General features: G+C 45.7%; 1 gene segment (V, D, J or C); it reads right to left on the bottom strand.

Moving 5' to 3' along the window:
* Nucleotides 1-31,562: 31,562 nt before the first annotated feature.
* Nucleotides 31,563-52,011, bottom strand: LOC137361200 (T-cell receptor beta-1 chain C region-like). The segment is given in 5 exon segments: nucleotides 31,563-32,392; nucleotides 33,338-33,444; nucleotides 34,816-34,836; nucleotides 35,157-35,507; nucleotides 51,957-52,011. Coding segments are annotated over 5 exon segments (561 nt in total).
* Nucleotides 52,012-72,089: the final 20,078 nt, after the last annotated feature.

Genomic DNA, 72,089 nt, shown 5'->3' with positions numbered 1-72,089 from the left:
CAATTGCAACAAGACATTTTTACCCCTGTACTGAAATCCCATTGCAATGAAGGCCAGCATACCATTCACCTTCGGAATTGCTTGCTGCACCTGCATATTAGCTGTTAGTGTTGTGAGTTCATAATGTTGTGTGATGCAACATAAATGAGAAGCGTGGAGTCCAGTTGGTTGACGATCACAAACAAGTCTATTTACAGCTGAACTATCATACACAGTACTGAACTAACTATTTACAGGACCTGCCTGTAGGTGTTCCAGTTACAGAGTGACACTGGCTACGAGTCACGTGACTACGTGCTGGAATTTAGCTCATTAGCATCCTAAGATCTTAAAGGGACATGAGAGAGAGATGGAGAGACGGACAGAGAAAGACAGAGGGAGAGAGAAAGATTAACACCAACGAATACAATAACAACTTCAGGAAAAAAACACCAACAAATGCAGCAGCAACTTCAGCAGGCGACTAGCACCAAAAAATGCAACAACTTCAGCTGGAGACTACCAACAACAAATGCAGCAACAACTTCAGCAGGAGACTAAGAGCAACAAACGCAACAACAACTTATACTTGCAGCCAAACAGAGAGACAGGGACGTGGCTTCCAATCAGGGAGGTAGGAGTTGTGAAAACCAAATCATTTACTTCAGTCTTCATGTAGCTTCTCACAGGACTCAAAGCTCTTGTTTCCACTGATTTACAGATTACAAACACAGCTTCCAGTAGAAGATGTATCTGTTACTGAATCTGATAGTATTATTTCAATGGAAGGGATCTTTTTCCCACGGAACTGTTTGTGTTGACAATCAACATTTATCTTTTCGCAGCACCCGTTTCCCGCAATTTGGGGGAGCAGTTGCTGGAGGTGCAGCTCTCATTGCCCACCAACAGTGGGCAGTAGTAGATGGAGGTTCAGCTCGCATTGCCCACCAAAAGGGGGCAGCAGTCGCTGGAGGTGCAGCTCTCAGTGCCCACCAACAGGGGGCAGCAGTGGACGGAGGTGCAGCTCTCTGCCCACCAACAGGGAGCAGCAGTAGATGGAGGTGCAGCTGTCATTGCCCACCAACAGGCGGCAGCAGTAGATGGGATTTCAGCAACAAGAACACTAAATGTTAGAAATCCTCAGTGCCTCAGGCCGGATCTGCAGAGAGTAAAACAGAGCGACCGCTTCACATCAGAACCGGCAAACATGAGAAGCGTTTTGAGCAACTTAAATGGATGTTTGAGCGTGAAGAAATACAAAAGAGACAGTCTGTGATAGGGTGGGGAGGGGAGGGACAGATAGAGAGATAGAGGGAGACAGGGAGAGATAGAGAGACAGAGAGAGAGAAAGGCGGAGAAAGAGATACATAGACAGAGGAACATAGAGACAAAGACCCACAGAGACAGAGAGAGAGACAGATCGATGGAGATTGAGTAATATAGCGTTTGAAAAACAGAGACAGAGTGAGGCAGAGAGACGGAGATGGAGTGACTGCGAGAGACTGAGAGAGAGTTAGAGACAAAGAGAGAGAGACTGAGAGAGAGAAAGGCAGAGAAAGAGACATATATAGAGAGAAACACAGAGACAGAGACCCACAGCGACAGAGAGAGAGACAGATAGACGGAGTTCGAGTAATATAGCGTTTGAAAAAGAGAGACAGAGTGAGGCAGAGAGACAGAGATGGAGTGAATGCGAGAGACTGAGAGAGAGACAGAGAGAGAGACAGAGAGACAGAGACAGAGGGAGAGAGAGACAGAGGGAGATGCAGAGAGACAGAGGGAAAGACAGAGAGAGAGACAGGCAGAGAGAGAGACAGACAGAGAGGGAGCGATGGAGAGAGAAAGTAGACAGAGAGAGAAAGTAGACAGAGATAGAGTGAGATAGTATTAGGCACAGAAAGAAAGACAGAGTGAGGTAATGAGACAGATGGAGAGACAGAGAGAAAGAGAGAGACAGAGACAGTGAGAGGCTGATAGCCAGAGTGAGAAAAAAGAAGAACGTCAGAGACAGGCAAAGAAGTAGGAGGAAAAGGAGGGAAAGAGTAAAGGGCGGAAGGAAGACAGAGAACAAGACAAAGAGGCAGAGAGAGAGAGGGACAGAGCGAGAGTGAAAGGAAGAGAGAGAGAGAGACAAACAGAGAGACAGAGGGAGGGAGAGACAGAGAGAGACGGTAGACAGAGACCGAGTGAAATAGTGTTAGGCACAGAAAGAGAGACAGATGAGGTAGTGAGACAGATGGAGAGATAGAGACAAAGAGAGAAACAGAGAGAGAGGCAGACAGAGACAGTGAGAGAGTGAGAGGCAGAGAGAAGTTAGAATGTCAGAGACAGGCAAAGATAGAGAGAGAGAAAGGAGAGAAAGAGTAAAGGAATGAAGGGAAACCGAGAACAAGACAAAGAGACAGAGAGAGACAGGGACGAAGAGAGAGAAAATAAAGAGAGAGAGGGGGCAGACAGAGAGACAGAGAGAGACAGAGAGACAGAAAGAGAGGTAGAGAGAGAGCGATAGAGAGAGAGAGAGAGAGATACAGATAGACAGAGAGAGACAGTAGACAGATAGAGTGAGATTGTGTCAGGCACAGAAAGAGAAACAGTTGAGGTAGTGCGACAGATGGAGAGACAGAGAGAAAGAAAGAAACACAGAGAGAGGCAGACAGAGACAGTGAGAGAGTGAGAGGCAGAGAGCAGTTAGAATGTCAGAGACAGGCAAAGATAGAGAGAGAGAAAGGAGAGAAAGAGTAAAGGAAGGAAGGGAAACCGAGAACAAGACAAAGAGACAGAGAGAGACAGGGGCGAAGAGAGAGAAAAGAAAGAGAGAGAGGGGGCAGACAGAGATACAGAGGGAGAGAGAGACAGATAGAGAGGTCGAGAGAGAGAGAGAGAGAGAGAGAGAGAGAGAGAGAGAGAGAGAGAGAGATGCAGATAGACAGAGTGAGACCGTAGACAGAGATAGAGTGAGATTGTGTCAGGCACAGAAAGAGAAACAGTTGAGGTAGTGCGACAGATGGAGAGACAGAGAGAAAGAAAGAAGCAGAGAGCGAGGCAGACAGAGACAGTGAGAGAGTGAGAGGCAGAGAGGAGAAGGAAGAACGTCAGAGACAGGCAGAGATAGAGATAAAGAAAGGGAGAGAAAGAGTAAAGGGAGGAAGGATACAGAGAACAAGACAAAGAGGCAGAGAGAGTCAGAGAGAGACAGATAGATGGAGATTGAGTAATATAGCGTTTGAAAAACAGAGAAAGAGTGAGGCAGAGAGACGGAGATGGAGTGACTGCGAGAGACTGAGAGAGAGAGATAGAGACAAAGAGAGCGAGACTGAGAGAGAGAAAGAGACATATATAGAGAGAAACACAGAGACAGAGACCCACAGCGACAGAGAGAGAGACAGATAGACGGAGTTCGAGTAATATCGCGTTTGAAAAAGAGAGACAGAGTGAGGCAGAGAGACAGAGATGGAGTGAATGCGAGAGACTGAGAGAGAGACAGAGAGAGAGACAGAGAGACAGAGACAGAGGGAGAGAGAGACAGAGGGAGATGTAGAGAGACAGAGGGAAAGACAGAGAGAGAGACAGGCAGAGAGAGAGACAGACAGACAGAGAGGGAGCGATGGAGAGAGAAAGTAGACAGAGAGAGAAAGTAGACAGAGATAGAGTGAGATAGTATTAGGCACAGAAAGAGAGACAGAGTGAGGTAATGAGACATATGGAGAGACAGAGAGAAAGAGAGAGACAGAGACAGTGAGAGGCTGATAGCCAGAGTGAGAAAAAAGAAGAACGTCAGAGACAGGCAAAGAAGTAGGAGGAAAAGGAGGGAAAGAGTAAAGGGCGGAAGGAAGACAGAGAACAAGACAAAGAGGCAGAGAGAGAGAGGGACAGAGCGAGAGTGAAAGGAAGAGAGAGAGAGAGACAAACAGAGAGACAGAGGGAGGGAGAGACAGAGAGAGACGGTAGACAGAGACCGAGTGAAATAGTGTTAGGCACAGAAAGAGAGACAGATGAGGTAGTGAGACAGATGGAGAGATAGAGACAAAGAGAGAAACAGAGAGAGAGGCAGACAGAGACAGTGAGAGAGTGAGAGGCAGAGAGAAGTTAGAATGTCAGAGACAGGCAAAGATAGAGAGAGAGAAAGGAGAGAAAGAGTAAAGGAATGAAGGGAAACCGAGAACAAGACAAAGAGACAGAGAGAGACAGGGACGAAGAGAGAGAAAAGAAAGAGAGAGAGGGGGCAGACAGAGAGACAGAGAGAGACAGAGAGACAGAAAGAGAGGTAGAGAGAGAGAGAGAGAGAGAGAGAGAGAGATACAGATAGACAGAGAGAGACAGTAGACAGATAGAGTGAGATTGTGTCAGGCACAGAAAGAGAAACAGTTGAGGTAGTGCGACAGATGGAGAGACAGAGAGAAAGAAAGAAACACAGAGAGAGGCAGACAGAGACAGTGAGAGAGTGAGAGGCAGAGAGCAGTTAGAATGTCAGAGACAGGCAAAGATAGAGAGAGAGAAAGGAGAGAAAGAGTAAAGGAAGGAAGGGAAACCGAGAACAAGACAAAGAGACAGAGAGAGACAGGGGCGAAGAGAGAGAAAAGAAAGAGAGAGAGGGGGCAGACAGAGATACAGAGGGAGAGAGAGACAGATAGAGAGGTCGAGAGAGAGAGAGAGAGAGAGAGAGAGAGAGAGAGAGAGAGATGCAGATAGACAGAGTGAGACCGTAGACAGAGATAGAGTGAGATTGTGTCAGGCACAGAAAGAGAAACAGTTGAGGTAGTGCGACAGATGGAGAGACAGAGAGAAAGAAAGAAGCAGAGAGCGAGGCAGACAGAGACAGTGAGAGAGTGAGAGGCAGAGAGGAGAAGGAAGAACGTCAGAGACAGGCAGAGATAGAGATAGAGAAAGGGAGAGAAAGAGTAAAGGGAGGAAGGATACAGAGAACAAGACAAAGAGGCAGAGAGAGTCAGAGAGAGACAGATAGATGGAGATTGAGTAATATAGCGTTTGAAAAACAGAGAAAGAGTGAGGCAGAGAGACGGAGATGGAGTGACTGCGAGAGACTGAGAGAGAGAGATAGAGACAAAGAGAGCGAGACTGAGAGAGAGAAAGAGACATATATAGAGAGAAACACAGAGACAGAGACCCACAGCGACAGAGAGAGAGACAGATAGACGGAGTTCGAGTAATATCGCGTTTGAAAAAGAGAGACAGAGTGAGGCAGAGAGACAGAGATGGAGTGAATGCGAGAGACTGAGAGAGAGACAGAGAGAGAGACAGAGAGACAGAGACAGAGGGAGAGAGAGACAGAGGGAGATGTAGAGAGACAGAGGGAAAGACAGAGAGAGAGACAGGCAGAGAGAGAGACAGACAGACAGAGAGGGAGCGATGGAGAGAGAAAGTAGACAGAGAGAGAAAGTAGACAGAGATAGAGTGAGATAGTATTAGGCACAGAAAGAAAGACAGAGTGAGGTAATGAGACATATGGAGAGACAGAGAGAAAGAGAGAGACAGAGACAGTGAGAGGCTGATAGCCAGAGTGAGAAAAAAGAAGAACGTCAGAGACAGGCAAAGAAGTAGGAGGAAAAGGAGGGAAAGAGTAAAGGGCGGAAGGAAGACAGAGAACAAGACAAAGAGGCAGAGAGAGAGAGGGACAGAGCGAGAGTGAAAGGAAGAGAGAGAGAGACAAACAGAGAGACAGAGGGAGGGAGAGACAGAGAGAGGCAGTCGACAGAGACCGAGTGAAATAGTGTTAGGCACAGAAAGAGAGACAGATGAGGTAGTGAGACAGATGGAGAGATAGAGACAAAGAGAGAAACAGAGAGAGAGGCAGACAGAGACAGTGAGAGAGTGAGAGGCAGAGAGAAGTTAGAATGTCAGAGACAGGCAAAGATAGAGAGAGAGAAAGGAGAGAAAGAGTAAAGGAAGGAAGGGAAACCGAGAACAAGACAAAGAGACTGAGAGAGACAGGAGCGAAGAGAGAGAAAAGAAAGAGAGAGAGGGGGCAGACAGAGAAACAGAAAGAGAGGTAGAGAGAGAGAGATCGAGAGAGAGAGAGAGAGAGAGAGAGAGATACAGATAGACAGAGAGAGACAGTAGACAGAGATAGAGTGAGATTGTGTCAGGCACAGAAAGAGAAACAGTTGAGGTCGTGCGACAGTTGGAGAGACAGAGAGAAAGAATGAAACACAGAGCGAGGCAGACAGAGACAGTGAGAGAGTGAGAGGCAGAGAGAAGAAAGAAGAACGTCAGAGACAGGCAAAGATAGAGAGAGAGAGAAAGGGTGAGAAAGAGTAAAGGTAAACAGAGAACAAGACAAAGAAGCAGAGGGAGAGACAGGGACAGAGAGAGAGAGAGAGGCAGACAGAGAGATGGAGAGAGAGAGAGACAGGTAAATAGAGAGACAGAGGGAAAGACAGACAGACAGACAGTCAGGGACAGATAGACAGAGATGTAGTGTGATAGTTTTAGACACAGAAAGAGAGACAGAGTGAAATAGCGAGACAGAGATGGAGAGACTGGGAGAGACAGAAAGAGACAAAGAGAGGCAGAGAACGAGAGACAGTGAGAGATGTGATGCTGAGAGAGAAAAGGAAGAACATCAGAGACAGGCAAAGATAGAGAGAGAGAAAGGGAGAAAAAGAATAAATGGAAGAAGCAAAACAGAGATCAAGACAAAGAGATTGAGAGACACAGACAGAGAGGGAGACAGAAAGAGAGACAAAGAGAGAGGAAGATAGATAGATAGAGAGAAAGGGATAGAGATAGAGAGAGACAGAGAGACAGAGAGAGAGGGAGACAGAGATGCAAAGAGAGAGAGAGAGAGGGAGAGACAGAGAAAGAGGGAGACAGAAACAGAAAAGGGTTTCAGAGGGACGGGGAGAGATGGAGAGAGAGAGAAAAAGACAGACAGAGACAGGAATGGAGTCACAGAGAGAGAAAGACTTGTCGAGAGACTGATACAGGGAGAAGAAGATTAAAATATGGAGGAGAGCAGTGTTGATGGAAACAGGAGACTTCCAATGGGATAATAACTCGGAAAAGGGAAGGACACGTGATGAAAAGGGAAATTTGAAGTGAGAGATAAAGGGACAGAAAAATGAGAGAGAGAGGGGGGAGAGGTTTTATTGAACTGCTTTGAAACATCGTGGGAGGTCAGTATAGCACCGTGTTACATTCCTGTGCTCACCCCGTGCAAGAACTCCACCGTCCGCTTGCCCTTCTCACAGGCTACCCGACTGCCTGCCCCAGTGCCCAGGATATCCCCACCCCTGCAGCAAGGCGCCTCCACTGTCAGGACAGGCAGGAGCAGACTGAATCCTGAGTTGACCATCTCATGGGGCACATGCCCCCTGAAGAGATAGCAAACTGCCCAGGCAAGGCGAGAGGCATGCTGGGGGAGGGGGTTTCAATGGGGGGTTCACTCTCTGTGGTGAACGATCCAGCTACCTTCGGAGGTAGGACCCGACTCACCGTACTGGGTAAGTAATGCTCGAGTCCAGCTGCTGGAGGTTGAGTGGGGGTAAAAGGAGCCGGTACACACAATAATATCTGAGTTTACCGTGTCTGACCAGATGGGATCTTCTTATTGTGTTGGAAGAGGCACTTCGATCATTGTGTCTCTTTGGTGCAGAGAGGGGGAAATAAACAGAAAGAGAAAGCAACAGAGACAGGGAAATAAGCAGAGAAAAATGTGAGATAGAAAAAATGGCGAGAAAAAAATGGAACCAGAGAGAGAGAAAGATGCAGAAAGAGAGGGAAAGAAACAGAGAGAGAGGGAAAGAAACAGAGAGAAAGAGAGAGGAAAGAGAGAGAGAGAGAGAGAGAGAGAGAGAAAGAAACGGAGAGAAAAAAATAAACAGAAACAGAGAGAGAGAGAGAGACTGCAGGCAGTAGAGAGGCAGACAGAAAGCCAGTGAGATAAACACAGAGACAGAATCACACATTGAGAGAGAAACACTCCGAGAGAGAATGAGAGGCAGAGAGAGAGATAGTTTCAGAAAGAGAGAGAGAGTTATTTCGAGAGAGGGGGAGAGATTCAGAGAGAGAGAGAGGCAGAGAGACAGAGAGGGTGTGGGAGCGATTCAGAGGGAAGGGGTGTGTTTCAGAGAGAGAGATTTAGAGAGAGAGAGAGAGCAATTCAGAGAAAGAGATGCAGAGAGAAAGAAAGAGAGTGGGAGCGATTCAGAGGGTGGGGGGTGTTTCAGAGAGAGAGAGAGAGATTTGGAAAGAGAAAGAGAGAGCAATTCAGAAAGGGAGAGGCAGAAAGAGAGAGAGTGGGAGAGATTCAGAGGGGGGGGTTCAGAGAGAGAGAGAGATTTAGAGAGAGAGAGAGCAATTCAGAGAGAGCGGGAGAGATTCAGGGAGAGAGGGAGAGAACCCAAGAGACAGAGAGATTTACAGAGATTGAGAGACAAAAGGAGAGAGAGATTCAGGCAGAGAGAGCGAGAGATTCAGTCAGAGAGAGAGCAATTCAGAGAGAGAGGGAGAGATTCAGGGAGAGAGGGAGAGAACCCAAGAGAGTGAGGGGGAGAGATTCAGAGAGAGAGAGGGAGAGATTCAGGGAGAGAGGGAGAGAATCAGAGAGGGAGAGATTTATAGAGATTGAGAGAGAAAAGGAGAGAGAGATTCAGGTAGAGAGAGAGAGAGAGATTCAGTCAGAGAGAGCAATACAGTTCTGGACCATTGACCACGGTGCCCGGGTTGGCTCTTTTCTACAGCTGTCTGATTGATCCCAGTTCCCTCCCACCCTATCGCTATAGACCTGCAATTCCTCCCTTCAGCTGTTGACCCAATTCTCTTTGTAATACTATAAGTGAATCCCACCGCCCTTTCAGGCAGTGCATTCCACATCACAACAGCTCACTGCTTTGTGTCACGGGAAACAGTTTCGCCTCATTTACTCTGTCAAAACCATGATAAATTGCAAACGTCTCTACTAAATCTCCCTTGAACCGTCTCTTCAGGAGAACAATCTCAGCTCCTGCAGTCTCTCCACATTAACTGAAGTCTCTCATCCTTGGTGTCATCTTGTGTGAACTCACTTTATTTCTCTTTCGTTCACAGTTTCTGCCTCTAAGTTCCTCATCCTCATTATTTCTTATCCTTATCTCTCTCTCTACTTGCCCTCTTCCCTTTCCCTGTTGATTGTCTCTGCTTGCCCCCTCTCTCCTTGCCATCCTTCGTTTGTGTTCAATCAACTACCACTCCCTCGCTTTCCTACACACTCCTGTTCTAAGTCTCCTTTTCTCTCAGTCCTGGAGGTAGTGTTGCCCTGGATGATAGGCTTGCAGCTCTGGACTGGGACTCGGGCAATGAGGGTCAGAGAGGGTTCTGTCTCAGAGGCGGCTCATAACTGACAGAGGAATGGTTTAAAGGCTTTTTACACGAGCAATGTGATGGCGTGAATACGGGAAATTATAAACCTGTGTATTTTGGAAACGGAAGTGGATTTACAGTGTAAGATCAGTGCAAAATGCAACCCCACGCGAACCCTCCCTATCTCTGCAACCTCCTTCAACCCCTACAACCCTCTCTATCTCTGTAACCTCCTCCAGCCCCTACAACCCTCCCTAACTCTGTAACCTCCTCCAGCCCCTACACCCCACCCTATCTCTGTAACTTCCTCCAACGCCAACAACCCTCCCTGTCTCTGTAACATACTCCAGCCCCTACAACCCTCTCTATCTCTGTAACCTCCTCCAGCCCCTACAACCCTCCCTAGCTCTGTCACCTCCTCCAGCCCCTACAACCCTCCCTAACTCTGTCACCTCCTCCAGCCCCTACAAACCTCCCTATCTCTGTAACCCCCTCCAGCCCCTACAACCCTCCCTAACTCTGTAGCCTCCTCCATCCCCTACAACCCTCACTAACTCTGTAACCTCCTCCAGCCCCTACACCACACCCTATCTCTGTAACTTCCTCCAGCCCCTACAACCCTCCCTAACTCTGTCACCTCCTCCAGCCCCTACAAACCTCCCTAACTCTGTCACCTCCTCCAGCCCCTACAAACCTCCCTATCTCTGTAACCTCCTCCAGCCCCTACAACCCTCCCTAACTCTGTAAACTCCTCCATCCCCTACAACCCTCACTAACTCTGTAACCTCCTCCAGCCCCTACGCCACACCCTATCTCTGTAACTTCCTCCAACCCCAACAACCCTCCCTAACTCTGTCACCTCCTCCAGCCCCTACAAACCTCCCTATCTCTGTAACCCCCTCCAGCCCCTACAACCCTCCCTAACTCTGTAACCTCCTCCATCCACCAAAACCCTCACTAACTCTGTAACCTCCTCCAGCCCCTACACCACACCCTATCTCTGTAACTTCCTCCAGCCCCTACAACCCTCCCTAACTCTGTCACCTCCTCCAGCCCCTACAAACCTCCCTAACTCTGTCACCTCCTCCAGCCCCTACAAACCTCCCTAACTCTGTAAACTCCTCCATCCCCTACAACCCTCACTAACTCTGCAAACTCCTCCAGCCCCGACACCGCTCCCAATCTCTGTAACCTCCTTCAGACCCGACACTCCTCCCTATCTCTGTAAACTCCTCCAGCCCCGACAGCTCTCCCTATCTCTGTAACCTCCTTCAGCTCCGACACTCGTCTCTTTCGCCGTAAAATCCTCCAACCACGACAACCCTCCCTTTCTCTGTAACCTCCTCCAGCCACAACACCCCTCCATATATCTGTAACATGCTACAGCTCCTACAGTTCTCCCTATCTCTGTCAGATTCTCGAGTCCCTACAGCCCTCCCTATCTCTGTTACCTCCTCCAGCCCGTACACCCATCCCTATCTCTGTTACCTCCTCCAGCCCTTACAACCCTCCCTATCTCTGTAACCTCCTCCAGCCCCTACACCCATCCCTATCTCTGTGACCTCCTCCAGCCCCAACAACCCTCCCTACATCTGTTACCTCCTCCAGCCTCTACACCACTCCCTATCTCTGTAACCTCTTCCAGCCCCGACATCCCTCGCTATCTCTGTTACCTCCTCCAGTCCCTCCAGCCCTCCCTATCACTGTTATCTGCTCCAGCCTCTACACACCTCCCGATCTCAGTAAACTCTTCCATCCCCTGCAACCTTCCCTATCTCTGTTACCTCCTCCAGCACATACAGATCTCTCTATCGCAGTTACCACCTCCAGCCCCGACAGCTCTCCCTATCTCTGAGAACTCCTCCAGACCCTACAACCCTCTCTATCTCAGCAACCTGCGCCGACCTCTGCACCACTCCCGATCTCTGTAACCTCTTCCAGCCCCTACAACCCTCCCTATCTCTGTAACATCCTCCAGCCTCAACACCCTTCTCTATGTCTGTTACCTCCTCCAGCCTCTACACCACTCCCTATTTCTGTAACCTCTTCCAGCCCCTGCAACTCTTCCTATCTCTGTTACCTCCTCCAGCCCCTACAACCCACCCTATCCCTGTAACCTTCTCCAGCCCCGACAACCCTCCCAATCTCTGTAAACTCCTTCAGCCACTACAACCCTCCCTATTTCTGTAACGTCCTCCAGCCCCTACAGCTCTCCCTATCTCTGTAACCTCCTTCAGCCATTACAACCCACCCTATCGCTGTAACCTCCTCCAGCTCCTACACCCATCGCTAACTCTGTTATCTCCTCCAGCCCCTACAGCTCTCCCTATCTCTGTTACCTCCTTCAGGCGCTACACCCCTCCCTATCACTGTAAACTCCTTCAGCCACTACAACCCTCCCTATTTCTGTAACCTCCTCCAGCACGTACAACCCTCCCTATCTCTGTACCCTCCTCCAGCCCTTACACCCCTCCATAACTCTGTAACATCCTGTAACCCCGACAGCTCTCCCTATCTCATTTACCTCTTCCAGCCCCTACACCCATCCCTAACTCTGTTACCTCCTCCAGCCCCGACAACACTTCCTACCTCTGTAAACTCCACCAGCCCCTGCAACCCTCCCCATCTATGTAACCTCCTTCAGCCATTACAACCCACCCTATCGCTGCAACCTCCTCTAGCTCCTTCACCCATCCCTAACTCTGTTATCTCCTCCAGCCCCTACAGCTCTCCCTATCTCTGTTACCTCCTCTAGCCCCTACACCCGTCCCTATCTCTGTAACCTCCTTCATCCGCTAGACCCCTCCCCATCTCTGTAACCTGCTTTAGCTCCTGCAGACCTCCCTTTCTCTGTTACCTCCCCCAACCCCTACAGCTCTCTCTATCTCTGTTACCAGCTCCAGACCCTTCAACCCTCCCTATCTCTGTAACCTCCTCCAGCGCCTACAACCCTCCATATCTCTGTTACCTCCTCCAGCCCCGACAAACCTCCCTATCTCTGTAACCTCCTCCAGCCCCTACAACCCTCCCTAACTCTGTATCCTCCTCCAGCCGCTAGACCCCTCCCTATATCTGTAAACTCTACCAGCATCTACAACCCTCCCTATCTCTGTTACCTCCCCCAGCCCCTACAGCCCTCCCTATCTCTGTAACCTCCTCCAGCCTCTACACCCCTCCCTATCCCTGTAACCTCTTCCTAGTCCCTAAAACCCTCCCTATCTCAGTAACCTCCTCCAGCCTCTACACCCATCCCTATCTCTGTAATCTCTTCCAGCACCTGCAACCCTCCCTATCTCTGTAACCTCTTCCAGCTCCGACAACACTCCCTATCTCTGTTATCTCCTCCAGGCCCTGCACCCATCCCTATCTCTGTAACGTCTTCCAGCCCCTACAACCCTCCCTATCACTGTTACCTCCTCCAGCCCCAACAGCAGTCCCTAACTCTGTAACCTCATCCTGCCACTAAACCCCTCCCTATATCTGTAAACTCTACCAGCCCCTACAAGACTCCCTATCTCTGTTACCTCCTCCAGCCACTACAGCACTCCCTATCTCTATTACCTCCTCCAGTCACTGCAACCCTCCCTATCTCTGTTACCTCCTCCAGCCACTACAACCCTCCCTATCTCTGGAACCTCCTCCAACCCCTACACCCCACCCTATCTCTGTAACCTCCTCCAGCCCCTGCAACCCTCCCTATCTCTGTAACCTCTTCCAGCTCCGACAACACTCCCTATCACTGTTATCCCCTCCAGGCCCTGCACCCATCCCTATCTCTGTAACGTCTTCCAGCCCCTACAACCCACCCTATCACTGTTGCCTCCTCCAGCCCCTAAAGCACTCCCTAACTCTGTAACCTCGTCCTGCCCCTAAATCCCTCCCTATATCTGTAAACTCTACCAGCCCCTACAAGACTCCCTATCTCTGTTACCTCCTCCAGCCACTACAGCACTCCCTATCTCTATTACCTCCTCCAGTCACTGCAACCCTCCCTATCTCTGTAACCTCCTCCAGCCACTACAACCCTCCCTATCTCTGTAACCTCCTCCAACCACTACACCCCACCCTATCTCTGTAACCTCCTCCAGCCCCTCCAACCTTCCCTTTCTCTGTTACCTCCTCCTGCCCCTAAAGCCCTCCCTATATCTGTAAACTCTACCAGCCCCTACAGCCCTCCCTATCTCTGTTACCTCCTCCAGCCCCCACAGCACTCCATATCTCTATTACTTCCTCCAGCCACGACAGCCCTCCCTATCTCTGTCACCTCCTCCAGCCACTACAACCCTCCCTATCTCTGTAACCTCCTCCAGCCCCTACACCCCACCCTATCTCTGTAACTTCCTCCAGCCCCTACAACCCTCCCTAACTCTGTAACCTCCTCCAGCCCCGACAGCCCTCCCTATCTCTGTAACCTCCTCCAGCCCCTAAACCCCTCCCTATATCTGTAAACTCTACCAGCCCCTACAGCCCTCCCTATCTCTGTTACCTCCCCCAGCCCCTACAGCTCTCCCTATCTCTGATAACTCTACCAGCCCCAACAACCCTCCCTAACTCTATAGCCTCCTCCAGCCTCTACAACCCACCCTATCTCTGAAACCTCTTCCAACCCTGATAACCCTCCCTATCTCTGTAACCTCTTCCAACCTCGACTCCCCTTCCTATCTCTGTAACATCTTTCAGCCCCTACAACCCTCCCTATCTCTGTTACCACCTCCAGCCCCTACAGCCCTCCCTATCACTGTAACCTCCAGCCTCCACACTCCTCCCTATCCCTGTAACCTCTTCCTAGTCCCTAAAACCCGTCCTATCTCAGTAACATCCTCCAGCCTCTACACCCACCCCTATCTCTGTAACCTCCTCCATCCCCTAAAGCCCCCTATCTCTGTAACCTCTTCCAGCCCCGACACCACTCCCTATCTCTGTTATCTCCTCCAGCCCCTGCACCCCTCCCTATCTCTGTAACGTCTTCCAGCCCCTACAAACCTCCCTATCTCTGTTACCTCCTCCAGTCCCTAAAGCACTCCCTATCTCTATTACCTCCTCCAGCCACTACACCCCACCCCATCTCTGTAACTTCCTCCAGCCCCTACAACCCTCCCAAACTCTGTAACCTCCTCCAGCCCCTACAATCCTCCCTATCTCTGTTACCTCCTCCACCCCTAATCCCCTCCCTATATCTGTAAACTCTACTAGCCCCTACAACACTCCCTATCTCTGTTACCTCCTCCAGCCCCATCAGCACTCCCTATCTCTATTACTTCCTCCAGTCACTACAACGTTCCCTATCTCTGTAACCTCCTCCAGCCACCACAACCCTCCCTATCTCTGTAACCTCCTCCAGCCACCACAACCCTCCCTATCTTTGTAACCTCCTCCAGCCCCTACAACGCTCCCTATCTCTGTAACCTCCTCCAGCCCCTAAGCCCCTCCCTATATCTGTAAACTCTACCAGCCCCTGCAACCCTCCCTATCTCTGTTACCTCCCCCAGTCCCTACAGCTCTCCCTATCTCTGTAACTCAACCAGCCCCTACAACCCTCCCTATCTCTGTAACCTCTTTAGCCCCTGCAACCCTCAGTGGCTCAGTGGCGAGCACCGCAGCCTCACAGCTCCAGCGATCCGGGTTCAATGCTGGGTACTGCCTGTGTGGAGTTTGCAATTTCCCTCTGTGTCCATGTGGGTTTCCTCCGGGTGCTCCGGTTTCCTGCCACGTGCCAAAGACTTGCAGGTTGATAAGTAAATTGGCCATTATGTATTGCCCCGAGTATAGGTAGGTGCAGGTGGGGATGTGGTAGGAATATGGAATTAGTGTAGGGTTAGTATAAATGGGTGGTTGATGGTCGGCACAGATTCGGTGGGCCGAAGGGCCTGTTTCAGTGCTGTGTAACTAAATTGAATCCTCCCTATTTCTGTTACATCCTCCAGCCTCTACAACCCTCCCTATCTCTGTAACCCACTTCAGCACTGTTATCTCTATTACTTCCTCCAGTCACTACAACCCTCCCCATCTCTGTTACCTCATCCAGCCACCACAACCCTCCCTATCTCTGTAACCTCCTCCAGCCCCTACAACCCTCCCTATCTCTGTAACCTCCTCCAGCCCTTAAGCCCCTCCCTATATCTGTAAACTCTACCAGCCCCTGCAACCCTCCCTATCTCTGTTACCTCCCCCAGTCTCGACAGCTCTCCCTATCTCTGGAACTCAACCAGCCCCTACAACCCTCCCTATCTCTGTAACCTCTTTAGCCGCGACAACCCTCAGTGGCTCAGTGGCGCAGTGGTGAGCACTGCAGCCTCACAGCTCCAGCGACCCGGGTTCAATTCTGGGTACTGCCTGTGTGGAGTTTGCAATTTCTCTCTGTGTCCATGTGGGTTTCCTCCAGATGCTCCGGTTTCCTGCCACGTGCCAAAGACTTACAGGTTGATAAGTAAATTGGCCATTATGAATTGCCCCTAGTATCGGTGGGTGCAGGTGGGGATGTGGGAGGAATATGGAATTAATGTCGGGTTAGTATAAATGGGTGGTTGATGGTCGGCACAGATTCGGTGGGCCGAAGGGCCTGTTTCAGTGCTGTATAACTAAATTGAATCCTCCCTATTTCTGTTACATCCTCCAGCCTCTACAACCCTCCCTATCTCTGGAAACTCCTTCATCCCCTGCACCTCTCCCTATCTCTGTAACCCCCTCCAGCCCCTGCTACACTCCTCAACTCTGTAACCTCTTCCAGCCCCAATAACCCTCCCGATCTCTGTTCTGTTGTCACATCCTTTATAATAGTCTCCAGCATTTTCCCACTACTGATGTAAGGCTAACTGGTCTGTAATTCCCTGTTTTTTCCCCTCCCTCCTTTCTTTTACAGAGTCTACAACAAACTGTCGAAGTTGTGGTGAAGGAGAATGAACGCTGGGGTAAACACACGCCCCACCCCTCGCCACAACCCCTCCCCCGCCCCCCCCCCACCCGACCCCCCTTCCATCCCCACAGTTCCTAACACTCATGTTTCGCTCACCCACAGAGGCAGACCAAGAGGTTTAGCATCCCACCGTGACCGTTTTTGAGCTGTCGGATGAAGAAATCATGAAAGCCACTATTGTATGCCTGGCCAGTGGCTTCTTCTCGGACTGCGGGAAGTTCTCCTGGACGGGGGCCAACGAGGAGATCGAGACGAAGGATGTGCTGACTGACAGGCAGGTAAAGGATGATGCAGACCGCTACAGCTTGGACCAGTAGGGTGAGGGTTCTCATGGCCGAATGGGGCCCGCAAGCAGTATTCCTGCAAAGTGACCCATTACAGTAAAGCCGGCACAGAGATTTCTCAAGATGCCAAGATCAGCAGTAAGGCAGGTGAGTGTCTGCAATGCCTGGAATCACCTCCGCTCCACCCGAGCCCAAAGCAAGGAAGCTATACTGAACCTTTATCAATGCAGCCTTGAGGGAGGATGTGAAGGTGTTAGAGAGGGTGCACAACATATTCACGGCAATGGTTCCAGGGATGAGGGAATTCATAGCTTGGGGAAGTCTACATAATAGGTGAGACTGACGAACACAGGAAGAGGCCGAGGCCATTCAGCCGTTCAAGCTTGTTCCACCATTCTGTTATATTAAGATAAATCTCTACCATTACTCTATTTTACGCCTCGGTTCAGTAACCATCAATAACCTTATGTTCACCCAAATGGTTCGCACTCAGAGACAGACAGAGAGGGAGAAAGAGAGAGAGAGACAGAGAGAGAGACCGAGAAAGAGATAGATTGAGAGAGAGAAATAGGGAAAGAGACAGACAGAAAGAGAAAGAGAGAGACAGACAGACAGAGAGATAGAGACAGAGAAAGAGATGGAGAGAGAGTGTCAGAGAGACAGAGAGAGTCAGAGAGACAGAGACAGAGAGAAACAGAGACAGAGAAAGGGAGAGAGAGAAAAACAGAGAGAAACAGAGAGAGAGAAATAGAGATAGAGACAGAGAGAAAGAGAGAGAGACACACACAGATACAAAGAGAGGGAGAGAAACAGAGAGAGAGGCAGACAGAAAGAAAAAGAGAGAGACAGACAGAGAGATAGAGGCAGAGAGAGACACAGACACAGACATACAGAGAGAGAGAGAGAGAGACAGACAGACAGAAAAAAAGAAAAAGAGAGAGAGAGAGAGAGAGACAGAGAGAGAGAAACAAAAAGAGAGACAGAGAGACAAGGAGAGAGAGAGAGAGACAGAGGCAGGAAGAGAGGCAGAGACAGATGAGTGACAGATCGAGAGACGCAGAGACAACGGGAAAGACAGCGGGAAAGACAGCAACAGGGAATGAGAGAGAGAGAGGCAGAGAGAGACAGAAACAGAGACAGAGAGAAAAGGAGAGAAAGAGAGAGACAGAGAGAGACAGAGAGAGAGAGACATGCAGAGAGAAACACATGGTCAAAGAGAGAGAGACTGAGAGAGAGACAGAGAGAGAGCGAGACAGGAAATGAAAGAGAGAGACAGAGAGAGAGGCAGAGAGACAGTGGGAAAGACAGAGACAGTGAGAGGGAGAAGCAGAGACAGAGACCGAGAGACACACAGAGAGACAGGGAAATAGAGACAGAGAGAAAAGGAGAGAAATAGAGAGAGAGAAAGAGACAGAGAGAGACACACAGAGAAACAGAAAGACAGAGACAGAGACAGAGAGAAAAGGAGAGAAATAAAGAGAGATGGAGAGAGACAGAGACAGAGAGAGAGACACAAGCAGAGAGAAACAGAGACAGAGAGAGAGACTGAGAGAGAGACAGGAAGAGAAACAGAGACAGAGAGAGTGACAGAGACAAAGAGAGACACACAGATAGACATGGAAACAGAGACAGAGAGAAAAGGAGAAAGAGACAGACAGACAGACAGAGAGCGTAAGACAGACAGAGAAAGACAGGCAGAGACAGTGAGAGAGACACAGACCGAGAGAAAGAGAGACAGAGAGAGGCAGAAAGACAGCGGGAAAGACACAGAGAAAGAGAAAGACAATGAGTGAGACAGAGAGAGAGATGAGATAGAGAGACAGAGAGAGACAGTGACAGAGAGACGGAAACAGACAGAAAGAGAGGCAGAGACAGGGAAAGCCAGAGACAGAGAGACAGAGAGAAAGAGAGAAAGATAGATAGAGAGGGAGAGAAACAGACAGACAGAGAAAGAGATACAGAGAGAGACAGAGAGAGACAGAGAGAGAGAAACAAAGAGAGAGACAGAGAGATAAGGAGAGAGAGAGAGAGAGAGAGAGAGACAGGAAGAGAGATAGAGACAAATGTGTGACAGATCGAGAGAGGCAGAGACAACAGGAAAGACAGAGACAGTGAATGAGAGAGAGAGAGGCAGACAGAGACAGAAACAGAGAGACAGATACAGAGACAGAGACAGAGAGAAAAGGAGAGAAAGGGAGAGACAGAGACAGAGACAGACACATGGTCAAAGAGAGACAGACTGTGAGAGAGACAGAGAGAGAGAGACAGGAAAGGAAAGAGAGAGGCAGAGAGACAGTGGGAAAGACAGAGACAGTGAGAGAGAGAAGCAGAGACAGAGACCGAGAGACACACAGAGAGACAGGGAAACAGAGACAGAGAGAAAATGAGAGAAATAGAGAGAGAGAGAGAGAGAGAGAGAGACAGACAGAGAGAGACACACAGAGAAACAGAAAGACAGAGACAGAGACAGACAGAAAAGGAGAGAAATAAAGAGAGATAGAGAGAGACAGAGACGGAGACAGAGAGAAAGAGAGACACCGACAGAGAGATAGAGAGAAAGACAGAGACAGAGAGACAGACACATACACAGAGAAATAGGGATAGAGAGAGAGACTGAAAGAGAGACAGGAAGAGAAATAGAGACAGAGAGATTGACAGAGGCGGATAGAGACGCACAGATAGACATGGAAACAGAGACAGAGAGAAAAGGAGAAAGAGAGACAGACAGACAGACAGACAGAGTAAGACAGACAGAGAAAGACAGGCAGAGACATTGAGAGAGAGACAGACCGAGAGAAAGAGAGAAAGACAGAGACAGAGAGAGGCAGAGAGACAGCGGGAAAGACAGAGAGAGAGAGAGAAAGAGATTGAGAGAGACAGAGAGAGACGAGATAGAGAGACAGAGATATACAGTGACAGAGAGACAGAAACAGAGAGAAAGAGAGGCAGAGACAGGGAAAGCCAGAGACAGAAAGACAGAGAGACAGAGAGAAAGAGAGAAAGATAGATAGATAGAGAGAGAGACAGAAAGACAGACAAAGAAAAAGAGACAGAGAGAGAGAGAGAGAGACTAAGAGAGAGAGAAACAAAGAGAGAGACAGAGAGACAAGGGGAGAGAGAGAGACAGAGACAGGAAGAGAGATAGAGACAAATGAGTGACAGATCGAGAGATGCAGAGACAACGTGAAAGACAGAGACAGTGAATGAGAGAGAGAGAGGCAGAGAGAGACAGAAACAGAGAGACAGAAACAGAGACAGAGAGAAAAGGAGAAAGAGAGACACATGCAGAGAGAGACACATGGTCAAAGAGAAAGAGACTGAGAGAGAGACACTGTTTGAGAGAGAGAGACAGGAAAGGAAAGAGAGAGAAAGAGAGAGAGGCAGAAAGACAGTGGGAAAGACAGAGACAGTGTGAGAGAGAAGCAGCGACAGAGACAGACAGACACACAGAGAGACAGCGAAACAGACACAGAGAGAAAATGAGAGAAATAGAGAGACAGAGAGAGAAACACAGAGAAACAGAAAGACAGAGACAGAGAGAAAAGGAGAGAAATAAAGAGAGAGAGATAGAGAACGAGAGAAAGAGACACAGACAGAGTTAGACACAAACAGAGAGAAAGACAGAGACACAGAGAGGCAGAGAGACAGAGGGAAAGACAGCGACAGAGAGAGAGAGACAGAGATTGAGAGAGACAGACAGAAAGAGAGACAGGGAGACAGAAACAGTGAGAAAAAGAGAGATAGACAGATAGAGACAGACAGACAGAGACAGAGATAGAGAGATAGACACAGAGGGAGAGAGGGAGAGATTGGGAGAGACAGAGAGAGACGAGATAGAGAGACATAGATATACAGTGACAGAGAGAGAGAAACAGAGAGAAAGAAAGGCAGAGACAGGGAAAGCCAGAGACAGAAAGACAGAGAGACAGAGAGAAAGAGAGAAAGATAGATAGATAGAGAGAGAGACAGAAAGACAGACAAAGAAAAAGAGACAGAGAGAGAGAGAGAGAGACTAAGAGAGAGAGAAACAAAGAGAGAGACAGAGAGACAAGGGGAGAGAGAGAGACAGAGACAGGAAGAGAGATAGAGACAAATGAGTGACAGATCGAGAGATGCAGAGACAACGTGAAAGACAGAGACAGTGAATGAGAGAGAGAGAGGCAGAGAGAGACAGAAACAGAGAGACAGAAACAGAGACAGAGAGAAAAGGAGAGAGAGAGACACATGCAGAGAGAGACACATGGTCAAAGAGAAAGAGACTGAGAGAGAGACACTGTTTGAGAGAGAGAGACAGGAAAGGAAAGAGAGAGAAAGAGAGAGAGGCAGAAAGACAGTGGGAAAGACAGAGACAGTGTGAGAGAGAAGCAGCGACAGAGACAGACAGACACACAGAGAGACAGCGAAACAGACACAGAGAGAAAATGAGAGAAATAGAGAGACAGAGAGAGACAGAGAGAGAAACACAGAGAAACAGAAAGACAGAGACAGAGAGAAAAGGAGAGAAATAAAGAGAGAGAGACAGAGAACGAGAGAAAGAGACACAGAGAGAGTTAGACACAAACAGAGAGAAAGACAGAGACACAGAGAGGCAGAGAGACAGAGGGAAAGACAGCGACAGAGAGAGAGAGACAGAGATTGAGAGAGACAGACAGAAAGAGAGACAGGGAGACAGAAACAGAGAGAAAAAGAGAGATAGACAGATAGAGACAGACAGACAGAGACAGAGATAGAGAGATAGACACAGAGGGAGAGAGGGAGAGATTGGGAGAGACAGAGAGAGACGAGATAGAGAGACATAGATATACAGTGACAGAGAGAGAGAAACAGAGAGAAAGAAAGGCAGAGACAGGGAAAGCCAGAGACAGAAAGACAGAGAGACAGAGAGAAAGAGAGAAAGATAGATAGATAGAGAGAGAGACAGAAAGACAGACAAAGAAAAAGAGACAGAGAGAGAGAGAGAGACTAAGAGAGAGAGAAACAAAGAGAGAGACAGAGAGACAAGGGGAGAGAGAGAGACAGAGACAGGAAGAGAGATAGAGACAAATGAGTGACAGATCGAGAGACGCAGAGACAACGTGAAAGACAGAGACAGTGAATGAGAGAGAGAGAGGCAGAGAGAGACAGAAACAGAGAGACAGAAACAGAGACAGAGAGAAAAGGAGAGAAAGAGAGAGACACATGCAGAGAGAGACACATGGTCAAAGAGAAAGAGACTGAGAGAGAGACACTGTTTGAGAGAGAGACAGGAAAGGAAAGAGAGAGAAAGAGAGAGAGGCAGAAAGACAGTGGGAAAGACAGAGACAGTGAGAGAGAGAAGCAGCGACAGAGACAGACAGACACACAGAGAGACAGCGAAACAGATACAGAGAGAAAATGAGAGAAATAGAGGGACAGAGAGAGACAGAGAGAGACACACAGAGAAACAGAGAGACAGAGACAGAGAGAAAAGGAGAGAAAGGAAGAGAGAGAGATAGAGAACGAGAGACAGAGACACAGAGAGAGTTAGACACAAACAGAGAGAAAGACAGAGACACAGAGAGGCAGAGAGACAGAGGGAAAGACAGCGACAGAGAGAGAGAGACAGAGATTGAGAGAGACAGACAGAAAGAGAGACAGGGAGACAGAAACAGAGAGAAAAAGAGAGATAGACAGATAGAGACAGACAGACAGAGACAGAGATAGAGAGATAGACACAGAGGGAGAGAGGGAGAGAGAAGAGAAGCAAAAGAGATGCAGAGAGAGAGAGAGCGACAGAGAGAGAGAGAGACACTGAGACAGCGGGAAAGACAGAGACAGTGAGAAAGAGTGACAGCAAGAAACAGAGACAGAGACAGGCAGAGACAGAGGGACAGAGACAGATAGCCAGAGATAAATGGGGTAAGACAGAGACGGAGATAAGAAGAGAATGAGAGACAGAGGGAGACACACAGAGACAGCGACAGAGAGAGAGAGGTAGAAAGAAAGAAATCGAGAAAGGGACAGCCAGAAATAGAGACAGACAGAGACAGAGACAAGGCGAGAAAGAGAGACAGAGCTCGAGTGGGCCAGAGTGAGAGAGTCAGAGAGAGAGACAGAGAGAGAGAGACAGAGAGAAAGAGAAAAACCGAGACACAGCGAGAGACAGGAAGAGAAAGAGGGACAGAAAGAGAGAGAGAGAGACAGTCAGAGAGAAAGAGTCAGATAGATAGAGATCGAGAGAGACCAGAAGAGAGAGAGAGAGAAAGAGAGACAGAGACAGACAGAGAGAAACAGAGGGACAGAGAGAGACGGGGGTGGGGGTGAGAGAGGAGAGAGAGACAGGGAGAGAAAGAGAGACAGAAGCCTGGATGCAATGCACAAATCTCAGAGTGAAGAAGTTTCTCCCACTTTATGTTCTTGCTGTGATATGAAAACTGTGTTTTATGCACAAATAATTGAAGTTTTTTTTCTCTTTTAAATTTCTTGCCGGCCTATGTGAAGGGAAAGGTGAGAACTTCCAATATTTTATCTGTTTGCTATGATCTCTCTCTCTCTCTCTCTCTCTCTCCCTCTCTCATGCAAACATACACACACGCACTCACACACACTCACGGAATGTACATAATGATTAAGTTGGATTTTAGGGCCAGTGACTATGGTCTTTCTTGTCTGTCTTTCAGTGGAGCGGATACAGAGGCAACAGATTGTGGCAAGAGCTGCTTACACTTTACTCATCTCCAAAAGCTTCCTGTCTATGGCAAAGATCACCATCGTGCTGCTCAAGGGGAAGGTATGAGAATTACGAGGACACTTTGCTGAAGTGCAGAACCGACCCCCTTCTCTATTCTGTAAACTTCAATCCTCTCCAGGTTTTAGGCCTCAGTGAGGCACATTCCCCAGACATAGGGTGAATCACTGAACCCAGTCCATGTCACTGTGCATGTGAATCGACAGTGAAACCACACAGTCTATCAGCACCACTGTGTCGACTGCAATCCATCTAGATCCTGCACCAAGGGGTCCTGAATCTCCCCCACCCTCTCACATGAGGGCAGAGTGAGCGATAGAGAAGGAGAATGAGAGAGACGTACCTATAGAGTAAAGAGAGAGTGTGAGGGGGAGGGACAGAGAGCGAGAAAGAAAAAACATAGAGAGAGAGAGAGACAGAAAGAGAGACAAAGAGCTAGAGTGACAAAACCAGTGAGGGAAATGCTGAGACAGTTGGAGACAGTGAGAGAAAGGGATAGCTAAGGATAAGTTGTGTGTGTGAGAGAGAGTGAGAGATGAAGAGAGAGAGAGAGAGAGATAAACATAGAGTGACAGATACAGAGAGAGAGAGAGAGAGAGTCTGGGGAGATAAAATGAGAGAGAAAGGCAATTCGACAGAAATAAAGTGAAATTGAGATACGAGGGATAAACAGAGAGAGAGAGTGTGTCTGTATTATATACATTAAGAAGAAAGAGTTTTGGGCAATGAAAGAGAGACAGGGTGAGAAAGGAAGATTGAGGCAGACAGAGAGCGGAAGAGAAAGAGAGAGAGAGAGAAGCATTTAAGGGAGAGACAGACAGATACAGAGACACAGAGAGAGGGAGACAGGAACAGACAGAGGGAGAACCTAAGAGAGAGAAATAGACAGAGAGAACATGCGGGAGAGACGGTGATAGTGGGAGAGACAGGAAGAGAGAGGGAGAGAGAGGAGAGTACAACGGAGAGACAGAGTGACACAGAGACACAGACAGAGAAAGGAACACATCGACAAAAAGAGAGAAAGCGAGAGAGAGAGAGAGAGAGAGAGAGAGAGAGAGGGGAGCGTTTAAGGGAGACAGAGAGAGAGCCCGACTCCCTCACCCTTTCCTCATCACCTTGCAAAATTTACCCTTTCAAGTCTGAATCCAATTGTCCACTTTTTCAGGCATTGCTTTCCAGATGACAACAACGCTCTGAGTTTAAGAAAAACACACCCTTCCCTCTGGATCTTTTTAAATGCCATGAAATGTGTTTCCACTGACTCGAAATCCTTCCCAGGGCATTGTGTAAGAAATATTCCATGACTGACTCAATCTTTTTCCTTCCTTTTTTCCGCTTCCAGATTTCAGGAAAGTTGATGAAAAGTTTTGAGTAACTAAGCCAGGGCCAAAATCTCTGCAACAGGGCACTCGTCACAACATATCCTGAAAAAATATGGGAAAGGAGGAGGAGGCTATTGGGTCATATCCCGACCATTGATATGTTGTCATTTTCTATTGGTTGGTAACAGTTTGGAAACTGGCAAAACCCATCAGGTCTTTTAGAGAGTTTGTATGATAACATAATTAAAATTTATGTCTCAATTTCTATTCAATTCATTTAACCACTTGTCAGCTGGTTAGCTGAGCTGGTTAAGCTACTTTAACTAGTTGAGATGTCTCCTGTCCATCTTTGACCCGTTTACACACTGAGCTTTATTTCTTTAAGTTGAGCTTCTTCATGATGCACCCTTCTCTCTCTTGTGACTTCAAGCAGGCTAATAAAAAGATCTGTGGAAATGATACGCTGTGGTTTTAACTCTGCTTTTCGCAACTTTGCACAACATTTCACCAGGCATTGCAGTTCGCCAGCTCGCAGGAGAAAATACAAAACAGATACTGAGCTGAAAACAACATGAGAAACTCACAGCAGGAACAGAGTCGAAAGGGGCTCCTGAGGATGGGAGGAAATAACACGGCGGGCACATCAGCATTTTGGAGGAGTTTAGGATGGAGGGTCAATAGGGAATGTTAACAAGGGATGCTGGGTGGGTGCCCAGCACAGCTTTTTGTTTGACCGAATGGCTTGCCCAGTCATTTCAGAGTCAGCCACATTGTTGCAGGAATGGAGTCACCTTTTAGGCCAGGCCGGTTAAAGATGACAGATTTCCTTCTCTCAGTGAGAGATGGGTTTTTCAGGCAATCCAGTAGTTTCATGCTTACCATGACTGAGACCAGCTTTTTATAATTTTTTAAATTCGTTCATAGGATGTGGGCGTCGCTGGCCAGGCCAGCATTTATTGCCCATCCCTAATTGCCCTTGAGAAGGTGGTGGTGAGCTGCCTTCGTGAACCACTGCAGTCCATGTGGGGTAGTTACATCCACAGTGCTGTTAGGAAGGGAGTTCCAGGATTTTGACCCAGCGACAGTGAAGGAACGGGAATATAGTTCCAAGTCAGGATGGTGTGTGACTTGGAGGGGAGCTTGCAGGTGGTGATGTTCCGATGCATCTGCTGCCCTTGTCATTCTAGTTGGTAGAGGTCGCGAGTTTGGAAGGTGCTGTCGAAGGAGACTTTGTGCATTGCTGCAGTGCATCTTGTAGATGGTACACACTGCTGCCACTGTGTGTCGGTGGTGGAGGGAGTGAATGTTTATCTAACTAAGTGAACTTACATTATCCACCTTGCTGGGATTCGAATTCACGTCACCAAGTTATTAGACCAGGCCTTTAGATTACTAGCCCAGTAATGTAACACTTTGCTAACTTACACTTGAACCTTCTTTTGAGCCTCAGCCCCAGTGGAAAATACAAATGTAGGCGTGTTTCTACGTGTGATTCACTCACTGTTAAACCCACACACCAGCCTGTTTTTCTTTCTTAAGCTGTTTAAACGTTTGCAGCTGCACTCTGATAACCGCACATCCTGACTGCGTGTTTCCTGTCTCTGTGTCTCTCTGTATAATTCGATTCTGCTGCTGTGTTGTTCTGACAAAGTCTTTCCACAAAAACACATGGAAAGAAAGCAGTACAGAGGAATTTGCAGGTAGTTAGGGCGACGAATTGAATTAACAGGGGAGATCGGAGGAGTTGCATTAGCTGGGTTGATCTTGCAGAGAGCTGGAATTGACTCGATGGGCCAAATGGCCTCCTTCTGTACTGTAACCAGTCTCTGATTCTATGATAGATTCCCTGTGGTCGGAGAATCTGAAAATATATTTGATCAGTCAATCAAGTGTGAAGGAAATGCAACACCCAACATGTTTACATTGCTGACTCTTTATTCCCTCAGGTATAGAAGATTAAACGGTGATCTGACTGAGGTGTTTAAAATGACTGAATGTGTTGATAGAATAGATAGAGATAAACTATATCCTGTTGTTGGGGGCGGGGCACGGGGGCAGAACAAGTTGGTTTAAACCCAAACATCGAGCCAGGCTATTCAGGAGTGATGTCAGGAAGCATTTCTTCACACAAAGGGGCGTGGAAATCTGTTTCCTGTGTGCAGATTAGTGTTTGTAAGGTCAATAAAATTTTGCACGAATGGTGTGGTAGTGATTCCTTTAGAAGAACAACACTTCATCTTTAAGACAAGCAGTTAAACTATAAATGCATGTGCCAGAGCAGCATTTACCCCCACATCACGGTATTGTTTTTCATTACACCTCTGTTCATTATCAGAATGTCTATTGCACCATCTCTCTTTCTCTCTCTCTCTCTCTCTCTGTTTCTCTGAATCTATCTATCTATCTATCTATCTATCTATCTATCTATCTATCTATCTATCTATCTGTCTGCCTGTCTATCTGTCTGTCTATCTATCTTTCTGTCTGTCTGTCTATCTATCTATCTGTCTCCCTACCTATCTGTCTGTCTATGGCTATCTAATTATCTGTCTGTCTACCTATTTCACTCTCTATATAGAATCTTTATCCATCAATATTTATCTACAAATCTATCTGTTGATCCCTCTGTCTATCTATTCTCTAAACCACCTGTAGAACTCCCAATTCATTTCTTTCACTCTCTCTATCCAGTTATTTATCTATCTGTCTAGCCATCTCTCTATCAATCTGTCTATCTATTTCTCTATCTATTGATCCCTTTATCCAACTGTATCTCTATCTATCTTATATGCCTATATATATATCTATACCTGCATTGCTCGATCTTTCTATTTAGTTCTCTATCATTATCTACCCACATATCACTCTATCTATCTATTGCTCTCTCCATCCATCACTTTCTTTCTTTATATCCAACTATCTACCTATCCATTTATTCCAACAGTTCATCTATCCATTTATTCATAACTTTCTTTAACTAACTATTTACCCATCACTCTGTCTATCTATTGATACCTCCATCCATCTATTTCGTTATATCCATCTATCTCTTCATCTCGATTTCTCTCCCTGTATCTCCCTCTCTATCTATTGATATCTCTATCTATTGACTTTTCTGTCCATCTATATCTCCTATATGTCTATATAGGTCTATATGATCTGATATGATATGCCTATATATGTCTCTAGAGATCGATATTTCTATCTAACGCCCTATCTCTCTATTTGTATCTATCTATCTACCACTTTATCAATTGATGTCTCCATACAACTCTCTTTATATCTATCAATAGCTTTCTATATTTATATCTATCTATCAATCCCTTTCTACCTATCAGTCAATCCTTGTCTATCTATCCATCTAACTCTCTATCCGTCTATCCATCTATCTATCTATTTTTCTGTGCACCAGATTGACATTGGACTCTCATTGACAGGACCTGCATATAAGATCACAGACAGCAGGTGGCAGCAGAGATCAACATTTCATCCAATTCCATCATCCTGAGCTCCAGTGAGAAAGACAGGATGGAGGAAGGACAGGGGGCAGGAAAAAAGAAAGTTTGTTTGGGTGAAAAAGGGGGAAAAAAGAGATTGAAAGAACGTGACGAGAAAAGAGAGAAGAACTGCAAGATAAATCCAAGGAAGGAGAAGAGTTTAGGAAAAAGGGGGCGGGAAGGAATGAGAAAGTAGAGAAAGAAAAAGAGAAGGGAAAGAAAATGGAGAGAAGAAATCAGAACAAGAAAGAAAGACAGAGAGGAAGAGAGATAGAGAGAAAGAAAGATAAACAATGAAGGAGAGGAGTAGATTGAAAGGAATGACAAAAGATAGAAAATTGGTCGATACAATAACAGAAAGTTTGATTGGATGAAATAAAAAAATTGATGGAAGAGAAGAATTAAAGAAAGGATAAAAGAATGATGGGGAGGAAGAAAGATAATTAAAATAAGGAACTGAAGACTGAAAGCATAACTAAATGAATGATATAAAAATGCTGAAGAAGGAAATTCAGCTGCAATAGGCATCACAGACTTTGCTGCACTGACCCAGCAGCCACATTTCCTCTGCATGGAGGGGGCAGGTGCACGGGGCCCAGAGACAGCGTCTCACCCAGTAGGAAATGAGACAAACATGGGCTCAATCTGCCAGCCTCTGAGCGGAGAGCACAGCAACAATAACAGGTGGCACTTTCCGTTAAACCACAGGGTGAAATTCGGGCGCAATGACCTACTTTACAAACCGTGCAGCGCGCCTGCATGCAGAAAGCTGAGCTGCACCATTTGAAAGTTCACATCCCACGGCCTCCGTTTGATATCTTTCCGTGCAGCTGCACAATGTTATATTCCAGCTCCAGTCTTGTTTTGAGTTAATATTTTCCGGAGGAAATGACACTGTAACCGAATTTTAAAGTCACAGCTCATTATCGCTCCGGTTCACTCAAGCAGACAATCACTTTAACAAGCCAAATCTTTACCCACATACAGTATGTAAGATTTCAGTGAACGTTTGGCCGACTCTGCTCTGTCTCATTGATATTTTCCAGTGTTACTGCTGAAATTTTGCATTTAGGGTTGTTTTTTTTATATATGGAGAATTGGAACGGGGAGTGAGCAAGTACTGGGAAAAAAGGGGAAGGGATGTGATTCGAGACCAGATTGTGTGTGTGAGAGAAAGAGCTAGGGAGAGCTGGGGAGAGAGACAAAGAGAGAGAGAGGGTGAGGGGAAGAGGGGGCAAGGGAGCGAGAGAGAGAGATAAACAAACAGAGGGGGCAAGATATGGAGAGAGAGAAAGACAGAGGGAAAGAGAGGGGAAGGGATGGAGAGAGAGAAAGACAGAGGGAAAGAGAAGGGAAGCGATGGAGAGAGAGAAAGACAGAGGGAAAGAGAGGGGAAGGGATGGAGAGAGACAAATAGACAGACAGGATAGAATATGGAGAGAAAGACAGGCAGCGAGAGAGAGAGAGAGAGGGTTACAGAGAGACAGAAAGGCAGACAATGAAAAATACTGAGGAGTCAGCAACTTGGAAAACGGTAAGCGAGGTGATAGAGAGAGAGGGGGAGGGGAGAGAGAGAGACAAACATGGTGAGTGATGGGGAATTAAGCAGGCAGCGCACAGGAAGAGGAAGAAATGAGATAGAAAGGAAAAGAGGTAGGGGAATGGCTGTATAAGAGATACAGAGAGAAAGAAGGGATAAATGAATGATACAGGGAGAGAAAAATAGAAAGAGAGAGGGAGAATGATAGTGGGGAATAGAAAAGGAGGGAAAGATGCAGGGCATAGAGAAAGGCAGGGGACGTATAGAGACAGAGAACTGGTGAGCTAGAGAGACCAGGAGCTAGAATAGTGGGTAGATAGAGCTGACAAAAAAGAGTTTCCGATTACCAAAAATGCAACGCTTGTAGCCTTCTAAAGCTGGTTTAAAGATTGACTCGATATCTACGTACATCAATCAGCCTGATAATGAAGGTATCTTTCAATGTCTGTAGCCAGTGAGAATGGGTTCATATTCCTGAGATGCAGGTCAGTGTGCACTGTTAGGCATCAGGAAAGAATGAACAGGCTAGGACACTTTTCTGTTGAATGAAGAAAGCTGAGGGGTGAACTGATAGACGTCTTTAGGCTTACGAAGGGGTTTGATAGGGGAGATGGGGCCATAAATATAAGACACATCACTATTGAATCCAATCAGGAGAGACTTCTTTACCCAGAGAGTGGTGGGAATGTGGAACTCGCTACCACTTTAAGAAGAATAGCATCGATGCCTTTAAGGGGAAGTTGGGAAAGCACTTGAAAGGGAAAGGAATGGAAGGAGATGTTGCTGGGGTGAGAGGAAGAGTGGGTGGGAGGAGGCTCATGTGGAGCTGAAACACTGGCATGGACCAGACGGGCTGAATGGCCTGTTTCTGTGCTGAAATCTCTATGGAGCTGGGGTGCAGTTCAGACAAGGTCTCACTGAATGGCAGAACCGATGCGAGGATCAAAATGGCCCCCCTCCTGTTCCTAGGTTTCGATGTATACAGCCTGGATCTGGTGCAGTTAAACACAGAGGTGACTTGCTCGATACCTCCCCAACAGTATCGCTCAGTAACCCCAAAGGGCAGAAGGGAGACAGCAGCCACCTGTCATTACCCATCTCCCACGTGGACAATCCCTTGGCGACTGTGAGCGCCATTGCCCGCTCAGAGCAAACCATTTACAAAGGAGGGGTGCAGCGTCCTGGGTGCCAAAGCCGGGGATGAAATTGCCCAAATCTCGAACAGTCTGGTAAAGCACTCATCGGTGAAATTGCGTGGAAGGACAGCATTGTGGTAGGAATGGTCTGGGCTCATAATCCCAAGATAAGAGTTCAAATCCCATCATGGTAGCTGGGGAATTTCAATTCTGCTAATTAGCTCAAAATGTGCAATAAATAGCTAACATCAGCAATGGCGACCTTGAAACTGCGAGAGATTTGTATCAAACTCCATCTGGTTAACTCATGTTCTTTAAGGACGGAAATCTGCAGCCGTTACCCGGCCTGGCCTACATGCAACTCCAGACCCACAGCAATGTGGTTGACTCATAACCGCTCTCTGAAATGGCCTAGAAAGACATTCATTTGTATTCAGGAAACAAGTTCATCGCCACCTTCTCAGTGGCTGTCAGGGATGGGTTACACATAGCAACAGGGAAACAGGAGACTATTTAGCCCACTCGAAGCTGCCACGTAGAGCGAGGAAGCGATTCTGCCCTCTCATGCTGTTGCATAGAATTGGGTGGAGGAGGTCATTCAAACCAGGAGAGCCTGTTGCATTGCAACAGGAGGAGTCCAATTCAGCCCCTCGAGCCTATTACATAGGCATAGTGTGAGGAGTCCATTAAACCCCGGCACATGTTCCGCCATTCAATTAGATCATGGAAGATCTGCACACCAACCCCATTTCCCCATCTTTGCTCAATATCCCTTGATCCCGTTACCCAATAAAATTAATCTAATGTCTACCTGCATATTTTAATGTTGTTAGGAAATGTTGTGCCAAGCGCGTGGGGTAAAAATGAAATAATAGTGGAGAGAAACGGTTTTCTTTGTCGAAATATTCTATTTATTTCTTAACCAGTGAACAAGAAAAGAAAAAAAAATGTAGAAGATCACAAGCGAGCTGTCGATACTGGATCCACTGAGAACCCCACGACAAATAATGGACAATTATGAGCGCATTTTCCATCTGCAATCGATGAGGTGTCTGATACAAATAGTAATAACATTTCTGCATTAACAGAAAAGGGAAAAAAGACATTAATAGTTGCACTAAACAGAACTTGAAGTTACAATTTGTTTACTACTGCTTAATATTATACACAGCTTTACGAGAATTGCACGGAATGAGGGACTTAAGTTTCATGGAGAGATCAGCAAAGCTGGAATTGATCGCCTTGGCATTAACAACTGGCTTTTTCAAAGAGCTAGCACTTGCACGATGGGCCAAGTGGCCTCCTTTCGTCCTGTAAGGTTGTATGTTTCTTTATAACGTTTCAAACAACACAGACTAACAATTAATAAACAGACAAAATAAACTGGAAAAAAAGTTTGCACGTTTCTCAAAGCTTCACCTACTGAGACAACAGGAATTTAATACATTGACGAGAATATGAAAGGACTTATTCTAGTGGAAAAGACAGACTGGGGCTTAAAATTTCCTCTGTTCGTTTCCCGCAGTGGTGATGGGTATTTAGGGTTGTCCGCCAAAGTTACGCGAGTACAGCGGGAGTGGTTTAGACGAAATTCACCCCCGAGATATTCACAATAATCGTATTTTCTCTCCCCTTGCTCCCTCGTGTGTTCTGCTGCTTATCCATCTTTTGAGTTCATTAATTTGCGACGATCAGTCAAACCTTTTGCTGTAAGACGTCTGGTATATGATAAAAAAAAGAGGGCGTTATTATCGTCATGGAATTATGGACTGTTACAGAACAGAAGGAGGCCATTCGTCCCGCGTGCCTATACTGGCATTTTGAAAGAGCTGTCCAATTAGTCCCATTTCACAGTTCTTTCCCCTATAGCCCTGAGACTATCCCCTCCCCCACTACCTCCACCCCCTCAAACAAGTATTCATCCAATTCCCTCTTGAAAGTTACTACTGAATCAGCTTCCACCGCCCTTTCAGCCAGTGCATTCTCAACCACAACAACTCGCTGGCTCAAAATATATTTCTCACCTGCCCCTCTGCTCCCTTGGCTAATCACCTTACAGCTGTGTCCTTGGTTGGGCAATCCTGCTGCCTCTTTGAAGCTGTTACCCCATTCGTTGTCCTATCCAAACCCTTCATCATTGTGCACACCTCTAATAAATCTCTCCTTAACCTTCCCTGATCCAAGGAGAACAATCCCAACTTCCGTATTCTCCTCACATCACTGAGGTCCCTCAACACTGTTACCGTTCAAGTAAATCGCCCCTTCACCCTCTCCAATGACTCGACATCACTGTCCTGACCAGATCATCATGTGCACGAATAATCGAGACGAACCATGCACATGCTCTTTCCTGCTCATGCATTCCTAACCTTGCATATAAAGTCTTGTAAAATCACAATAAGTTCAATTATTTTCCAAGGGAAATTCCAGAACATTGACAATTGTGTTCAACTGGATTAAATTGGTTGGTTAGTGTTGTGGGCGCAGGAATGAATGGAAAGTGAATTGGTGTATTCCATCTGCGTGCAATAGGAATGCAAAACTAGGGCTCGTGAATATCGGATAGTCACTCGTAATTTCAGTCTGGAATTCAGGAGAAACTTCTTTACCCAGTTTCACCATTACAATACCTATGTTAAGAACTTCAGTAAGTTTAATCTTACCTTAGTTTTCCAAGCAATTGTTGAGATGAAAATTGCATAAAAGATGCTTTTGCAGATGAGGATCAGGTATGTCAGTTTTGCTGTTGCCATGCTTTGGATTTTCGCCTCTGTAAAATAAATGTAACAGAAAATGTTGCAATCTCTGTTCTCTCAAGGCAAGAAATGCTACTGCGTGAAAATGTAATGTGTGTCAGTGAAGGAGCCCAATGTAAGGGTCGAGCTGCGAAAGCAGAACTGATCTCCCTTTGACGCAAGGAGCCCTGGGGTATTCCTTACGACAAATGGAGTTCAGCAATATGGCCGATCTGAATTGGGGCCGCTGTAACTTATGTGTCAGCTATGGCTCACGTATGTATCAGCTCTAGCTGAGTGGGTAACGCTCTCCTGTCTGAGTCGTACGATTGTGGGTTCATGCCCCAGTCCAAAGACATGAACCCCATAATCCAGACTGACTCTCCCAGTGCCAGTAGACAGCGTGTGTGCTGCACTGCAACTTTGGAGGAACCTTCTTTGAGATGATGTGTTGAACTAATTTAACCTCTGGGAAGTGGAACTGTTCCTCTTATCTCCACGCCAGATTCACACTATGAACTCCCAAGGAATTGTAAGTTTTAAGACAGGTGTACACAGCTCCCTCCCCTCCCATCCCCAGGCGTCCCCTCTCCCTCATCACAGGGCAACATATTTCCCTGAGGTCGTGAACCCAAGAGGACCGTGAGGTTATATCATTCGACTAGGCTGGTCTCGAAATTCCAACGGCCTTTCTCTCCCAGAGGAGTTTTCTCATAAACTCGTTGTGCATGATAGTATGTATAACTGTAAAACTACAGCTTGGAAATGTTGAAATGAGTATATACATGAAATGTCTGACACAGTAATAATTCCAGAATTATTGGTGAATATTTTTTGAGTCATGGAGTCATTACAGCACAGAAAGAGGTCATTCGGCCCATCGAGTCCATGCAGGATCTCTATAGAGCAATCCAGTCAGTCCAGCTCTCCCCTTCCATCCCCATTGCCCTGCAATTTAATTACCCTCAACAGTCCGTCCAGTTTCCTTATGAAATCATTCATTATCTCCATTTCCACCACCCTCGTAGACAGTGACTTCCAGGTCATTACCATTCGCTGCATAAAACACTTCTTCCTCACATCCCCCACCCCCCCCACTGCATATTTTTCCCAAAGCCTGAACACAGAGACCCCCCCCCCCAGTCCTTGTGCCAGCAACTCATGGGGACAACTTTTCTTTGTCTACCTATTGTAAACCTGTCATAATCTTGTACAACACTGTCAAATAGCCCCTCAATCTCCTTTTCTCCAAGGAGAACAACCCAGGTTCTCCAATGTAACTTTTTAGCTAAAATTCCTCATCTCTGGAACCATTGTGGTAAATCTCCTCTGCACCCTCTCAAGGACCTTCACCTCCTTTACAAAGTGTGGAGACCAGATACAGATAGAAGCAGATAGATATTCACCTTTACTTATACCGCACATTTCTGGGAAAAGAAAGAAAAATCAATAAACATTCAGCATCAGAATATTTTATGAAATCACTGTGTAAATGTAGATTATCACTATTGAGTCCCGCACTGTAGTCTAATATATTGAGAGTCATTTTAATTGAGTGTTTAACCATATCTTCCCCTTTACACTACAATATTGTTCTATTTCATGAATTATTTAATTATTTATTGACTAACTGATACATCTACTTGCTTATTTGTACTTTCATAAGAGCACAGGTGCTATATAAATGCAACTTTCTGATTTCTGTGACGCTGAAATAAAATGGTATTGGTCTCACTAGTGTGCCTACCTGCTTTGACAGCTAATGTTGAACTGCTTGTTGTAGGCACTGATTCGTTAGTGTAGAGATCGACTCTGCACTCAACGTTCTTGGACCGAGCCCAATCTAGGGCGTCGAATCTCAGCCGGCTGCTGATGCTGTAAGATGTATTTTCTTTTGATAGGATGGCATTGAGATCAGTGTGAATGTTCGTGTCATTGGCATCTTTCTCCTTGCCATCGACAAGCCAGTGGATCTTGATGTTGTCGGGGTAGAAGTCGCTTACGAGGCAGACCACAGTGGCTTTTTTCTTTTCTCTAATCTCTTCGGGAGAGGGCTCAAAGACAGTAACTTTGGCAGGCCTAATCGTATCGTTTTCGCCTGCAGGAAAAGTAAATGGAGAGAATATGGATGAGTATGAAACCCGTCTTGAGAATTTTAAACCACCAAACAATATCAACCTTTCAATTCTAGCCAGAGCAGTTAATTTTGTGCCAACTCCAGAATAAACCTCTCTGTTTCCCGAACACCGATCAGTCATAAAACGTAGAATCAGTTTGCAACCTCGACCTGCTTTTGTACATTTTAACCCAAAGTGGCAGAAAATGATCATCTCAACCTCTTAGTCATTGAGGGAAGTACAAGTCTGTCTCATTATGAAAGAGGTTCTCCTGTCTATCTGAAAAGTGTCGTCCTGAACTCTGGGCCAGCCTGTTCTCAATAAAAAGGCTATCACTCACCTTGTCCCATTATCTAGAGCCCTTTCCTATCAGGGAGGTTATGGGGAACATTTCTAAAGCTCTGGTTAGGCCACAACTAGAGTTTTGCAGCCAGTTCTGACCACCACATTTGAGGAAGGTAGTGAGTGTCCTTGAGAGGGTGCAGAGGATATTTAACAGAATGGTTCCAGGGATGAAGGATTTTAGCTACAAGGTTAGGTTGGAGAAGCTGGGATTGTTCTGCTTGGAGCAAAGGAGATTGAGGGGAGATTTGATGGCAGCGTACAAGATTATGACGGATTTAGATAAGGTAGACAAAGAAAAGCTTCACCCATTAGTTGTTGGTACAAGGACCAGGAGAGACAGATTTCTGGTGCCGTGCAAAAGATGCAGGGGGGTGTGAGGAGGGACATTTTAATGCCACGTGTGGTAATGACCTGGAACTCGCTGCCTACAAGGGTGGTGGAAGCGGAGACAATGAATGATTTCAGAAGGAAATTGGATGGACACTTGAGGCAAATTAACTTGCAGGGCCACAGGGATAGAGCGAGGGAGTGGGACTGATTGGATTGCCAGACAGAGAGCTGGCATGGACTCGATGGGCTGAATGGCCCCCCTCCGTGCTGTATTATGATTCGAATCCTACTCTTGTCTCTTCCCCCAAATGTAATATTTAATAATTAGTGCTACCGTAAGCTCACACATGAAAGGAGGGGACCATTCGGCCTGTTGTGTGAATTCCAGCTCTTTGGTAGAACTAGCCAATGAATCCTACTCCCCACCCCGTTCTTCTCACATAACCCAGTAAACTATGTACCTTCAAACTCTCTCTATTTCCCTTTTGAAAGCTACTTTTGAAGTGAAGCTACTATTGAATCTGCTTTCAGCACCATGTCAGGCATTACATTCCAAATCACAACAACTCGCTGTTTAAACAAAATATTTCCTCATCCCCCCCTTTTTTTTGCCAACGACCTTAAATCTGTGTCCTTCTGGTTACCGAACCTCCTACCACTGGAAAAAAAGGTTTCTCCCTTTTAACTCTATCGAAAGCCTTCCTGAGTTTCAGCACCTCGATTAAAATTTTCCCTGTACCTTCTCTGCTCCAAGGAGAACAATCCCAGCTTCTTCAATCTCTTCACGATATCTGAAGTGCCTCAACTCTGGAACCATTCCAGTCAATCTACTCTGCATTCTCTCTGGGGACTTAACCTGTTTTCCAAAGGGTGGCACCAAAATGGAACACAATGCTGCTACTGAGGCCTAAACAGTGTTTTATAAATGTTCATGATAACAGCTTTGCTTTTGCCCTCTGTGCCTCTGTTTACAGAGCCAAAAGGATTCAGTGTGCATTTTGATAGCCTTTTGAACCTGCCCTGCCACCTTCATAGATTTATGAACATACATCCCTGGTTTCTCTGTTCCTGCACCCAATTTAAAATTGTACCGTTTGAGAAACAATGTATTGGCTCAACGAAAATAAGGGGAGTGTGTCCGAGCCAATATTTATCCGTCATTCAACACTTCACATCCACCATTTCCGGTTATCTGGTCATTTCGTGCAATGATGCTTGTGGGATCTTGCTGTGCGCATTTTGGCTGAAACCTTTCCCTACATTACAACAGTGACTACACTCCACAGTCAGTTCTTTAACTCGAAAGCTCTATGAGCGGAATATTGCGAAAGAAATACCTGAACAGGTTTGGGTTTACAGTCAAGACTCTGTGAGAATACCATGAATATTAAAATGATACAATCATTAACATAATGACTGATGCCTAATTTTGTTACATTTTTGTTCTGAATATTGAACCAATGGAGATTTCAGGAGACTCCTCTTCACCCAGAGAATAGTGAGAATGTGGAATTTGCTTTTTTTTTTGACTCGGAGGTAAGAGTGTCACCACTGTGTAACTTCACTGAAATACTTAAACCCAAGCTGTATTTTGAGAACTGGTCTCTTTCTCAACCAGTTGAGCTGCAATTGACAGATGCAGTTTGACAATGGTGCGTCTTTACCAAGCACTCGTTCGTTTGGTACCTTTGCTGCAATACACGAAAGTGCCTTGCGCACGTTGCTGTCCAAAATCTGCCTGTTTCCAAAGGGGCTGAACACAAGTTTAATTTTCGTCTTAACAATTGTATTTTTATTGGGACTTCCTCCCTCCGGGATTCACCACGCTGTTGTTTGTCTTCAATTAATTTTCCCTTCATATTTTGTCTGCTTTTCCTGGTTACTTGCAAATGTGTCTTTATTGTAAGAATAAGTTTAATAAAACAACACTGATCTCCCCTTCGCCTTCTCTGCTCTAAGGAGAACAATCCCAGCTTCTCCCATTTCTACACACAAGTGAAACATTCCCATGTCTGGTACCATTCTAGTAAACATCTTCTGCACCCTCTCTATGGCCTTGACATCCTTCCCAAAGTGTGTTAGCCACGAATTGGTCACAATACTCCAGGCGAGGCCTACCTGGTGATTAATAACAACAAGAAATTGCATTTACCCAGCACCGTTGATGCAGTGAAAAATCTCAATATAAGAGCAACTCAGACAGCAACTTGATACCGAGTTATCGAAGTAGATATTAGGGACAGGTGACCTGTCAAAGAAGTAGGTTCTAAGATACTTCTCAAAGAAGGAGAGAGGGAGAGAAGCAGAGGTGTATAAGGAGGGAATTCCAGGGTTTAGGGCTCAGGCAGCTGAAGGCACATCCGCCAATGGTGGGTTCAAGGGAGCGGAGGATGCACAAGAGGCCAGAATTGATGGAGCAGAGAGAAATCATCAGGGTTTCTTAAAGCTCTAGAGGAAGTTACAGAAATAAGGAGCCACCGCCTCACTGACAGAACAATGCACTAATCCCGCGTAAATGTCCCCGACACGTGAAATGAATCCTTGTGTTCATCTGCTAAAATCCCTCCCCACAATTAGAGAACTGCATCCGTATAACAACAGCAGACTTTGGTCCATCCATCATTAACTGAGACCTCTTGTACTGTCAGCTACTCACCCGAAACGCTTAGCTTCGTGCCCCCTCCAAAATACTGTTCATATTCTGAAGCACCATGCTACAACCCTACACGAGCCGTATGTTCTATACGGCTTTTAGATAGGTATATGGATAAAGGAGAATGATGGGGTATAGATTAAATTGTCCTTGACAGAGGACAAAGGATCGGCACAACATCGTGGGCCGAAGGGCCTGTTCTGTGCTGTATTTTTCTATGTTCTAAAACTAACAAGAGTGTCTCTCCCCTCTAGATGGATGGAGTTGGTGCTGGGGATTTTACATCGAAATTCATTGTAATTGCAACAATCTAACCAAAGTTCTATATAAGTTTCATGTAACTTCTCTGCTTTGGAATGCTAGCCAATCCCCTGCAAAGGAAGCCCTGTGCTTTGTTTGCTGTTATTATTGGATATTAGTCGATATTAAAGATGCAGACAAGTACTATGTCGTACTGCATCAGAGGATACCAATTAGAATTAAGCCTGCAGGTTGCTCAATCTTCTGCTAACACCCAGAGCTTCTTGCTGTTTCCACATAACCCTGCATTTGTTAGCCTTCAAGTGTGCATCAAATGCATTGTTTAAGCTATTTTCAGGCAGTGCATTCCACATGACAACAACTGGCTGTGTAAAAGCAAATACTCATCTCCCTCTTTGTTTCTTTTACCAATCACCAATCTGTTCTCTCTGCTTACCGACCCTTCTTCCAGCTGAAATGAGTTATTATTTACTCTATTACAAACCATATGATTTTGGACATTTTGAATATGATATTAATTCTCACCTTAACCTTCTCTTCTCTAAGGAGAACAACCCCAGTTTCTCCAGTATCTCCATACAATTGAAGTCATTCATCCCTGGTACCACACTGGCAAATCTTCTTGAACCTTCTCTGCTCCAAGGAGAACAATATTCAGCTTTTCCAGTCTCTCTATAAAGCTGAAATCCTTTCTCCCTGGTATCAATCACCCCACCACCACTTAATCCTCTCTGCATTACCCTACCAGTTTTCAGAATATATCTTGCTGAAATATTGCGAATTAAATATAATCATTATTACAATCATTTGGTAATAAGTGGGGCAACGAGGGAAATCTGGGTAGCAGGGTCAGACATACAGCACTGTGCAGTTATGTACTGGAGTGCAATGCCATGGATAAATATACAACTAACTTAATTGACGCGCTCAAAACGTTACATTTTTTAAAACTTACCCAACACTGTTAATTTGGAACCGGGGCCAAAATGAAAGTTAGTAGTTACATCCACAATGCTACATTCCGATCAGAAAACTAGGATGGCCTAACAGTTCCCATAGACTGTCAATACTGTAGCTTGTTCACTGTATTTATTTCGTGTATCAAGTAAGTATATAGTGAAATTGTTAAGCTGTCTGGACATTGCCACGTACCTCTCACTTTGAATTCTGATTTTAGATAGTGTTTCAGCGTAAATGTAAGTCAATTCCTTATGAACTCAATTTAGTTATTTTCTTGAAGGAAGACTAGGTGAGTTTGCCATTTAGTATCTAATCTTCTACAACCTTGACTAGATCTAGTCTTTGTTTATTACATTCAAGAATTTTTGTTTGACGGTCGCTGGCGCTAAGATAAAACTCAGCCATAATTTAAGTGAATGGTGGAAGATGCTCAAGGGATGAATGGTCCTTTGTGGCTTCTTATGTTTGATTGGAGTCCATTACAAAATCGTTGTCTAGGGTTTGCATCTGTTATAAACTCGACAGTGGCCCTTCCTGAGTTCAGCTTTTAAAATAATCACTACTAGTTGAGCCTTGCCTCTCTGCTTTTACATTAGTGAAGCTTAATGCTTTTACATTGACCACTGGGGGGACAAATCGCTCGGTTTTACATACCCAGAACTGTTAATCTTGTCCCATCGCCAAAGCGGAGAGGTGTGCTGTTTCCAGAACACAGTGTTACAAAGCAGTATTAAAACTGCTGGGGACCAATGATTACACGATACTTCATCGAATGCTCTGACACCTTTGAACAGTTATCATTCAACCAATTGCAATGTGTAGATTTGTTTGACCTTTTCTCCACCATTCCATTTGAAAGCAGAGAAATTATGGTAAAATTTGCTTAGACGATCTTGGAGTTCTGTGCACAGTTCTGGTCTCCATATCCCTCGGTTAGACCGCACTTGGATCACTGTGCACAGTTCTCGCTTTCATATATATTTACCTATCAGGAAAGACTGAATGGCCTTTACGATAGATAAGAGAAGGCTTAGAGGTGACCTGAAAGAGGCGCCAAAGATTATGAAAGGGGGTGGCCAGAGGGGAGATACAGAGAAGTCTGGTAACGTTGTCTTTGCAAAATTGTGCATCTTGGGATTCACGTTTTCCAGTATGTGTCTAGGTTTGTGAGTTTTGGCAGATTTACGAAGCAATGAATGAACACTTAGAGCGAATTAAATTTGCATATTGAGATCTATTTTTGTTTACCTACCTGGAACTGTCAGCTTAATCCCAGAGCCAAAGTAAGAGATCGAGGTCCCAGCTGAATACAATTTCACAGGCCAGTTGTGAAACTACCAGGGCCCTCAGTTCGGCCTGATCTGGAGTCTCGTTTCCAAACCAGGGCACCACACTTTCGGAAGGATATCAAGGTCTTGGAGAGTGTGCAGAAAGAGATTTACTGGAATGGTCCTGGAAATGAGGTACTCAGTTATGTGGACAGACTGGAGAAGCTGGGATTGTTCTCCCAGAGAAGGTGAAGGAGAGATTTAATAGCTGCTTTCAAACCCACGAACGGCTTTGTGAGAGTCAGTAGGGGGAAGCTGTTTCCACTGGCCGGAGATTTCACAACCAGAGAACATAAATTTAAAGCAATTGGCAAAAGATCCAGATGTTTATTGAGGGGGCCACTTCTTTACACAACGACTTTGTCTGATATGGAATGCATTACCTGAAAGTGTGATAGATACTGATTCCATACTGAACTTCAAAATCACAGTTCAAAAAGGCGAAAATTGCAGGGCTGTATAGAAAGAAAAGGGGTGAGGGAGGCGAATTGGAGAACATTTCCCAACAGCCGACTCTCGTAAGATGGGCCGAGTGGTATTATTGTGTCCAACATGCATATTTGTCTAATTATTTCTATCAACTGTTTTTAGAAGGCTGTACCATTATCAACAGTGAGCATTCATTCCAGAAGATCACAGTTTTACGACCTTCATCATTACAAGCTGAACAAACTCTGTTTAAGAATGGGATTGAATTTTATACGGATAAAGGCAATGTACAGTCTACTAAAACAAAATCGAAGAGGTCATTTTTATTAATTAATGCGAGGTTAACAGTCTTATGCGGCAACATAAGACAGCTCAGAATTGTTGACTTATTTTTGGCTGCAAGCCCGTAAAGTCTGGATTGACAAAAGTATTAGGGTCAGTCTTTACAGCCATATCTATCCTGGATTCTACTCCACCCAATAACCCTGCTCAGAAAAGAACCGAAGGAATGTCTCCCAATTCCAAAACAATTCATCCAATCACAAGAAGGTATTCCACCATAACATTCTACGTTAGACAACCCAATGCACTTCTCTGTCAGTTTAATGTCACACACCATTTTCTATATTTTTGAAAGGATAATAAGATTGTCGATGTGCTGGGATAGGGAGGTTTGTAGGGGCTGGAGGACGTTACAGGGACAGGGAGACAGCGAGGCCTTGGGTTGAGTTGAAAACAAATGTGAAAGCACTTAAACCAAGATTTTGCAGGTCCGGCTGCCAATATAAATCGGCGAGGTGATCCTGTGACCGAGAACATGATGTATTTTAGAGCATCTAATTTCGTCTGAGAATCTCAAGGATCCTCATTAACGAAAACAACAAAAGCTTCAGTTCTGTGCTCACCTAAAACAATCAATTTTGTCCCGTCACTGAAGTAATACGGAGTATTTCCTGTACACAATGTTACATGACAATAGTATAACTACAGGTCGAAGAGCAATGAAGCTGGTGCACTGATGCAAAACCTCACACAGAATGCACTGGAGATTTGACTCTTTATGTTAAGGGCATTATAATGTTAATTAGAAAATCATTGTGAGGAATAGAAAGGGAAGTTCGTTACTCAGATAGTGGTAATAATGTGGAATGCACTACCACAGGGAATGGGTTGAGGTGAATTGTGGTGATGCTTTCAAGGAGTGAGTTGGAAAAAGACATGGGAGAGAAAGGAATAGAAGATTGGATGAAGTAAGGGTGAGAGGAGGCTCGTGTGCAGTTTCACCACTGGCTTGCTTACACACTGTAAATTCTATATAATTAAATGTAATTATGATGTTTTATTTCACTCATTCTGGGGGAAGAATTATGACAGCATTTTTTGGAAACAAATAATCTGCCCTCTGAGAAAACGGTTCACAAATCTACAACTCCCTCCCTGACAGGACTGTGGAAAGACCTACACCCCATTGAGTGCAGGGGCGATGGTTGCAAAGTGATAATGTTACTGTGCTAGTAATGTTCTAGTTCAAATCCCGAGGGTAGCTCGAGGAATTTATCTTCAACTGATAAATGAAAGTCTGGTTTAACTGCATGAAACTATCGTCAATTGTCAGAAAACCCCGCCTGTTGTCACATAAGTGACTTCAGACTTCAGTTGACTCTCAACTGCCTTCTGATTCAGCAAACCATCCAGTCCAAGAGCAATTAGGGTTGGGCAACAAATCTTGGCCTTGCCAGCGACGCCCATATCTGATGAAAAAAAATGAGCTAGCAAACCACTCAGAGGGCAATTAGGGATGGGCAATACATTCTGGTCCACATGCCACGAACGAATTAAAAAAATGTATTTCCCTGTGCATCTTAGTATTTTCCATGTATTCTGGCTTTTATGCACATTGGAAATGCTGCCTGAAATTTTTTTGTTATTTGTCAATGCAGCATTTCAGTTGCAAACTGAAACTCAGAAACAGCGTGAGCTACAATCATTTTTTTTCAAAGAACGTCCAACTCACCCAACACAGTCAGTTTAGTCCCGTCGCCAAAGAAATACTCGGAGCTTCCAGAACACAGTGTTTCAGCCCTGTTACTAAACTATACTGGTCTCTGAAATGTTGCCGAATATTTGAGTGAATAATACAGCTCTTGTTTGTTTGTCCATAGTAAGCTAAATGGGAGAAATTTTCCCTTCTTTAAACACGAAGACAGTTCAAGAATCAATCTTTCTCCCCCTCTCTCTCTCTGTCCCTGTTTGGGCGCAACCATATCTTAAATGCATTGGAAAAATGTCTTTCACCAATGAACCCGGAGCCTTAAACCTCTTTCCAACCATTTCAGACAACGTGCATTCTCAGAGTTGGTCTAACATTCCTGGACTCACCTGTCACAAGTAACTTGGTGCCGCCACCGAAGTAATATTGATAGCCAGAACACAGTGAGAGACCCTTGTAACAAAACCTCATAAGGCAAGGTGCAGGTCTTGCCGATATCATACTTGGACCCTGTCCTCGAAAGCGTTTGTAGATCACATCTCCTTAATTTATATATCTCCTAATTTACATTTGTGGCTCAATGAACAAGCTCATAGAATCATAGAAATATGCAGCGCAGAAGGGGAGACCATTCGGCCCGAAGGTCCTGTGCTGACTTTATGAAAGAGTTTTCCCATAGTCCAGTATATTTCCCTTCGAGTATCTATCCAATTCCCATTTTGAAAGTCACAACTGAACCAACTTCCACCACCATTTCAGATGTGCCTTCCCGATCACAGTAACTACCTCTGTGGGAGAATGTCTCTTCATCCCGCCTCTGGTCCTTTTTGTTAATTGCCTCAAAACCTGTGTCCTCTGGTTACCGACCCTTCTACCAATGGAGACTGTTTCTGATTATTAACTCGATCCAAAACCTTCATTAATTTGAACACCTCTTTTCAATCTCCCTTTAACCTTCTCTGTTTGAAGGAGAACAAGCCCAGGTTCTCCAGTCTCTGCAACTATCTGAGGTCCCTCATCTCTGGTACAATTCTGGTGAATCATTTCTGCTCCCAATCTAAGGCCTCGACATCCTTCATAAAGTGTGGTACCGAGAACCGAACACAATACTCCAGCTGGGACCGAACCAGTGATTTGTAAATGTTAATCCTCACTTCCTTACTCAACTCCTCGTGAATCTTTAATCAATGATGGTGCATTCCAGAATCATCAACTGGTCATTCCAAACATCTAGTCTCTTTTTTTAACCTAGCTCTCTCTCTTTCTCACTCCTCGCATTAAACCGATAGAGTAACATTAGGGGCAGTGGTAGGCCATTCAGAGTCTGCTTTTTCAGATAGCTATCACTTGTTGATTTCCACACACACAATCGGTCATTGTTAAGAAACGGGTGGCACCTGAATAGGGAATATGATTAGTGTTATCTTCATATATTAATCTTGTAAATTTCAATCAGACTATACCATATCAGACCGTGCGGAATGATTCTCACTGACGCCACGTTAATCAGTTACCTAAAACCACGAGGTTTGTGCCATCGCCAAATGTGTAGTCATTGTTCCCTGACACAATGTTACACAGTTGCAACAAAGCTAAGGAATCTTTAACTCTCTACACGCCGGTTAATTATGCATAGTTGCATCATTTTGTATTGGGTGGCATTTATTACCCCGCCCTTTCCCTCTTTACCTCTTTTTGTCATTTCTTTTGTCTTTGTCTCTACCTCTCCCAACTTTTTCTCTCTAATTCTCCGTCCCCTTTTGCCTGCATTTTGCTCCCAATCTGTCTCTCTGCAGATATGGTTTGCCTCCCTAACCTTCCTCCATTTCCACCTCGCCATTCCCCTATGTTTAGTTGTTTTAACTGTTGCTTCGTTACTCTTTGTTTTTTTCTAAAGTTTACGTTCTCTCCCCTTTCTTCAAACTGACAGGAGCAAACCGGCCGACAGTTTTAATACTTACTGAGACCACTGATATGTTTCAACAAATATCTCACTCACCCAGGACTGTTAACTTAGTGCCGTCTCCAAAATATGATAGCTGGGTATTTCCTGCACCCACATCATCATGTGACAACACGAAAACATTCCTCAATAGCGCCCTGCCAGTTTTCAGTGTCCATTTCATTAATATTTGATATTGCCCTTTGACTAACATGAGCTGACCATACAACAAAGTACACGCATAAAATAACCGGGTGGGGAGGTGGGGGAGGGGGGGCTTGACCATTAAAGCTAGCAACATTCACAGTACCGTCTATCCATCCATCTGTGAATATGTTAGATGTCCACAGATACAGTGCTTATAATACAGGAAGATTTTACATGGAGTTCTTCATAATTATTAATTAACTTCTACACACAAGTTGGGGACCAGATAGCTCAGTTGGCGAACGTGCCAGTTAGAACAATGCTTACAGAACGGGTTCATTTCTCACCGTGTCTGGGGAAGGCAAGGGGAAGCCTCCTCATAGACACTGCTCCACATTCATGCTCCTCTCTCCTGCTGGAGAAAAGGAGCAGAGAGCCAGTACATCAGATGACCACCAGCCTGCACAGACAAGATGAACCCAGCATCCCTGGCTTCATTGAATGAAGGTCTAACTCACCCAATACTGTTAGAGCCGAACCTTCTCCAAAATGTAAAGGCTGGTCGCTCCCGCCTGCACTATGCTGAACAACATTACCAAAACACACCTTTGGATAGACCGATACACCGACAGAAAAGTAGCTACGTAGATCGATAAACATAAAGATGGATACACAGACCGATACATTGTGGATGATGGAATAATAGATGTTTATATCGACGGTAACGTACCTAAAACAGTTAACTTGGTACCAGCTCCGAAGTAGTAAATATCAGAAGAGCACAAAGCTAAATCCCTGCGTCAAAACCTCTCACCTCTCTCTGATTCTTGTCCTGAAGGAGCCTTTCACAACTAGAAAGAACCTACAGGAGTATTGGCACAAAGGAACATAGAAATACTGTAGCTGGAGTAGGCCATTCAGCCCGTCGAGCTTGTTCTGGCATTCAGTGAGGTCATGACTCATCTGTATTGTAACCCCATCAGCCTGTTTGTGTTCCAAACCCTTTTCCTAACAAGGCTCTATCATTCTCAGATTGGGAAGTGACAATTGACCCTGTGGCCTCAGCAGTTTCATAGGGGAGAGAGGCCCAGATTTCCACCACCGTTTGTTCAGTTATGTCCTTTCTGGCATCACCCCTGAACGGCCAAGCTTTGATGTTAAGCTAATGCTCCCCTCCACCCTCACCCTTGTTCTGGGCTCTGACACCCGTGTAAATTGCAGCTCTATCTACCCTATCGAATCCTCTCATTATCTTAAACACATCAGTTGGATCAATCCTCAATCTCCAATGCTCAACATCTCCAAGCAACCTGCCCCCATAATTTAATCCCGGCATCATTCTGGTAAATGAGGAAAGATCATTTGCAATCTGCCCTGGACTTTCCGCTCACGTTCCCCAGGCCGTTCAATGTGCATTCAACACCCAGTGTCCATTCACAATCAAAAAAATCCCCTTTGATACTTCTCATCCATTCAAACGCTTTAGGATAATGGGGAATACATCAAATCATATCGAGGATTCAGCAGCGAACCAGACCATTCAGCCCACTACGTCCTAGCCGATTAAATGCTCCACATGATCCTTCTCACACCCTCTTCATCTCACCCCATCCTTTTAAAAGGTCCTTTTATTCCTTTCTCCCCCATATGTTTATCCAGCTTCCCTCTTAAATACATCTCTGCTATTCGCCTCAGCCCACTCCCTGTGGTAGTGAGTTCCACATTCTCGCCACTCTCTGGTTGAAAAGGCTTCTCCTGAATTCCATATTTGATTTATTAGTGACTGTCTTATATTGATGGTCCCCTGGTTCTGGTCTCCTCAACAAGTGGAATCATCTTGCCTCTGTCATAATCATAAAGACCTCGATCAGGTTATCCCCTCTGCCTTCTCTTTTCTGGAGAAAACAGCACCAGCCTCTTCATTCTTGACCTGTGGTTATATCCTCTCAATTTTGGGAGCACACTTGTAAATATGTTTTGTTTTGCTCTATCCAGAGCCTCTGCTTTTTTAATCATATGCAGTTCATAACGGCATACTGAAGAATTGAATCTGACAGTTTTCGTTCTGTGTCTGTGTCCTCTTGTTTTGTTCTCATTTGCAGCTACATTGCTGTTTGTACTGTTTATTTTAGAGACCCTTCCTTATGTCCCCACTCAAACCCCTTTCCAAATGAATTCAGCAGTTGTAGGTCTCCCTTTGTAAGCCCAAGAGTCGAAATTAATTCACCGAATTCCTAAATATTCACTCCCACAACCACCCCACGTGAATTCCCGAATTGAATCAACTTTTCCAGTGTTTGGAAGGCATTCACTCACCTAAAACCACCAGTTTGGTCCCATCACCGAAATATGCTTCTCCAACGTTACACAATGGTATGGGGCTGTCGCAAAATCCCCCTCAAGTCTAGATTGTTCAGTCTGTTCCATTGAAGTTCGGACTGTGTCAATGGCCCGTAAAGGGTGTTGGAACAGGGGGACAGGAGGTGGCCGTTCAGCCCTTCTAGCCTGTTCCACCATTCAATTAGATCAGGGTTGATCTGAATCTTAACTCCATCATCCCACCTTGGTTCTGTAACCCTCAATACCTCTGTTTAACAAAACTCTAACAATCTTGGATTTGAACTTATCAATTGACCACCAGTCTCAACAGTATTTTATTTTGTTGTGGGGGTGCGGGGAGAGTTCCTGATATCACCCCTGAACGGCTGGAATTTAAATTGTTCTGGACTCCCCCCAAACTGAAGAAGCAGTTTCTCTCTCTCTATCCAACACATCAAGCACCTCGATTATATCAGCCCTTTAATGATCTAGATTCAAGGGACTGTCACCAGTCTGAGTTACCAGTCCTCAAGATTTAACCCCTTTCTGCATCTAATATCTGAACGTAATCCCCGTGATTTTTTAACCGCATATAAACCTAGATGTTAATCTGATCGGAAGAACAGAGTCCCTTACCTAAAACTGTTAACTTGGTCCCGTCGCCGAAGTAAGCTATGCTTCCTGCACAATGGTCGAAACCAAGTCATGAACAGGCCCGGGAACTGTTCCTCTTGTAACTAAACGGGTCTGTGCCGGGCGGTTTACCGTGGAACACATCACCAAGCGGGTGTCCCGTTGGACTGGTCTTTGCGAACCAGAAGGAAGGGCCAGTGTCATCCAGGGGAGAGAAACACCCCGCCAAAGTGACAAACAGACGCTTGTGGCAGGAGGCAAATTAGGCGCAATTCTCGGCGGTCATGAGACAGATCTAACCGGCTGCCTAACTCGTTAAACTGTCCGGGGAGGAGGGGGGGGGGCGGTGGCGGCGCAGTAAGCTTGGAATGCACACAGCTAGACATGAAGGTAGAGAGAACAAAATACCCCTTTATCTTACCTAACACCGTCAGTTTGGTGCCGGTCCCGAAATTGAGTGGTGTGCTGGTAGCACATCAGCAAATCATGTTGCACGAACCCAGTCGAAAACAGTTTGCTAAAAGTGACCTGCTCAGCGTTTAGGAAGCACTGGTCAAGACAATCAGGACGCACAAAGCAGCTTACAGCCAATGAAGCAGTTTGTTTAGGAAGTGGTCACCACAGGGAGACAGAGCAACTGATATTGGACCAAGGAAGTCCCATCAAGCAGCAGTGAGATGAATGAGTAGATCATTGTGATGTTGGTTGAGGGATCAATATTGGTCCCCGGACACCGGGGTGGTGTTTCAGGGGTTGAAGAGTAACAAGTTTTCACACAAATAACACACAGTTATTCTCTTTTCCAGAGGAATGCTCGACGTTATAAAGCTGGACCATTCTGAGGCATCTACAAGATTGAAAGTGCCCAGCTCCCGCCATAATCCAGAGGAGATGTTTATTCGTTTACTCTGTTGCCACTGCTCTTCTGCTAATCTTCCTCGAGGTGTGCAGAGCGAGGTTTTTGTACGGAGGCTGCATTGGATTCTATCACAGTGTCCCCCCTGTCCCCACGGTGATCGACACTCATACAAAAAAGAACGCGAATTTTGCAAGGCCCTGCCTCTCAAAAGACTCCCGAGGGCTTCACTTGGTGAAGTCAGTTTAGATTGAGCTGCTGAAAGTTTTTTAGTCCTTTGGACCATAATTAAAGGCCGTTCATTCCGTCTCAAAACTGTTAGCAGGAACAGGAGGTGGCCAGTCCGCCCCTTGTCAGCCTGCTACACAGGTGCAGCAGGAGGCCATTCAGCCCCTCTAGACCTTGTTACACAGGAAGAAGAGGAGGCCCATTCAGCCCCTCTTGAGCTGCTTACACAGTAACAGGCCCATTCATCCACTCAAGCCTCCTTCCTTTCCTCTACTTCCTTCCTTCCTTCCTTCCCTTCCGTCCTTCCGTCCTTCCTCCCTTCCTTCCTTTCATGGTTTTTTTTCTTGCTTGCTTTCTCTCTTGCTTTCTCTCTCTCCATTCCATCTCCCTGTTGCACCCCTTCTCCCCTTCCCCCTCCCCCATCCCTTACCCGCTTCATGATCCGCATTCTCTCTTCTACAACGTGCAGGACCTCAGGACATACCGGCCACGGGACCTCAAACAGAAGCCACTGACTCTAGACAGTAAATCGTTCACACTGCTATCTCTTATCTTATCACTCAGAGAGACCCATGTCTGCCAAACTAGTGCAAGATTCCCAGGTGTCGTGTTGATGTGCGCGGTGCTGTTATCATTCCTGCAGATCTCATTGCACACCAACCCCCATCGCCATGCACCTGACATGAGGGAGAAAGGAATAGAAGTTTAGATGGTCTAGTTGGGGGGGGGGGGGGTGGAGAGGAGGCTCGTGTTCAGTATCACCACTGGCTTGATGACACATTTCTGGGGGGATTTGAGCAATGTTTGAAAATGAATAATCCGCCCTCTGAGAAAATGGGTCAAAAAATGAACTCCTTCCTTAACAACACTGTGGAAATACCTAAACCACATTGAACGCAGGCGTGACGCTAGCAAAATGATAATGTTGCTGGGCTAGTAATCCTGCAGCCCGGGTTAGTGTTCTGGTTGTGTGAATTCAAATGGCCGCAGATGGGATTTAAATTCAGCTGATTCATAAAAATCTGTCAGGGTGCCATGAAACTGTCGTCGATTGTCATAAAAACCCATCTACCATCTTATATGGGACTCCAAACCTGCAGCATGCAGTTGACTGTTAACTGCCCTCTGAAATTGCAAAGCACTCAGTTCAAGGGCAATTAGGGATGGGCAACAAATGTTGGCCTTGCCATCGGTGCCCACATCCCATGACAAGAATAAAAACATGGCCTAACAAACCACTCAGAAGGCAATTATGGGTGGCCAATAAATGCATCCCAGCACGAATTAACAATGACGTTTCCTGTTCATTTTTGTCTGTATTTTGCTCCCCATCTGTGTCTCTCTGTATATGGTTGCCTCCCTAGCCTTCCTCCATTCTCCACCTCGCCTTTCCTCTATGTTTAATTGTTTTAACCTTTGCTTCTTTACTGTAATGCTTACGGTTTATTTTTACAAATTTCATGTTCTCTCCCCTTTCTTCAAACGGAAGGGAGCAAACTGCCCAACAGTTTCAGTGCTGATTGAGCCCACTGATATATTTCGACCAATATTCTACTCACCCAGGACCGTTAACTTCGTGGCATCTCCAAAATATGATGGATGGTTACTTCCTGCTCCCACATCACCATGTCACAACATTCCTCAATAGCGTCCTGCTTATTTGCATTGTCCCTATCATTAATATTTGATATGGGCCTTTGAGTGACATAGGCCAAAGTAAACTCATAAACTAACCAGGGTGTTTGGCAATTAAAACTAGCAACATTCCCAATACTGGCTCTCCATCAATGTATGGACCAGTTAGTCAGATGTCCACAGATACAGCTCTGACAATACTGGAAAATTTTACTTGGAGTTCGTCATAATTATTAAGTAAGTTGTGCATGCAGGATGGGGACCGAATAGTTCAGTTAGCTGGATGGCTCACGTGTGATTCAGAGCAATGTCAACAGCAGGGGTTCAGTTATCGTCTTGGTCAAACTAAAGTAATGGGAAACCGCCTTACCTACCTTTTTCCCTTGTCATTCTCATCTCTCCTGCTGGAGAAAAGGAGCAGAGAGCCATGGACGGAACATTTGCATGGCACAGGCAATATGAACCCAGCCATCCTGGCTTAATCGAATAAACATCTAACTCACCCAAAACTGTTAGAGTCCAGCCTTCCCCAAAATGCTGGGTGTTCCCGCCGACACTATACTAAACAACAGTACCAAAACACAGCGTTGGGTAGACAGGTACAGTCTCAAACAAGTAATGTATCGATATCTAAACACATGGATGGATGCACAGATACATTGTGGATCGATCGAACAATGGATATTTGCACATTTATGTCGATGGGATATTACCTAAAACTTAGATCCAGTTCCGAAGTATTAATATCAGCATAGCAAAAGCTAAATCCCTGAATAAAACCTCTCACCTCTCTGTGGTTCTATCCCAAGAGAGCCTTTCACAACAATGGAGAACCTACAAGTACAGGAGTATTGGCTGACAGCAGCACGAGAGCATAAATTGACCGTTCAGCCCTTCGAGTGGGATCCGACATGCAAAAAGATCATGTATCTCAATATCATCAAGGTGGATGGAAAGAAAGGTGCAGAGCTGAGTGGTTAAGTGCACAGCTGTCAATGGTGGATTGATGGAAATCGGACAGTCCAGAATTTCAGGATCACAAAGATCTCGGAGAGTTGTAGAGGCTGGAGGAGGTTACAGAGATAGGAGGGGTTGCAGGGGCTGGAGGAGGTTACTGAGATAGGAAGGGATGTAGGGGCATGGAGGAGGTTATAGACATAGGGAGGGTTGTCAGGACTGGAGGTGGTTACAGACATAGAGAGGGTTGTAGGGGGCTGGAGGATGTTGAGGCGCTTTTTAAAAACTCCTTCATGGGATGTGGGCGTCGCTGACAAGGCCAGCATTTGTTACCCATCCCTAGTTGCCCTTGTCAACTGAGTGGCTATTTCAGAAAGCAGTTAAGAGTAAAGCAAAATAGTTGATAGGTAGAATGAGGTAGAAGTCGTGTTTCAGCTATACAGAGCCCTGGTTACAGCACATCTGGAGTTACTCCGAGCATTTATGGGCACCAGACATTAGGAAGGATATGTTGGTCTTGGGGGAAGTGTAGTGTAGATTAAACAGACTGATACCTGGACGCCAAGGGTTAAATTGCAAGGAAAGATGACACATTTCCTATTCTTTAAAAAAGAGAAGGTTAAAGGGTGGTTTGAGCAAAGTTTTCAAGATATTAAGGGGAATGCATGATGTAGATAGAGAGAAACGATCTCCATTGGTTGGGCAGTCTAGATCGACGGGGCAGAGTTTAAGAATTAAAGCCAGAACTTTTCAGGCGTGAAATTAGAAAACATCTTTTCACATAAAGGATGGTAGAAGTTTGGAAGTCTCTTCTGCTGGAAAAAATTGTCAATTTTAAATCTCACATTGATAGATTTTTGTTAACCACAGCTATTAAGGGATTATGGGGCAATGGGGGTATATGGAGTTGGGTCACAGATCAGTCATGATCGCATTGATTGGCAGAGCAGACTCGAGGGGCCGAATGGCCTACTCCTGCTCCTGTGTACCGATGATCCTATGTTCCTGTAACTTCTATTTAAACATAGAGTCAGCATTCTGCTTCAGCTAGAGTGTCCCAAATTCTGACAACTCTGAGTGAAAAGGAATCTAGTAATTGTCCTTGTAGATCTTTTGTCAATGATTTTAAATATCTGACCTTTGTTTATTAACCCACCCACCAGAGGAAATAATTTCCCCTTCAAGTATTTGTCCAGTCGCCCTTTGAAAGTTACTATTGAGTCTGTTTCCACCACCCTTTCAGGCAGCGCATTCCAGATAACAACAAACCCCATAATTGTTTTATTCTTCATCTCAGCCCTGTTTATTTTGTCAATTACCTCAACTCTGTGTCCTTTGTTTACCAACACTTCGAGCATTGGAAATTGTTTCTGAGCATGTACTGTGTCCAAAGCCTTCATTGCTTTGGACACCTCTGTCAAATCCCCCCTTAACTTTCTCTGCTCTAGTCTCTAGACGCAACTGAAGCCCCTCATCGCTGGAACCAGTCGAATAAATCATTCGTGCAACCGCTCGAAGGCCTTGACATCCATCCGAACATGTGACACTCACAATTCTCCAGCTGGGACCTAACCAGCGATTCATCGAGGTTCAGCTTAACTCCCTTGCTCAACTCCTCGTCAATCCTTCATCAACGAAGGTGCTTTCCAGCTTCCTCAAATCTTCATTCTAAATCTCTTGATCGTCACGTATTTGTCCCTGTACCTCACTCCTATCATCAACTCGCATTACGCCGATTTAGTCACATTAGGGACTGGATTAGACCATTCAACCTCTGATATCCAAGGTACTTATCACATGTCGATTTCCCACACAATACGTCTCTAGTTTGTTTCAGGAAATATTCCATATGGGGCTCGGAAGTAATGCATGGAGTCTGAACACGAATACAAGGTGTATGTTTATATATAAGGTCCTCAGATCCGCAACTAGGTTTGAATAATTTTAAATTTCAACCAGACATCCCTCTGATTCCACTTTCCTTTGAAGAGCTAATTCGATTCTATATCATTTACCTAAAACCATGAGTTTTGAACTGCCCCCAAAAGTATAACCATCGTTGCCTGACGCAATGTTATACTGTTGTAACACAACTTGCGTTTCTTCAACTCGATACACAATAGTTAATGAACATAGTTGGAACATTTTGTATTGTGTTATTTCATTATTCCACCCTATTGCTCTTTATCTTACATTCTGCTGCAATTGATCTCCTCGTCTCTGTCTCTTTTTTTATTGTTTTAAATCCAATTTCCCATCTCCCTCCAGTTCTGTCTGCTGTTTTCTCTCCATCTGGAGTTAAGAAGAATGGGAGATGATCTTCTGGGAAATTCTAAGATTCTGAGGGCGCTTGACAGGGTAAAGGCTGAGAGAATGTTCCCATGTAGAATTAAAGGGCACAGTTTCAGAATGAGGGGTCGCTCATTTAGGACGGAGTGGAGCAGGAATTTCTTCTATCAGGGAGTCGTGAATCTTTGGAATTCCCTCCTCCAGAGCGCTGTGGATACTGAGTCCGTGAATGCATTCAAACTGAGATGGAGAGCGGAGCCAAGGATTATGGAGAACAGGTAGGAAAGAGGGATCGAGGCCAACATCAGATCAGCCATGATCTCTGGTTGCAAATTCCTCTCTCACCAGCCCTCCTCCAATCTCCTACATTTAGCTATTTACATTCTTGCTTCTTCAATGCAATGCTTACTCTTTTGCCTGTTTTCACATTCTCTCTCCTTTCTTTAAATTGAAGAGAGTAAACTAGTCGACGTTTTCAATGCTAGTAAGAGACGTATTTTGACTAACGTCTCACTTACCCAGGACAGTTAATTTAGTGCCATCTCCAAAATACATAGGTTGAATACCCCCTGCTCCCACATCATCACCTCACATCACAAAAACATTCCCCAACTCTCTTTTGGAAGAAAAGAAACTCACTGGGCCATTCCTTAATATTTGATAGTGGCCTCTGGTTAACGCAAGCTAACCGTAAGTTAATGTAAACTCGTGGACTAACCAGGCAGTTTGCAGTTATAGCTCTCAGAATTCCCAAGACTGTCTGCCCCGTCTCTATGTGGACCTGTTCGTCAGTTATCCACCGTGGCAGTCCTGACAATAGGAGATTTTCTCTAAGTCCCTCACAATTATTCATTCAATCCTTCTTGCAAGATGTTTACAGGTGACCCTTGCTTCATTGAAAACAAAGAAACTGAACTCACCCAAAATCGTCAACGTGGACCCGTCCCCAAAATGTAACAGGTTGGTATACCCGCCCGCACTGCACTAAACAACAATACCAAAATACAACGATGGGTAGACAGATGTTTGGACAGACAAATAGATAAGTAGATGGACAAACAGACAGACAGATGGATCCACAGACCAACAAATAGATAGGTACATTGATAGATAAAGAAATAGAAAGACTTACAGATGAAAAGAGATGTTTACATATATAAATATCTACATGTGCAAACATAATCTTACCTAAAACAGTGAGTTTAGTCCCAGCTCCGAAATAATAAATGTCACCAGAGCACAATGATAAACTCATGTATTAAAACATCACCTGTCTTTGAGTCCTTTTCCGAAGGAGCCCCTCATAATAAGGGAGAACCGACAAGTATAAGGAAATTTTGTCCAAAGGAACATAGCAACTGGGGAACAGGAGTAGACCATTCAGCCCTTCGTGCTTATTCCGACATTTAATTAGATTATAAATCAATTGTACCTTAACGCCTTCGACCTGCCTTCTTGGTTCCATAACCTTTAGCATCTTTGCCGATCAAAAAATCATCAACCACACATTTGAAATTTTCGACTGACTCCCTCAGCTTTCTGTGGGAGAGATTTCTGGATTCCACAGGGCATTTTGTAAACAGGTCCTTCTTGACATCACTCCTGAATGGTCAAGCTATCAGTTTAAGGTTTTGCTCTCTTGTTCTGGACCCGTCACACCAGAGGAAATATCAGATCCTATCATTATCTTAAACACATCAATTGGATCACTCCTGAATCTCCAATTCTCAATTTACTGCAACCCTACTTTAAACAACACATCGTCAGAAATTAAACTCTTTGAATACCGGTATTATCCTGGTGAATGAGGAAAGCTCATGGGGCCCTTGACACCTCATTGTCCACTGGATATGGATAGCTCACCAGTTCGATTAGTAACTTGAAAATAGTGTGTCTCAAAACAGTTTCATCCATTGCTGCTCGAGGCCAAGAGGGAATATATAGAATTACATAGAATTTACAACACACAAACAGGCCATTCAGCCCATCTGCTCCATACCAGTGTTTACACTCCACTTGAGACTCCTCTCATCCCCTTCATTTAATCCAATTTTTTTTATCCAATCTACTTTTTTAAACCCACTCCTTGTGGTAGTGAGTTCCACATTCGCACCACTGTCTGGGTAAAGAAATTTCTCCTGAATTCCCCATTGAATTTATTACTGACTATCTGACATTTGTGATCCCCCCGTTCTGGTCTCCCCACAAGTGGAAAAAACTTCTGTGTGTCTACCCTATCGAAACCGCTTTCAAAATCGTGCAGACCTCGACCAGGTCACCCCTCAAACTTCACTGCTCTCGAGAAAGGAGTTCCAGTCTGTCCGACCTTCCCCAATAGTTACAACGTCCCAGTTTGGGCAGCACAGCTGTTAATTTGTTCTGATTTACCTTATCCAGAGCCTCTACATCATTTCTTTCAAAATATGCAGACCAGAACTGCATACTGAACGATGCAATCTGACATTTTTCGTTCTATGTCTGTGTCCTCTTGTTTTGCTCTCACAAGCGCAATCATTCTATTTGTATCTACATTACTGTTTGTTCTGTTTATTTTAGCGACCCTCCCTTATGTATCTACTCAAAACCCTTCCCGACAGTGAAACGAATTCGGCAGTTGTAGGTCTCCCCTTGTAAGCTGAAGAATTGAAATTAATTCACCAAATTTCTACATTTTCACCCCCTCGACCACCCCACGTGAATTCCCAAATTGAATCAACTTTTCCAGTGTTAGGAATGCATTCACTCACCTAAAACCACCAGTTTGGTCCCATCTCCGAAATATGCTTCGTAATTGGAGCACACTGGTATGGGGCTGTCACAAAATCCCCTTCAATCCCTCTCGACTGTTAAGTCTGTTCCATTGAAGTTCCTATTATGTCAATGACCGTAAAGGTCGGTGGAACATGGGGACAGAAGGTGACCGTTCAGCCCTTCGATCAGTTCGATCAAGGTTGATCTGAATCTTAACTCCATCAATCCGCCTTGGTTCTGTAACCCTCAATACTTTTGTTTTACACAGCTCTATCAATCTTGGATTTGTATTTATCAATTGACCCTCAGTCTCAACTGATTGTTTTTTATGGGGTCGGGGTGGAATCCATCATTTCCACTAACCTTTGCATGAAGAAGTGCTTCCTGATATCATCCCTGAATGGCAATAATTTAAACTGTTCTGGACTCCCCGCAACCTGAGGAAGCAGTTTCTCTCTCTATCTATCCAACACCTCAAATCCCTCCATGATATCAGCCCTTAAAATTCTATATTCGAGGGACTGTCAGCTTCGTCTGAGTAACCAGTCCTCATGAGTTAACCCTTTAATGTATCTAATATCTGAACATTACTCCTGGTGCTTTTTTAACTGAACATAGATTCTGATCGATTGGAGGAACAGAAATACATAGTCGCCTTACCCAACACTGTCAACTTGGTCCCATCGCCAAAGTAAGCTATCTCTGCTGCACGATGCTCTAAACTCAGTCATGAACAGACCCGGGAGATGTTCCCCTTGTAACTGAACGAGACAGGACGGGGTGGTTTACAGACGAGGGTCATATTGGACTGGTCTTTGCAAACCAGAAAGAAGGGCCATTGTCATCAGCCTGACTTTTTAAACCGCCCGTGGAGGGTTGGGGGGGTACAAGCTTGGAATGCAAACAGCTGGACATGAAGGGAGTGGGAAAAAAACGTCCCTTTTTCTTACCTAACACCGTCAGTTTGGTGCCGGTCCCGAAGTTGAGTGGTGCGTTGTTAGCACGTCAGCAGATCTCGTTACATCAACCCGGTCGGAAACTGATTGCTAAAAGTGACCTGCTCAGCATTTCGGAAGCACTGGTCAAGATTATCAGGACGTACAAAGCAGCTTGCAGCCAATGAAGCAGTTTGTTTATGAAGTGGTCACCACAGGGAGACGCAGCAACTGATATTGTACCAAGAAAGTCCCATCAAACAACCGTGAGATTAATGAGCAGATCATTGTTTGTGATGTTGGTTGAGGGATCAATATTGGTCCCAGGACACCAGGGTGGGGTTTAAAGGTTAAAGAGTAACCAGTTTCCACACAAATGACACACAGTTATTCTCTTTTCCAGAGGAATATTCTAGCTTATAAAGCTGGACCATTCTGAGACATCTTTATGATGAAAAGGGCCCAGTTCCCGCCATAATCCTGGGCCATGTTGACTCGTTCACTCTGTTGTCACTGCTCGTCTGCTGATCCTCCACCAGGTGTGTAGAGCGAGGTTTTTGTACGGAGGTTGCATTGGATTTTATCACCGTGTCCCTGTTGTCCCCACAGTGATAGACACACATGCAAAAAAGAGGAACGCGAAATTTACAAGTCCCCGCCGCTTAAACGGCTCCCGAGGCTTTCACCTGGTGACGGCAGTTGAGATTGAGGTGCTGAAATTTAGTTAGACCTTTGTAGCACAATTAAAGGGCATTCAGCCCCTCTCAAATCTGTTTCACATGAACAGGAGGAGGACATTCAACCCCTCTCCAGTCTGTTACACAGTAACAGGAGGAGGACATTCAACCCCTCTCCAGTCTGTTACACAGGAACAGGAGGAGGACATTCAGCCCCTCTCCAGTGTGTTACACAGTAACAGAAGGAGGACATTCAGCCCCTCTCGAGCCTGCTACAAAGGAACAGGAGGGGGACATTCAGCCCCAATGCAGTCTGTTACACAGGAACAGGAGGAGGACATTCAGCACCTCTCCAGTCTGCCACACAGGAACAGGAGGAGGACATTCAGCCCCTCTCGAGCCTGTTACACAGGAACAGGAGGAGGACATTCAGCCCCTCTCCAGTCTGTTACACAGGAACAGGAGGAGGACATTCAACCCCTCTCCAGTCTGTTACACAGGAACAGGAGGAGGACATTCAGCCCCTCTCCAGTGTGTTACACAGGAACAGAAGGAGGACATTCAGCCCCTCTCGAGCCTGTTACACAGGAACAGGAGGAGGACATTCAGCCCCTCTCGAGCCTGTTACACAGGAACAGAAGGAGGATATTCAGCCCCTCTCCAGCCTGCTACACAGGAACAGGAGGAGGACATTCAGCCCCTCTCCAGTCTGTTACACAGGAACAGGAGGAGGACATTCAACCCCACTCGAGCCTGTTACACAGGAACAGGAGGAGGACATTCAGCCCCTCTCCAGTCTGTTACACAGGAACAGGAGGAGGACATTCAGCCCCTCTCCAGTCTGTTACACAGGAACAGGAGGAGGACATTCAGCCCCTCTCCAGTGTGTTACACAGGAAAAGAAGGAGGACATTCAGCCCCTCTCGAGCCTGTTACACAGGAACAGGAGGAGGACATTCAGCCCCTCTCGAGCCTGTTACACAGGAACAGGAGGAGGACATTCAGCCCCTCTCGAGCCAGTTACACAGGAACAGGAGGAGGACATTCAGCCCCTCTCCAGTCTGTTACACAGGAACAGGAGGAGGAATTTCAGCCCCTCTCGAGCTTGTTGCACAGGAAAAGGAGGAGGACTTTCAGCCCCTCTCCAGTCTGTTACACATGACCGGGAGGAGGACATTCAGCCCCTCTTCATTCCATTACACAGGAACAGGAGGAGGACATTCAGCCCCGCTAGAGCCTGTTACACAGAAACAGGAGGAGGACATTCAGCCCCTCTCCAGTCTGTTACACGGGAACAGCAGGAGGACATTCAGCCTCTCTCGAGTCTGTTACACAGGAACAGGAGCGGGACAATCAGGCCCTTTGCAGTCTGTTACACAGGAACAGGAGGAGGACATTCAGCCCCTCTTGAATCTGTTACACCGGAACAGGAGGAGGCCATTCAGCCACTCTCGAGCCTTCCTTCCTTCCTTCCTTTCTTTCTTTCTTTCTTTCTTTCTTTCTTTCTTTCTTTCTTTCTTTCTTTCTTTCTTTCTTTCTTTCTTTCTTTCTTTCTTTCTTTCTTTCTTTCTTTCTTTCTTTCTTTCTATCTTTCTTTCCTTCTTTCTTTCTTTCTTTCTTTCTTTCTTTCTTTCTTTCTTTCTTTCTTTCTTTCTTTCTTTCTTTCTTTCTTTCTTTCTTTCTTTCTTTCTCACTTTCTTTCTTACTCTCTTATTTTCTTTCTGTCCCTCTCAATTCACCCCTTATCCCAATCCCTGCCTCCGTTCCTTACCCTTTTCTTTACCTGCATTGTCCCTCCACAACCTGCAGGATCTCAGGAAGCACCGGCTACGGGTCCTCAAACAGAACACACTTAATGTATACAGTAAATCGTGTACACTGCAATCTCTTCACCTATCACTCAGAGAGTCCCAGGTCTGCCAAACCAGGGGTGTGCAAGTTCCCAGGTGTTCTGTTGCGGTGCTGTTATCATTTCAGCTGATCTGTCTGCACACCAACACCCATCACCCATGCACCTGGTCCTCAACTCTAACATTGAGGGTTTTACTCTTTTGTTCGGTTCTGATGCTGCTTGCTCTTCAGATGAAGGTAACGCGAGGTTCTGGGTTGAAGAGGTTCAAAAAATTTCTAACAATAAAGGCGGACGTTGAATGAAGGATTGGGATATGGACACAAAACATTTTCAAAGAAAGGCGATTATGGAGTCATCAAAGTAAGTACATTTCCCTTTGTCCTTTTGCAAACATGGCACAAAGTAGGAATCCATTGCTGCTTCTAAATGTTCCCTGGACATTATAGAGCGATGAGAAGTCATGTTAAACTTGTATAGAATCTAGCTTAGACCACAGTTAGAACACTTTTCCCAGTTCTGGTATTCATTTTAAAGAGCTATAGAGATACAGGAGAAGGGGCAAAAAAATAATGACAAGGATGATATCAGAACTGAGAGGTTATAATTATCAGGAAGGGCTGTAAAGAGAAGGCTGAGGGGGTGATCTGATGGATGGATTTAAGATTATGAAAGAGTTTTTGATAGGGTAGACGTGCAAAAGATGTTTTCACTTGTGGGGGAGTCAGGAACTCCGAACCATCAATAGAAAGATAGTCACTAATAAATAAAATCGGCAATTCAGGAGAAACTTCTTTACCCAGAGAGTGGGAGGATGTAAGGAGTGGGATAAGGTGAATAGCGGAGATGTATTCAAGAGGGAATCTGGATAAACAAATGGGGGTGGGGCAGATTTGGAAGGATCTACTGATGGGGTGAGATGAAGACGGGAGCGAGGAAGCTCGTGTGGAGGATGAACGCCAGCATGAATCTGTTGGGCCGAATGGCCTGTTTCTTTGCGATTTGCCTCAGGACACAGTCCAAGGGATAAAGTGTGTCTCACCTGAGAAGGCAGACAAGCCGCTGGTTTAAAATCTCAGGTGCAAATTCAGCACTCCCTCTGTACTGACCCTCTGAGAGTGCAGCACTCCCACAGTACTGACCCTCGGACAGTGCAGCACTTCCTCAGTACTGACCCTCTGACAGTGCAGCACTCCCTCAGTCCTGACCCTCTGACAGTGCAGCACTCCCTCAGTACTGACCCTCTGACAGTGCAGCACTCCCTCAGTTCGGACACTCAGACAGTGCAGCACTCCCTCAGTACTGACCCACTGACAGTGCAGCACTCCCTCAGTACTGACCATCTGAGAGTGCAGCACTCCCTCAGTACTGACACTCTGACAGTGCAGCACTCCCTCAGAACTGACACTCTGACAGAGCAGCACTCCCTCAGTACTGACCCTCTGACAGTGCTGCAATCCCTCAGTACAGACACTCTGACATGCAGCACTCCCTCAGTACAGACACTCTGCCAGTGCAGTGCTCCCTCAGTACTGACCCTCTGACAGTGCAGCATTACCTCAGTACTAACCCTCTGACAGTGCAGCACTCCCTCAGTACTGACACTCTGACATGCAGCACTCCCTCAGTACTGACCCTCGGACAGTGCAGCACTCCCTCAGTACTGACCCTCTGACAGTGCTGCAATCCCTCAGTACAGACACTCTGACATGCAGCACTCCCTCAGTACAGACACTCTGCCAGTGCAGTGCTCCCTCAGTACTGACCCTCTGACAGTGCAGCATTACCTCAGTACTAACCCTCTGACAGTGCAGCACTCCCTCAGTACTGACACTCTGACATGCAGCACTCCCTCAGTACTGACGCTCCAACAGTGCAGCACTCCCTCAGTACTGACCCTCTGACAGTGCAGCACTCCCTCAGTACTGACCCTCCAACAATGCAGCAAACCTCAGTACTGAATTAACGAAATTGGCTGCATTGGCGATCGATGGGCGGTAGGTGGCGCTATTGCTCCACTAATCCTGATCACTTCTTCACTTCACAGCCGCTCCTTCCTCTGACAGCGACCTCAGCTCTGCCATTCCCTCCCAAAGCCCCTCCACATCTCTCTCCTCCAAATCTTCCCAGCTTTGGCCCACACCTCCGAACAATTTCTGCTGTAACTCTGTGTCAAATAGTTGGCAGATTTACGCTCTTCGGGCCGTTTATCTCGGGACGGTGAAGTCGGTATATAAATGCAAATTGCAGCTGTTTAATTACACGCTCGTGCTGACCTGTGAACAGGAGGTTTGGGACTTGGAACATGTCTTCCAGAAACGGACTCTGTCGGCAGTTTCGCTTGACGTTTCTTCCACGGGGGGAGACGAATTAAACTCTGCATTCACAGAAAATTTGATTCGAATTTGTCACGACCGGGATTTCGCGTCCTGTTGCTATAGTTTTCAGCACTTGTATGTTGTCGCTTGATGTAACGTCCTCTTAAAATCTATCACCATCCTCCTCACGGTTCACAATGCTGCAAAGTTTGCAAATGTGCCCTGCACACCCAAGTCTATGTTATTAATATCGATCAAGACAAGCAGTGGTCCCTGGAGAACCCCACTATATACCTTCCTTCAGACTGAACACCAACTGTTTACCACTACTCTGTTCCATGTTGCTTTGTATCCATGTTGCTAATGCCCCTTTTATTCCATGGGCGTTATCTTTGCTGACAAGCCTGTTATGTAGTACTTTATCAAACGCTTTTTTTGAAGTTCATGTACACCACATCAACCGCATTACCCTCATTAACCCTCTCTGTTACCTCATCAAAAAATGTGTATCCGACTCTTGGTTTCCTGATTAGTCTACAGAGTGCTGGTTGTTTCAAAAGGCCATGCAGCATTCATCATCTCTACAGATGGGAGAACCTCAAAGCATCTTGTATGACTTACCACTTCCTCTGATGTGTCTTTATATATCAGACGTGGTTTAGTGAGGAGCACCTCGGCACTGAGTCAGAGGTTTGTGGGTTTAAGTCCCCGGAGCGAGATTTAAACATAAAATCGAGGCTGACACCCCCAGTGCAGGACAGAGGAAGTGCTGCACCGTGTGGAGGTGTAGCACCGAGGTACTCTCTTTATTTTGGCTGAGATGTTAAAACGAGGTCCCGACTGCAGATGGGAAGGATCTCACAGCCACTATTTCGGAGAATAACAGGGGAATTCTCGAGGGTTATCTGGGGCGATAGACATACCTGAACCAACTTTACCAAAACAGATTATCTGGTCATTCTCAGTTTCCACCAGGAGATGGCGCAGTACTCCGCAGATCTCGGAGCAGCAAATAGAATTCGAGCAGATGGAGAGACAATGAATTTCCATTCAGCGAGTGATCGCGCCCTCTGGCGGCCGCAGAGGGAATACGATGAAGTCTGAATGATTTTCATCACCGTTCACCATTTGGATCATTCATCTGGCGTTACCGAGTCGCAGCCAGAGTATGATCAATGCTACCTACTTCCAGTGACATGTAGGATTATTTATTGCCATGTGCAAAGATGACCAGATGGTGACAAGTGGAGCGAAACTCCCCCCCCTCCCCCACCCACCCCTCCGCTACCAGTATTGGATCGAAGATGCATCAGTTGGAATTCATTCCTGGTTATGTGCATTCACCTCACATTGAAATTTCGAGACAGGGTGCCGACCGGGAGTTTTATAACGCTGCTCGATCTTGGACCCTGCAAGTAAAGGGTTACTATCTTGTTGGCACGTGGAAAAGACTTCTGATCTGCGTCCCTGCAATTTTGCTTCAATCATCAGAGAACACATCAGCTAAGGAACTCACTTTCGACTCCACTGGCATAATGGAGGTTGGAAATGTGCACAGCATCTCGAATCCGTAAAGGCTGGAGGACATCTAAGCGTCAAGAGCCCATCAAAAGTCTTCCACTTTATAAAAGCTAAAGAAAAGAAATGACGGCCTGTTGTAGATTTCGGGAACGCCAGTCCAATTTGAAAATATCTGGGGCTGTAGCAAAAGTGGTCGAGCAACAGGGTGAGTAATTTCAATAACAACATTCTTCCCTTTATTGATACTGCAAGAGGGACCCGTGTATATGAATGGGAGCAATTTTGCATCAATGCACAGCAAGGAATTAGGAAGGCGAGTAACATGTTAGCTTTTATTGTAAGGCGTTTGAAACATAAGAGTAAGGAAATCTTTCTGCAGCAAGTTGGGACTTTGGTAACAACACACCTATAGTGTTGTGTAGAGTGTTGCTTTCCTCATCTACTGAAGCATGTATTTGCCTTAGAGGAGGTTGCAACGAAGGTTCACTCAATTGGTTCCTCGGAGGAGAAGGCTGCCCTATGAGGAGAAATTGAGGCTAATGGGCTGTTATTCTCTGGAAGAATCAGAGGTGAACCATTTGAAACGTACAAGATTATGAGTGGGCTTGACAGGGTACACACTGAGAGGCTGCTTCCCTCCTGGCTGGAGAACCTAGAAATAAGGGGTCGAATCTTCAGGATAAGGGGTCCATCTATCGTACTTAGAGGAGGAGGAATGTCTTCACTCAGAGGGTTATGAATCTTTGGAATTCAGAGAGCTGTGGAATTCTCAGTCATTGAGAATATTGAAGACATGAGATCCATAGATTTTAGGCACCAAGGGAATCCAGGGATGTAGGAATATGGCGGGAAAGTGGAGTGAAGGTAGCAGATCCTCAAGATCTTCATTATGTGGAGGAGCAGACACGGCGGGCCGAATGGCTTACTCCTGCTCCTATTTTCTAATGTTCTGATGTAAGTGGTTCCTGCGCGTTTGCAGTGTCAGATCATTGTGTCATCACAGCACATACCGTCTAAAATATTATCTTTCTCTTCCGGTCTAATCCGTGTTTCACTTGACCATGAAGTCACGTCATGGCAAACCCTGAAGCCAGTTACAGGCCAAACCAGATTTTGATAAGGGAAGTTTGTAGATTTCAGTGCAATTTCCAGCCGATCGGAATGAATTATAATCAGAGCAGAGAAGGTTAAGGGACCCAGCGGAAGGTGGTGTTGGAAATCAGGAAGGGTTTTGATAAATTGAACAGGGAGAAGCTGTTTTCTGTGGCAGGAAGGTCGTTAACCAGGGAGGCGCTGATTTAGGGTCAGTGGCAAAAGTACCAGAAGTGGACGAGGAGAAAGATTCTGACTGGGACGGGTATTAAAGATCTGGAACACATCGCCTGAAAGGGCAGTGGAATGGGATTCAGCTTTCAAAAGGGAATTGGATAGATCCTTGGAGCGGAAGATTTCCAGGACTAGGGCAAAAGGGCAGGAGAGTGGGACTAACTGGATAGATTTTTCATAAAAGCAAGCAGAGGCGGGAAGATCTCCTTTCTGTTGAATCTTTCTGTGATGCTACAATGTGGACAGATCAGAAAGGAACAACTTGACATCATTGCCTTTATTCAATAAAAGTAAAACTATTCTCCACCCTTTGGCATATGAAGCGTGACAACAAAGCTATTGGGAGTCGATGAGCCTTATCTGTTATCTCTATGGGTGCATTCTCACCGCAGACAGGGTTCCAGTCAAGCAAACCCTACTTATTTGGCTGTGTTGGAGTAGGAACTGCCCTGGGACAAATTCCTCCCAGAACGCCAGGGAATTCTGTCAAGAGCAGGCTGGTTATCATCTGAACAGGTCAGTGTTGAAGAGGTTTAACATGACATGTGGAAGTATGTCAATGAGACACCAGTCATTCTTTTTTCAATAGGAGCCCTAAGACTGTGTTTGCCCCATGGTATTGATCTATCCATATCCAGATTTGATAGATTTCCTTCAGTGAGGAACATTTTTGGGATGCAGTCGATGGTTAAGTTGAGACATGACATGTGACAAGAGCTGCCTGCTTGGGAGGAACAGGGACTTTGGGCCTGGCATTTTGGTGCATTCCCCGCCTCATGCCTGGGCCCTGTTATAGATCAAGTCACCGCAATTGTTTTATTTCTGTTCTGTTACGGGATGAGGGCTGGCGAGGGCCACGTTTATTCCCAAGTCTGACCACTCTTGAGCAGACTTCTTCTTGAATGCAACTCCGTGGCTGACGAGGCCCATTCCTCAGGACAGTGAAGGGTGAACAGCACTGCTGCCGGGGTCTGGAGTCACTGAGAGTCCAGATTGGGTGAGGGAGGCAAAATCCCTTCCCTAAAGGATATCACTGAACCAGGTGGCACTTTCCGCCAATCCAGCAGCTTTATGCTGAGCATCATTGCTGGAATACAACTACTGTTACAAAGGCTACCATCATCAACAACGACATTATTGGTCGACAAGGATGTCAGAAGATGAACGAGGTGTCCTGGCTTTTTTTGGCATCTGGCAAATCCTGCATTCCTAAGCCTGCCTCTTCAGAATGCAGCCTTCCATACCAGTGCCCTGTTTAGCTTAGTGCTAGAACTCAACACAGTTTAATTCAGAGAGTACAGAGCTGAGAGATGCTGGATAAACCTTATTGTTGAGATTCAGTGTGACACAAGTTGGCCCAAGTTTCATCTGAAAGCTCGGCCCCAGCGCCTGGGAGTTCCTGCTGCGCCTTCCTCAGGCCAAAGTACCTGAATTGAACGCAGTTATGAGACAGTGCGTTCCAAGAAGGTGGGGATTGCTCTACCTAGGGATATCCAAATATAATTTCTGAAAATGAGATGGATACGTTAGCGGTTTGTCAATAAAAAGATACTGAGACGCAGATTAACCACAAACATTATTCATGATTGGCACTGGACAGCAGTTAATAAAGCATGCAGTATCCTGGGCTTTATTAAAAGGGGCATAGAGTACAAGAGCAAGGAAATAAGTTGAACTTGTACAAGACACTAGTTCAGCCTCAGCTGGAGTATTGTGTCCAGTTCTGGGAGCTGCACTTGAGGAAAGAAATGAAAGCATTGGAGAGAGTGAGGAAAAGATTCAGGAGAATGGTTCCACGGGTGAGGGACCTCAGTTATGATGATAATTTGGAGAAGTTGGGATTGCTTTCCTTGGAGAAGAGAAGGCTGAGAGGTGGTATGATAGAGGGAGTCAAAATCATGAGGTGTCGGGACAGAACAGATAGAGAGAAACTGCTCCCACTCGTGAAAGGATGGACAATGAGAGGGCACAGATTTAAACTAATTGGAAACAGAAGTAAAAGTGACATGAGGAAAAAATTGTTTCACAAAGTGGATGGTTAATGTCTGGAGTGCAGGCCCAGAGAGCATGGTGCAGGCAGGTGCAATCGGGGCATTCAAAAGGGAATTATGAAAAGGAAGAATGTGCAGGGTTACGGGGAGAAGGCAAGGGAATGGGACTGAGTGAATTGCTCATTCGGAGGGCCGGTTCAGACACAATGGGCCGAATGGCCACCTGTACTGTACCAATTTTCTGATTCTGTGATTAGGAATGTCGATGATAAGTGGCAGTAACTTGATTGCTAACCGGATGATCAAGATTGGGTAAAATTTGTGATAAACACAACAATGGTCGGTTTAAACGGTACAGGGTGATATTCTAAGATAATAAGATGTATCTATCCTTCCGGACTTTGATGGCTCTGTCTTTCAGCAGAACCAAGCCATCCATTTATCACTTCGAGAGCTGTTTGCAAGCTGAAAGATAGAGATGCAGACTCACACAGACAATACCAGCACAGACGAAGAGATTTTTCTTTTAACTTGTTGAGTTATTCTGATCAGGAATGCGATGCCTGAAAGGATGGAGGAAGCAGATTCAACAGTAACTTAGAAAGGAGATTGGGAAATATATTTGAACAGGAAATATCTACACTCTGAAAGTTGATGGAAAACTCTGCAAAGTTTCATCAATGAACAGCTGACTTTATGAGCTCTGCTTACTTGAGTTTTTCTCTCTAACACTCACAGTATAAGAGGGTGGTATGTTTTTGACCCAGCCCTGCACCTGTTTGAATCACTGTGATCACTAGCAGCACAGTAATACACCGCCTTGTCAGTCTGATCCACCCTCAGTATTTTCAGGCTGCAGGTTTTAAGATCGGGTCTGGTGGCTTTAAATCTCTCCTTGAAACCCTCTTCAGGCCTGGAATCAGAGGTGCCAATCGAGGTCACTATGAGCTGTAACCCTGCTCCGCTCTGCTGGCGATACCAGTGCATGTAGCTCTCGCTGGTGTCATTCTGGAAACAGTGCATTTCCACCGTTTTCCCCTCTGCGACCGTCAGCCGGTTCCCCCACTGGGTAACGAGAGCGCTCCAGGACCGGGCTGTGGAGGAACATGAGAAACAGATCGGGTCAAAGAGAACAGACACAATGAGGAGAGAGAGAGAGCTTTAATGGTAAACCTCCCGATGCACACTACAGTCGATCAGCCCGCTGACGCCCCAGCACAGGGGTCATGTGCTGATTCCCAGAATCGCTGAGCACAACTGCAGTGGCGCTAAATAACGACACTTGTCCTCAACAGCAAAACCAAACCAGTAAATCTCTAACTGATTGGAGCCCTTCGATATCAACAGGAATTGTGTCTCAAAGCTAATTAACTGGGGCCTGAATTTCCCTCCAAGTAGGAACAGTAACCTGGGAGCAGCAGAAACAGTAGATGGAGGTAAACAGTACACAGCATGATGCAGGAATGTGAACCCTTCTTTCAACCTTCCAGCTTGGTCCAGCTCTCACACACACTGCAGTCCTATTGGTGCACAGCCTGCTTTTGTGAAGCAATGCGGAAGTGACGTCATTGCAAGGGCAACCTTCCTTGTATATCCAACAAAGCAGATGGTTCTTTCATATTTGTGGGTGTAAGAATTAGAATTACACAGGATTGACTTGCAAAGTCCCATCTATTGCAATGTTTGGGGATGTTCATAAAGATAGGAATGGTTGACATATATGTGTTTTATAGAGAGATATCTCACCTGAATTGATTGCAGAATCTCCCGGGGGAGACCTCATTTCACCACTCGGTATCTCAGAAGACCAGTGAGCGGATAGTCAAACCAGGGGACCCTTTCTAAACTTTTCCCATCATAGGACAGCAGTGTTAGTAATGCAGAAACTGGAACTGTCCTCCGGAGGAGCAGAGAAGGTTAAGAGGGGATTTGATCGAGGTTCAAAATAAGGAAGGGTTTCGATAGAGTAATTAAGGGGAAACTGTTTGCAGTGGCAGAAGGGGCGGTAAAGAGAGGACAAGAATTAAAGAATTCTTAATAGAGCAACAGGGAAGATTAGGAGTTTTTTTCTTTCACTTGGTGAGTTATTCTGATCAGGAATGCACTGCCTGAAAGGATGGTGGAAGCAGATTCAAAAGTCACTTTCAAAAGAGATTGGGATGTATATTTGAACAGGAAATATCTGCCACCCATTGAGGATAGAGTGTATCGTGGGATGAAATAAGTAGATCTTTTAAAATGTTGGCACAGGAACGATGGGCCGAATAGCCTCTACTGTTCTGTATGATTTTCAACTTCTCTGGAGATTATTTCCTCTGCTTTGGAAAGTACTGAAATGAGTCTTTGGATATTGAACTGTCACTCAGGGAGCACTTAGAATCTATTGGAATATTCCACATTCTGCTGGGTTTGGAAAACTTCCCAAAGCTCCATCCAGGAACAGTTGTCTTTATGATCTCTCCTGGAAAGTATAAACAGGATTGGACCAAGTCAGCATTTGTTTCCGAAAGGGAAATCATGCTTAACAAATCTACTGGAGTTGTTTGAGGACTTAACAAGTAGAATAGATAAGGGAGAACCAGTGGATCTGGTGTATTTGGATTTTCAGAAAGATTTTAATAAGGTCCCACATAAGAGGTAAGTGTGCAATATTACAGAACGTGGGATTGGGGGTAATATACTGGCATGGAATGAAAATTGGTTGACAGACAGGAAACAGAGAGTAGGAATAAGTGGGTCTTTTTTCCAGGAGGCAGGCAGTGACTAGTGGGGTATCACAGGGATCAGTGCTTGGGCCCCAGCTATTCACAATATATATAAATGACTTGGGTGAAGGAACTAAATGTAACATTTCCCAGTCTGCAGATGACACAAAGCTAGGGGTAATGTGAGCTGTGAGGAGGATGCAAAAAGACTCCAATATGATTTGGACAAGTTGGCTGAGTGGGAAAATGCATGGTAGATGCAGTATAATGTGGATAAATGTGAGGTTGTCCACTTTGGTTGTAAAAACAGAAAGGCAATGAGTAACTGAATGGTGATCGACTGGGAAAGGGGAGGTTCAGTGAGACCTGGGGATCCTTGTACCCCAGTTGCTGAAAGCAAGCATTCAGGTGCAGAAAGCAATTAGGAAGGCGAATGGTATGTTGGCCTTCGTTGCAGGAGGATTTGAGTACAGGAGCAAGGATGTCTTACTGCAGTTATACAGAGCCTTGGTGAGATCAGATCTGGAGTATTGTGTGCAGTTTTGGTCTCATTATCTGAGAAAGGATGTTCTTGCCATGGAGGGAGTACAAAGAAGATTTACTAGGCTGATTCCTGGGATGGCAGGATTGACGTATGAGGAGAGATTGGGCCGACTAGGCCTATCTTAACTAGAGTTTAAAAGAATGAGAGGGAATCTCGTAGAAACCTCTAAGATTCTAACAGGACTATACAGGCTAGAAGCAGGAAGGATGTTCCCGATGGCTGGGGAGTCCAGAACCAGGGGTCACAGTCTCAGAATACAGGGGATGTCATTTACAGCAGAGATGAGGAGAAATGTCCACACTCAGAGGGTGGTGAACCTGTGGAATTCTCCTGCTCTTATTTTCTGTGTTTCCATGTTTCCCTACTTGACTTTTCCTCTCTAACAGCTCACAGTATAAGAGGGTGGTATGTTTTTGACCCAGCCCTGCACCTGTTTGAATCACTGTGATCACTAGCAGCACAGTAATACACCGCCCTGTCAGTCTGATCCACCCTCAGTATTTTCAGGCTGCAGGATTTAAAATCGGGTCTGGTGACTTTAAATCTCTCCTTGAAACCCTCTTCAGGCCTGGGATCAGATGTACCAATCGAGTTCACTATGAGCTGTAACCCTGCTCCGCTCTGCTGGCGATACCAGTACATGT

This window comes from Heterodontus francisci, unplaced genomic scaffold, assembly GCF_036365525.1.
Source record: "Heterodontus francisci isolate sHetFra1 unplaced genomic scaffold, sHetFra1.hap1 HAP1_SCAFFOLD_349, whole genome shotgun sequence".
NCBI lineage: Eukaryota > Metazoa > Chordata > Chondrichthyes > Heterodontiformes > Heterodontidae > Heterodontus > Heterodontus francisci.
Note: the sequence above shows the minus strand (reverse complement) of the source record. Positions and strands in the feature narration are given on the sequence as shown.